This window comes from Solanum dulcamara, chromosome 7, assembly GCF_947179165.1.
Source record: "Solanum dulcamara chromosome 7, daSolDulc1.2, whole genome shotgun sequence".
Lineage (NCBI taxonomy): Eukaryota > Viridiplantae > Streptophyta > Magnoliopsida > Solanales > Solanaceae > Solanum > Solanum dulcamara.
The window spans coordinates 6,861,312-6,933,400 of NC_077243.1; the positions used below are offsets into that span (position 1 = coordinate 6,861,312).

At 33.4% G+C, this 72,089-nt stretch overlaps 7 protein-coding genes across 10 annotated transcripts; 6 read left to right on the plus strand and 1 right to left on the minus strand.

Moving 5' to 3' along the window:
• Positions 1–628: 628 nt before the first annotated feature.
• LOC129896454 (probable LRR receptor-like serine/threonine-protein kinase At1g74360) lies at positions 629–4,683 on the plus strand. 2 transcript variants are annotated; one of them, XM_055972367.1, is made up of 3 exons: positions 629–1,116; positions 1,274–3,064; positions 3,149–4,683. In XM_055972367.1, the coding sequence occupies exons 1-3, from the start codon at positions 1,047–1,049 to the stop codon at positions 4,483–4,485; spliced, it is 3,198 nt and encodes a 1,065-aa protein (XP_055828342.1). In that variant the 5' UTR covers positions 629–1,046; the 3' UTR covers positions 4,486–4,683. The 2 variants fall into 2 exon arrangements, with proteins under 2 accessions (XP_055828342.1, XP_055828341.1); XM_055972366.1 differs by having other exon boundaries at positions 1,274–4,683.
• A 10,741-nt stretch (positions 4,684–15,424) lies between these two features.
• Positions 15,425–18,177, plus strand: LOC129895771 (uncharacterized). Its single transcript, XM_055971534.1, has 5 exons — positions 15,425–15,799; positions 16,647–16,758; positions 16,912–16,937; positions 17,027–17,159; positions 17,306–18,177. Exons 1-5 carry the CDS (start codon positions 15,698–15,700, stop codon positions 17,863–17,865), a joined length of 933 nt encoding a protein of 310 aa, XP_055827509.1. The 5' UTR covers positions 15,425–15,697; the 3' UTR covers positions 17,866–18,177.
• A 21,446-nt stretch (positions 18,178–39,623) lies between these two features.
• LOC129894334 (uncharacterized) lies at positions 39,624–44,514 on the plus strand. Its single transcript, XM_055969978.1, has 4 exons — positions 39,624–39,777; positions 41,244–41,484; positions 41,917–42,595; positions 42,814–44,514. Coding segments are annotated over exons 1-4 (2,385 nt in total). The 5' UTR covers positions 39,624–39,775; the 3' UTR covers positions 44,277–44,514.
• A 929-nt stretch (positions 44,515–45,443) lies between these two features.
• LOC129894130 (DNA excision repair protein ERCC-1) lies at positions 45,444–49,470 on the plus strand. 2 transcript variants are annotated; one of them, XM_055969663.1, is made up of 9 exons: positions 45,444–45,822; positions 45,931–46,024; positions 47,048–47,151; positions 47,401–47,500; positions 47,593–47,669; positions 47,920–48,019; positions 48,105–48,176; positions 48,246–48,314; positions 48,929–49,470. In XM_055969663.1, exons 1-9 carry the CDS (start codon positions 45,587–45,589, stop codon positions 49,250–49,252), a joined length of 1,176 nt encoding a protein of 391 aa, XP_055825638.1. In that variant the 5' UTR covers positions 45,444–45,586; the 3' UTR covers positions 49,253–49,470. The 2 variants fall into 2 exon arrangements, with proteins under 2 accessions (XP_055825638.1, XP_055825639.1); XM_055969664.1 differs by having other exon boundaries at positions 47,449–47,500.
• Positions 49,471–49,572: 102 nt separating this feature from the next.
• Positions 49,573–52,474, plus strand: LOC129894127 (pentatricopeptide repeat-containing protein At1g08070, chloroplastic-like). Its single transcript, XM_055969660.1, has one exon. The coding sequence runs from the start codon at positions 49,652–49,654 to the stop codon at positions 51,419–51,421; it is 1,770 nt and encodes a 589-aa protein (XP_055825635.1). The 5' UTR covers positions 49,573–49,651; the 3' UTR covers positions 51,422–52,474.
• Positions 52,475–52,531: 57 nt separating this feature from the next.
• LOC129894129 (flavin-containing monooxygenase FMO GS-OX-like 9) lies at positions 52,532–63,607 on the minus strand. 2 transcript variants are annotated; one of them, XM_055969661.1, is made up of 9 exons: positions 63,527–63,607; positions 63,239–63,423; positions 56,649–57,222; positions 56,152–56,222; positions 54,342–54,500; positions 54,155–54,237; positions 53,677–53,812; positions 53,170–53,343; positions 52,532–53,056 (listed from the first exon to the last, which is right to left on the minus strand). In XM_055969661.1, the coding sequence occupies exons 3-9, from the start codon at positions 57,199–57,201 to the stop codon at positions 52,865–52,867; spliced, it is 1,368 nt and encodes a 455-aa protein (XP_055825636.1). In that variant the 5' UTR covers positions 57,202–57,222; positions 63,239–63,423; positions 63,527–63,607; the 3' UTR covers positions 52,532–52,864. The 2 variants fall into 2 exon arrangements, with proteins under 2 accessions (XP_055825636.1, XP_055825637.1); XM_055969662.1 differs by having other exon boundaries at positions 63,239–63,436; positions 63,527–63,603.
• On the plus strand, positions 63,214–65,826 carry LOC129894126 (uncharacterized). The gene has a single exon (XM_055969659.1). The coding sequence runs from the start codon at positions 63,214–63,216 to the stop codon at positions 65,824–65,826; it is 2,613 nt and encodes an 870-aa protein (XP_055825634.1).
• The last annotated feature ends 6,263 nt before the right edge of the window (positions 65,827–72,089 follow it).

Here is a 72,089-nt window from a genome sequence, read left to right on the forward strand (position 1 = left end):
AACCCACCAAGCCGCCTCTTGCGGAAGTTTGATTCAAATAAGATGTTAGTTGAAGGCGAAATTGTGATGAAATTGTGTGAAGGGGTGGATTCGTTTAAGTGTTAGAAAAATATCATGATATTATATTGATACTGAATTAAAATTAAAATAGAAAACAAACATGCCTAGAAAAAATTGAAAGAAGAAGAGGAGAAATTTTTCTATATTGATGAGAAAAATATCAACACAACGTTTCGATCGTAAAAGTTTTTTTAATTCGAGAGAGAAAGATTTACTTTAATTTCAAGAAATGAACTTGGTTAATTCGAGGGAATGAACCTTGAATAACATTACTTTTTCAGGAAATAAACCTGATTAATTCAGACAATGGATTCAATTCTAGAACGGATCTCATTAATTCAAAAAACGAACCTTGGCTAACATTAATTTCTCAGAAACAAACCTGATTAATTTGGAAAAATAAATCTTTCATTAACAAAAATACCAACACTAAGTTATCAAAAATAGTATGAACTCTATCACCTTATTTTCCTCCTTCAAATTAATGGTCAATTTGGGCGGCTTTTTTTTATATGCCTCTTATTTCCAAAAGCTCTGGTCCTTCAAATTCAAAAGCCTCCTTCTCATCTTTCCACCAAAAAAAAACAATTAAAAAAACAAATACTATAACTACAAAACACCCACAACAAAACAGACCCTTTTTCAATTTTTTAATAATCACAAAACAAAAACTACTAGTACCACAAAACCTATAGTAGTATTAAATTATTCTTGCGTACGTGCATTTTGTATTAAAAAATTTGGTTTGGTCCATCTGCAGGCCCTCCCCCTCTGAAATTCAACTCCATTTTCCCATGTTTATTCCTTGCACAGAGATATTGTTTCTGAACTACCTAAACCCCTTTTCTTAAAAATACGGGAAAAAAAAAATTGCACAAATTTCTATACCTCTGACATAACAAGAACTCATCTGTCAACTTAGTCACACAACAAAGAAGAGGAGAACTAATACTGGAAGAAGAAGAAGAAGAAATCAACATTGAGTTATGTCAGAAGAGGAATCTGATATTCTTCTTCCTGTTGCATTATTCCACTTCTTGCTTCTAATCACTACAGGTTTGTATTTTCAAGATTCTTTTTTTTTTCTTCAAATTTTCAAGATTCTTGTTTGTTTGTTTTTTCAAATTTTCAAGGTTGTTCTTTTATGAACTTTTTTAGTTGACTTGCAATACTAAAGTTTGGATTTTTATGTGTTTGTGAATGAATTTTGTAGTTTGTGGAGACACTCTGGAGAGTGACAAGCAAGTGTTACTGAGTTTCAAGACGTTTCTTGAAAATCAAAATCCGATTAATAAAGGATACAGACATACAGAATGGGATTCCCTGGATTCGTCTCCATGTAACTGGCGTGGAATTTCTTGTGATGGAGGCGTTGGTCGTGTCACTCGAATCGATCTCTCTCGTGATAATTTGGCTGGGAAGATGTTTAACAACTTCTCAGCTATGACAGAGTTGACATATATTGATTTGTCTATGAACACAATTGGAGGGTCTATTCCTGCAGACTTAGGCCAATGTAAAAATCTGAGATTCTTGAATTTGTCACATAATATTATTGATGGGGAGCTTAATTTGACTGGTTTGAACAATTTGAAAGTGCTTGATTTGACCATGAATAGGATTCAGGGTGAGATCAGTTTAACTTTCCCTGGAATTTGTGACAGTTTGGTGGTTGCAAATATTTCGAATAATAATTTCACTGGTGAGATTGGAACTACTTTTGATCACTGCTGGAATCTCAGGTACCTTGATTTGAGCTACAATAACTTGACTGGGGAATTGTCATTTGGTTTTGATAAGCTTAAGGAGTTTTCGGTATCTAAAAACAAGTTTAATGGCTCTCTGCCTTCGTCGTTTTTCACTCCAAACTGCACCTTGCAGACTTTGGATTTATCAGAAAACGAATTTGTTGGAGAAGTGCCTAAGGAGATATCGAATTGTAAGAACTTGGAGGACTTGAATTTGTCTGGAAACAACTTTTCAGGGACAATTCCTAAGGAAATTGGATCAGTTATGAGTCTTCAAGCACTTTACTTGGGAAGCAACAATTTTTCAAGGGATATTCCAGAGACTCTATTAAGTTTAAGCAACTTAGTGTTTCTTGATCTTAGTAGAAACAACTTCAGAGGAGAAATACAAGAAATTTTCAGGGAATTTACACAGGTAAAATTTCTTCTGTTGCATGGTAACTCTTATACTGGAGGCATAGTTACCTCAGGAATTCCCAACTTAGTGAACCTTTCTCGATTGGATTTGAGCAATAACCAATTCTCCGGTCCATTGCCTGTTGAACTTTCCAAGATGAAAGGCTTGAAGTTTCTGATTCTTGCATACAACCACTTTAATGGAAATATACCATCAGTATACGGGGATATTCCGACACTTCAGGCCCTTGATCTTTCATCTAATAAGTTAACTGGTGTGATACCACCAAGTTTAGGGAAGTTAACCTCACTTTTGTGGTTGATGCTTGCTAACAATTCACTGACAGGTGGAATCCCACCTGAGTTGGGAAATTGCAGTAGTTTATTATGGTTGAATCTTGCAAGCAATCAACTTTCAGGGCCAATTCCACCTCAGTTAGCAAGAATTGGCTCAAATCCTATGCCTACTTTCTTGTCGAATAGGGCTAAGGATAAGGTCACTGCTGGCTCGGGGGAGTGCTTCGCTATGAAGAGGTGGATACCAGCTGATTATCCTCCATTTAGCTTTGTATATCCTCTCCTTACCAGGAAGAATTGTAGAAGCCTGTGGGATAAATTGCTCAAAGGGTATGGTTTATTTCCAGTGTGTGAACGGGGTAGTAATGTTCGTTCGAATCAGATATCAGGCTATCTTCAACTTAGTATGAACAAATTTTCTGGTGGGATCCCTCCTGAAATTGGCAGCATGCAGAATTTCAGTATGCTTCATTTGGGTGTAAATGAATTCGCTGGCAAGCTCCCTTCAGAGATTGGACAAATGCAACTAGTAGTCCTTAATGTTTCACAGAACAGAATATCTGGTGAGATTCCAAGCCAGATTGGCTACATTAAGTGCTTACAGAATCTTGATCTGTCTAGTAACAATTTCTCTGGTTTATTCCCAGCTAGCTTTAGTAACTTGACTGATCTGAGCAAGTTCAATGTCTCTTACAACGCGTACATCTATGGTACTGTACCAGAAAGTGGGCAATTAGCCACATTTGAGAAGTCATCATATCTTGGCGATCCATTGCTGCACCTTCCATCTTTCATTGATAACTCTACGAATAATGCTATAAACAAGGGTGGAAGTTTCAAAAGGAATACCAAGGTTGGTACACTTTTGGTATTCTTGGCTTTGGTACTGGCTTTCCTAGTTTGTGGACTTATGACGCTCGTTGTCTGCCTCATTTTAAAATCTCCGATAGATGCACCAGGATACCTACTGGAGGATTCAAAGGGACGACATGATCTGGCATCGAGTTCAGGTGGATCGTCACCGTGGTTGTCTAGTGATGTTAAGGTTATCCGTTTGGACAGAACAAGCTTCACACATTCTGACATATTGAAGGCCACATGCAGATTCTCAAATGACAGAATTATAGGAAAGGGAGGATTTGGGACAGTGTATCGTGGAGTCTTGCCTGATGGAAGGCAAGTGGCAGTGAAAAAGCTACAGAGGGAGGGAACTGAAGGGGAAAGAGAGTTTAGAGCTGAAATGGAAGTATTAAGTGGAAATGACTTTGGTTGGCATCCGAATCTTGTAACACTTTACGGTTGGTGCCTTCATGGATCAGAGAAATTGTTAGTCTATGAATACATGGGAGGTGGAAGCTTAGATGAGATCATCACAGATACAATCAAATTCACATGGAAGAGACGGATTAACGTGGCAATTGATGTTGCACACGCTTTAGTCTTCTTACACCACGAGTGCTACCCTTGTATTGTCCACAGAGACGTCAAGGCTAGCAATGTGCTGCTAGACAAAGACGGAAGGGCAAGAGTCACAGACTTTGGCCTAGCTAGGGTCATGGATGCTGGAGATAGTCATATTAGCACAATGGTTGCTGGTACGGTCGGGTACGTTGCACCAGAATATGGGCAGACGTGGCAGGCCACAACAAAAGGCGATGTCTACAGTTATGGTGTGCTGGCAATGGAGCTAGCCACAGGGAGACGCGCTGTAGATGGAGGCGAGGAATGTTTAGTTGAATGGGCTAGACGTGTGATGGGAGACGGAAGGCAAGGATTCACTAGAGCCATAATACCAGTTTCTCTTTTGGTATCTGGCCTAGCAGAGGGAGCAGAGGAGTTGTGTGAATTGCTTAGAATAGGAATAAGGTGCACTGCTGAAAGTCCTCATGCTAGGCCTAATATGAAGGAAGTATTGGATATGTTGATCACCATTTTGCGCAACCAAAGATCAGGATCCAGTCGTAGCACTTCTCCTTCATTTTGATGAATTTTTGTTTCAAATTACACAGCAAAGTGTCAATAGTTTTTTACACATTTGTACGTAACATACACATCACATTCTTCTTGTAAACAGTTTTTTTTTAGATTCTTTGTTCTGGTACTCTTGTTTGTTAGGATCATAATAATTGAAATGTGAATTAACTTTTCAAAGGTTTCCTATGGAAAGTTTGTCTTTGCTTTAGAGTTTATGTTTTGTGCATCGCAAAGAATTCTTATGTTTATCATATTATATACAACAAGAAGTAACTCTACGCATCAAGCCTGATGTGGTAATTTGGAAACTAGTATACTTGAACCTTGTTTAATAGTTTATATTGCACTTAATTATAGAGGGCAAGATAATTTACATTGTCAAACTCTTAGATTTAATACTTGTGTTTTGATGACAACAATTTGAAAATATTTTCTTTCAATAAGTTGCCCATGAAATGTTAAGATTGTGAATAGATAAGTGATGTTAGATGAAAAGAAATATTAATCCAAGTAGTTAAAAACCAATGGAGCCCTATGCGACACGAATCCGTCAGCCTCTAATGTGGATACCGAATATCAGAAAATAAAAAAAAAAGTGAAGGAGACAAGTATATATTGACCCACCAACCCACCCACAAGGCAAGTGTAAAACCAAGTTATGTTATGGAATAGTACATGATTATGTTGATCATCATCATAATTAATTATTGTTATAAAATAAACTAACTTAGCAAATTAAGAAGGAGAGAGTATGAAAAATAGAGAGAGAAGAGATTGAATATTGTTCCGTATCTATTTGGTATTGCAGAGAATAGCTTTTATAGCCAAAAGAATGAGTACAATTTGCCTATAAATTGTCAAGTGGGTCCTATTTAAATGAACATTCAATGTCTATAAACTGCCAAGTGGGTCCTACTTAAATGGACATCCACTTGCTCTTTAATACCCCCTTGGATGTCCATGTGAAATTTGTCTCATTAAAAACTTTACAAGAAATAATAAACATAGTTATCGTAAAAATCCATAAATATTGTGCCTCGTTGAAACCTTACTAGAAAAAACCCAGTGGGAAAAAGCCTAGTGAATGAAAGAGAGTACACACATCTGGTAATACGCCTTGAGTGCTGCCTCATTAAAAAACTTTACCAGGAAAATCCAGTGGGACAAAACCTTGGTTAAGGAAAAAAGAGTGCATCGCATATTTAACTCCCCTTAATGAAAACTTCATTTGATATCTCGAAGACGTAGCATTCCAATTTTGTATCTCATTTTCTCAAAGGTTGAAGTCGACAATACCTTGGTAAACATATCTGCTAAATTTTCACTTGAACGAACTTGTTGGACATCTATTTCACCCTTTTTTTGAAGATCATGAGTAAAAAAGAATTTTGGTGAAATATGTTTTGTTCTGTCTCCTTTGATGTATCCTTCCTTCAGTTGAGCTATACATGCAACATTGTCTTCATACAATATTATTGGAACATCTCTTTTCAAAGAAAGGCCACATGTTTCTTGATTGTGTTGAGTTATTGATCTTAACCAAACGCATTTTTGACTTGCTTCATGGATGGCTATTATCTCTGCATGATTTGAGGAAGTGGCAACCATAGTTTACTTTGTTGAACGCCATAATATAGTTGTACCATCAAATGTAAATAAATAGCATGTATGCGATCGACCTTTATGGGGATCAGACAAATATCCCGCATCTGTGTAACCAATGAATTGTGAGGTGGATTCATTTGAGTAAAACAATCCCATATCAATGGTCCCTCGAAGGTATCAGAATATATGCTTAATTCCATTCTAGTGTCTTCGTGTTGGAGTAGAACTAAATCTTGATAACAAGCTTACAGAGAAAGTTATATCTGGTCTAAAATTGTTGGCAAGATACATTAATGCACTAATTGCACTAACATATGGTATTTCAGCACCAATAAGCTCTTAATCACTTTCATGAGGTCGAAACAGATCTGTATTAATATCAAGAAATCTCACAACCATTGAGGTACTCAATGGATATGCGTTATCCATATAAAACCTCTTTAAAATATTTTCAGTATATGTTGACTGATATACAAATATCTCATTTGTAAAATGTTTAATTTGTAGACCAAGAAAAAATTTTGTCTTTTTGAGGTCTTTCATTTCAAACTCCTTTTTCAGACATTTTAATGCCTTTAAAGTTCTTTCGGAGTTTCAATAATATTCAAATCATCAACATATACTGCTATTATGATAAATTTAGATCTAGACCTTTTCATAAAGACACAAGGGCAAATTGTATCATTTTTATATCCTTCTTGTAGCAAATATTCGCTAAGACGATTGTATCACATTCGACCTGATTGTTTTAACCCATATAAGAATTTCTGAAGCTTTATTGAGCAATTTTTTTTGAGAATCCTTGTATGCTTCAGGCACTTTGAACCTTCGGAAATTTTTATAAAAATATCGTGGTCCAATGAACCATATAAATAGGCAGTGACCACGTCCATTAAGTGCATTTCAAGCTTTTCATGAACTGCCAAATTCATTAGATACTTGAAGGTAAGTGCTTCCATCACTAGGGAATATGTTTCTATATAGTCAATGTTAGGTCTTTGCAAAAAATCTTGGGCTACAAATCATGCTTTATATCTTACGACTTCACCTTTTTCATTTCATTTACGCACAAAAATCCATTTGTACCCTACTGGCTTGATGCCTTCAAGTGTTCAGATTATTGATCTAAAAACTTCACGTTTTTCAAGTGAAGTTAACTCTGCTTGAATTGCATCATTTCATTTTGTCCAATCATTTCTCTATCAGCGTTCATCGATAAATTTTGGTTCAAGATACTTATCTTGTTGCATTATTTCAATGGCAACATTATAAGCAAAAATATTATCGAGCACAATATCATTTCGGTTCCATCATTTTCTTGTCGAGACATAACTTATTGAAATTTCTTCATTCTCATTATTTTTAGGTACTTAGACCTCCTCGGTGGTATCACCATTTGTTGTCTCTCTGGGTTCTTCTTGAGCACTTGCCTCCAAATTATGATCATCTTGATCATTTATTCCTTTTCTTTTTCGAGAATTTTTATTTTTGGAATCAATTGGTCTTCCACGTTTTAAGTGTGGCCTAGACTCATTTGCCTGAACAAGTTGTCCTACCGGGACATCAACTCAAACTTGAGCATTAGCAGCTGGGATATACGATTTAATAACCCGTGAAAGTTTAGTAAATGCATCTGGCAATAGATTTGCAATATTCTGCAAATAAATCATCTTTTGAACTTCTTACTCACATTGATTTGTTTGAGGATCTAAATGAGATAGTGATAATGAAATTCAATTGCTTATTTTCTCCCCTTAATATTTGGTATACTGATTCATCAAAATGACAATCGACGAATCTTGCCGTAAATAAATCTCCAGTCATAGGTTTCAAATATTTTATAATAGAAGGAGATTCATACCCAATATACATTCCCAACCTTCTTTGGGGATCCATCTTTGTGCGATGCGATGGAGCAATTGGGACATATACCGCACACCCAAATATTCTAAGATAAGATATATTTGGCTCCTTTCCAAAAGCCAACTGTAATGGGAAAAATTCATAAAAAATTGTTGTCTTTATGCGCACAAGTGTTGCTGCATGCAAAATAGCATGCCCCCATACCAAAAGAGGAAGTTTTGTCCTCATTAGCAATGGTCTAGCTATCAATTCTAGACGTTTAATCAATGATTCTGCTAGACTATTTTGAGTATGAACATGAGCAATCGGATGCTCAACTTTTATTCCAACCGACATACAATAATCATTAAAGGATTGAGAAGTAAATTCACCAGCATTATCAAGACAAATTGTCTTTATTGCATAATCTGGAAATTATGCTCTTAACCTTATAATTTGAGCTAACAATCTCGCAAAAGTCATGTTGCAAGTTGATAATAAGCACACATATGACCATCTTTTAGATGCATCTATTAAGACCATATAATATTTAAATGGTCTACATGAAGGGTGAATTGACCCACATATATCACTCTGTATACGTTCTAGAAACGCAGGAGATTCAATCCCAACCTTAATTGTTGATGGTTTAATAATCAGTTTTCCTTGAGAACAAGCAACACAAGACAATTCCTTAGATTGAAGAATTTTTTGATTCTTCAAAGTGTATCCATGTGAATTCTCAATAATTCTACGCATCATATTGTAATCGGGATGGCCCAACCGATCATGCCAAATGATAAAATCATTAGAATCAGTTAACCTTTTGTTTACTATGGCATGTGATTCAACAGTACCAATATTTGTATGGTACAATCCAGAAGAAAGTGCATGTAATTTTTTGTGCACAATTTTCTTCTCCATATTTATTGTAGTAATATAAGGGTATTCAATCTTTGCTTCATTCACAGTCTCAATATGATAGCCATTTTGACGAATAACCTTGAAACTTAACAAGTTTCTTTGAAATTTACTACAATACAATGCATTATCAATTAGCAATATCATTCCTCCTGGTAGTAATAAGGCCGCTCTTTCAGAGCCTTCAATCAATTTTGTACTACCGGATGTTATATTGACATATGTCTTTTTAATATTCAAATGACAGAAATATTTCTTTTCTTTTAATATCGTATGAGTTGTGGCACTATCCAAAAGGCACATGTCTCCATTATTCATCTTGGATCCATTTGAAGACTGAGAAATTTATTTATCTTCATAAAATAAAAATACATAATAAGAGATAAAATAAGTAACAATATTGCTAAAAACATAAGTTGTTTTTCTTCTTTTCTTTTTAATAGATAAACGTAAAAATATGATAATCAAAAGTACATAAAAACAAAAACATATTATAAATCATATAATGAAATTAAACATCAATTATAATCCTTAAAGAAGTCTTCAACCTTTAAATGAGCAATATCATTGAGGTTATTAAAATCGTTATTCTTCAAAGCCAGATTTGCTTCAATATTATCATTATGCGAAGGTCTTGCCTCAACATTATTTTCAAATGCGAAGTGTGACTCTATCCGAACATTAGAAGAAGAGGTACCACCTCTATTTGCCTTTATTTTGAAGGAATTTTGATAAAGCCTTACAAAATGCTCAGGCGTCCGACATTTATTTTTTCAGTGGCCTTTCATACTACAACGATGACAGTTACTTCTTGATGGGCCACTTTGAGAACTCATATTGTTCTCCTTTTTATGTTGACCACTACCACCACGATTAATATATCGTCTTCTACAATTGTCACGTTCACGCACATTATTGTGGCCTTAATTTTTATTTTATCTTCTTTTAGACTAGGCCTGTGCTTCTACCACATTTGCTTCTGGTAACGGAGCAGTTCCAGTGGGACGGACTTCATGATTTTTCATTAAAAGAGCATTATGTTGTCCAGCCACCAGAAGGCATGAGATCAATTCAGAGTATTTTTGAAAATATTTTTCACGGTATTGCTGCTGTAATATCACATTAGAGGTATGGAAAGTAGTTATTTTCTTTTCCAACATGTCCTCATCATTTATAGTTTCCCCGCATAATTTTAATTGAGAAGTTATTCTAAATACATCAGAATTATACTCAATTACAGTTTTAAAATCTTGAAACCGTAAGTGCATCCACTCATAATGAGTCCTTGGCAATACCGTTGCCCTGAGGTGGTCATACCTCCCTTTTAAATCTATCCACAATTTAAGTGTATCTTTCACTGTCAAATATTCAACCTTCAGGCTTTCATCTAGATGACGACGAAGGAAAATCATAGTCTTTGCTTTATCCTGACTTGATGCTTTATTTTCTTCTGTTATAGCATCACCAAGACCCTTAGCGGTAAGGTGGATTTCAGCATCAAGTACCCGTGACAAATAATTTTTGTCAGAAATATCAAGTGCCACAAACTTCAATTTTGACAAGTTTGACATGATAAAAATTAATTTAAAAATAACAAATACAACTTAAAATTAAATTTCTTCAGTAGATATACCTAATATAGAAGTTAATTTTCTGGAAAAAATTAGAGCTTCGTGTTGATAATGTGTTATAAAATAAACTAACTTAGCAAATTAAGAAGGAGATATGAGAAATAGAAAAAGAAGAGATTGAATATTGTTCTGTATCTATTTTGTATTGCAGAGAATGACTTTTATAGCCAAAAGAATGAGTACAACTTGACTACAAGTTGTGAGTCCTACTTAAATCGAAATCCAATGTCTACAAATTGTCAAGTGGGTCCTATTAAATGTACATCCACTTGTTCTTTAACAATTATCTAGTACACGGAATTTGTTGCTAATTAATTAAGTCATCAAGTCTTTTGATTACCATTCTTTCTCATAGTGGGTGGCGTAAAAAAAAAAACATGAGCACTTGGAATTACATGTATATATCATGTGGTTATTGTCCCCATAATTCAAGATCATCTACTGTAGGTAAATTAATAAAAAAAATTAATGACTATTTACAAACATAGGACAGATATTTGACATGGTGGGTTTTGCAGAAAATGGAGTCAAATCATGAACATTTGAAGTTTAATTAAGGTGAATATATAGCACTAATGGACGTACTATTTCTAATGCATTGAATATTTTTACTAATTATAAACCACTGTGTTTAAGAATCGGGAAAATGATAGAAGGCGTAATAATTGGATTTAGAAGGCTTGTTCAAAAGAAAAAAAAGACGTGGGTGGCATTATGACTGGGGTGTCAGTTAGAAAGGTTCAACCAATATTCGTTCAATCAAGCAGCATTCTTTTTTTCTTAACTTAAGGAGAGGGAAGAGGGCTTTCTAAGAAGGGTTTGGGACGCTTCCAACACCTGGAAAACAATTTTCATGCTCATGATCCCAAGGAATTTGATTGATTCCTTTTTCTACATCTCCTCGGAGAACTTACTCTTGAAAGCTAAGCATGTTGCTATTAGAGGGCAAAGGAATTAGCTTATGATGAAGAATAACAACAAAAAAGTTGAAATATATTCTTTTGATATAACCCGCCGAATGATTCCCCAGCAGAAGGTTGATACTTGTGCTGATATTGATCCCCCCAAAAAAAAAATTCAAACGATTGTGTGAGAACCTTTTCTTCTTCTCAATCATTCGATATTATGTGAATTAATATATTACTGAATCTAATGAGTGAAACTTAAATTAAAGTAAAAAGAAAAAGTTTTCTAGTTTTATAAGTGTTCGCTTTAAAATAGAAAATGGATTCGATACAATTCAACAGAATCTAAGAAATGATCAAAATAGAAATGATTTTCGAATTTGATTCTATAAAAATTCCAGTTTCATTTTTGAATGAAGTTAGACGATACAGCTCTTATTAGTTTAATAGTTTACCCAAGAGTTACTCAATGAATCGGTTGATTGGAATTGCTTTAGTGAAGTAAGTATACATATTTTTAGACATAAAATTCATATAGAAATTAAAGTAGCAGGTTCAAATACAACTATATATAGTACTAATATGCTTAATTTGTTATAACTCATGGACGACTTACTCATATTAACAATCCAAGGACCAATCTTCTTAAAATTTCCATGAACATGGTCTACTTAAAGAGGCGTTATGTTCTTTCTCCAAAACGTCATGTTGAATTCTGTTTGTGTCGTTTCTTTCGGGGTTAGATACAACTTTCATATACCATCAAGGCCCAAATGATGGCGGACGTCTTGATCAAGCCCAAATGTAGACTTCCACCCTGGCCTACAATGTACCTTTGTTAAAATTTACTTTTAGTTATTGTATTAATTTTGTTGTTTAGTTTAAGATGAATTTGAATTTTAAATTTTTAGCTAGTTTGTATTAACTGTTGAGATATTTTAGATTGTTTTAAATTTTGTTTTATGTTGGCTATTTAAAGTCTTTCAATACTTACTTGAATCTACTTTGTAAACTCAATTAGCAAAATTAACGTTTGTCCATGATTTTTTTTTATACTTTTTTTTAAGAGTTAAACTCTGAAAAGCAACAATAAAATTTAGAAATTCAACTTAAAAGTTGAATTTCAAAATTTGCATAAATTTTAAAAAACAACAAAAAACTTTTTTCACTCCATATTATTACAAAAAATAAAAAATTACTTCAATTTGTATGCATGGTCAAACACAATTTTGGATGTGGTTGGGAGGAAGAAAAATATGTTTTAAAAAAATAAATAATCTTTTTTTACTTATTTGCTGGTATTTTGTTAGTCTAGATCGAGAGGCGTATTCCGAATCAGGGTCGGTTGAAAGAGAATTCTGAATTATATTTTTTTAATTTTACATAGAAAAATCATTTAAAAAAAAATAAATTTATGTAAAAAATGTTATGAAAGAACAAAATATAGTGGATGTTCCACTTTTATTAGAGGGGCCCACTAAATGGCATATTGCCTTGTCTCTCTTCCTTATCCTCTTTTTCCCTTGGCTATGAATAACCTTACAGATTAGAGAATTAAGACATATTGAAGAAACAAAAATAAACATAACTCTTCTACTTCTTTCTTCTGTCAGAGATCTCTTTTTCTTTCTATAACTATCTCTCCTTCTTATTAATTTACTAAGTTAATTTATTTTATAACACGTTATCAGCACGAAGCTTCATCACTTTGAGCTATTTTAAAAAGGTAACAAAAGGATAAGAATTTTATTTTCTTAAAATATCTAATATCTCTAAACTTGAATTTATTGCTCTTGATATATCTGAAAAAGGCTACTCATTATGGATACTAGATGCCGAAATACACCTAGAATCCATGTCTCTGGCAGACACCATCAAAGATGATAATATGACATCTAATCAAGATCGTGCCAAAGCCATGATATTTCTCCTTCACCATCTTGACGAGAGTTAAAATTATGGTACCTCACATTAAAAGACCCCCTTAAACTGTGGAAGAATCTAAAAAAAATATGATCACCTGAAATTGGTCATCCTTCCACAGATACGTCATGATTGGCTCAATTTCAGAATAATGAATTTTAAAAATATAACTGAATATAATTCTACCTTGTTTACAATTATAGCACAGTTAAATTTATGCAGAGAAGAAATCATTTAGCAAGCAAACTTAAAAAAATATACTCCACATTTTTACCTGTGCATATGCTCCTGCAGCAGCAATATCGCGAAAAGGGTTTGAAAAAATATTTTGAATTACTTTCTCACCTTCTTATTGTTGAACGCTATAATGAATTGTTAATTAAAATCATGATAGTCGGTCCGTTGGTTTTTTGCCACTCTCTGAAGTGAATCAGACAAACTATAACTAATGAGAAAAAGGTCATGGTCGTGGTCGTGGTCGAAGAAGAAATTATAATCATTATTCTTTTCTGGCACCGAGAAATGATCAACAATACAAAATGAAGAGTGAAAAGCAAGAAGTTATACCAAAGAAAAATTCAGAAAGTATATCTCATAGATGTGCAGGTATGAAGCATTGGTCATGGACCTTCCGGTCATCAAAATGTCTAGTTCAGCTATATCAGGTATTCTTGAAGAGAGCAGAAAATAATCCAGAGACAAACTTTATCTCTGAAGATAATATTGAGTCTATGCATCTGGATGTAGCTGATTTCTTCAATTTTCCAGAAAGAAATATGAATATTGATAAGCCTGATAATAGTTAAATAATTTTCTTTTCATTTATCTGTACTAAATAATATGTTAATATTTTTTAATTCATGTAAATAAATAAAATTTGTATAATGAACCATTTTTAATTATAATGTTTACTTTATTTCTTTGTGAAGAAAAAAATATTGATATGCCTCAAATTTTGTTTGGATCAATGATCAATTACAAGGATAACGACTCATGACATTTTTAAAGACGAGAAATATTTTTCCTACTTGCTTAGAATAAAAGCAAATGTTACTAAAATTTATGGTAATTCGAAAAAGATTGAAGGTTCCGAAAGAGCTACTATATTTCTACCTAAGGGGACAAAGATTGTTATAGAAGATGCATTTTTCTCAAGAGCTACTATATTTCTGCTCAAGAAAACTGCTATATCATGGCGATCTACAAAGCAGTCTATTGTTGCTACTTCTTCGAATCATATTGAAATAATAGCAATTCATGAAGCAAGTAAAAAATATGTGTGGTTGAGATCGATGATACAGTTCATCAAAGAAAGATGCGGCCTGGAAAATGATGTCAAAGTACCCACAGTTATATTCAAAGACAATACCACGTGCATAGTTTAATTGAAAGGTGGCTTCATAAAAGGAGACAGAACGAAACATATTTCACCAAAATTATTCTTCACACATGATCTCCAGAAAAATGGTGATATTGATGTACAATAAGTTCGTTCGAGTGATAATCTTGCTGATTTATTCACAAATGCATTACCAACATCAACTTTTGAGAAGCTAAGATATAAGATTAGAATGCATCGTCTCCAAAATATCAAATGGAGTTTTCATCAGGAAGAGTAAAATACGCATTGTACTATTTTTTCCTTAACCAAGATTTTGTCCCACTAGGTTATCCTTGTAAGGTTTTTAATGAGGCAGCACTCAAGGCGTATTACCAGATGTGTGTACTATTTTTCCTTCATTAGATTTTTTTCCCACTGAATTTTTTCTAGTAAAGTTTTTAATGAGGCATATTACACTTGGATATTCAAGAGGGAGTATTATGAAAAAACAAAATATAGTGAATGTTCCACTTTCATTAGAGAAACCTACTAAATGACACATTGCCTTGTCTCTCTTCCTTATCATCTGATTTCCTTGGTTATAAATAACCTTGCAGATTAGAGAATTAAGACACACCGAAGAAACAAAAAAAAAACATAACTCTTCTATTTGTTTCTTCTGCTTCTTATTAATTTGCTAAGTTAATTTGTTTTATAAAAAAAAAAAAACTTTTCAAAATATATAAACCAATTAAATATGAAAAATTATTTTCATGGTACAACACACCTTTGTGGAAAAGAATGAGGCTGAGAGAACGTGGCAGTCGCCCAAATGGTCGTACTGATTTGTACCAAGTGCACAATTAGCGCCTGATCATTTAGTTGATAATAATCATCTCCATCTTTGTTACTTCTTCCTGATTTACAAGTATTCTACTCAATTCTTCATTCTTCCATGGCTCTAGAAAGAAAAAGGTGAATCGGAACATTGATCTTCCAGTTTGTTTATTGTGCTACTCAATCGTTTATACTTTAATCAACTACTCTTTTAACAATTCCGGTCCAAATTAATTAATGGCGGAAGATAAGGGAGTGGAATATGCAATTCAGCGTGAGTTGCAATTTAAACAGAAGATTGCAAATTTATTTCCAGATAATGAGGTTTTTCCCTTAGAGGTACCTAACTCTGTTTATATCCATCTTCTCCTATATATATATAATACACATTAAGTACCTGGTTCATATACCTGATATGACATGATGCGACTTCTGAGGAAATGACTTAATGACAGGAGGGTGTGGAGATTGTGGATTAGAATAGAGAGTTAGTAGGTAGTGAAGGTTGTGCTTTTTGATGGATTTAGGCTTGGTAATGTCTGTCGCAATATTAGCCTTATTTTTATACTAGTTTTTTGCTTTTGATATATGTTATTTATTGTATTTTCATTATAACATTATTTTGTTGTTGTTACTGTTCCTTTCCTTTCCTGAAGGACTGCTTTGCATTGTTTTGCTTATTAGTTGTCATGTTTTCCCTTTTCATTACTTTGATGTTGAGGGTACTTTGAAAACAACCTCTCTACTTCCACGAGGTTGGTGTATGTTGTATACACTCTATCCTCTGAAACTCCACTTGTGAAATTTCAGTAGGTATGTTGTTGGTGGTGTAAATGGGGGTAGGGGAATGGGAGATGTGGGAGGGGATTACAAACTAAGGCGTAGAATCGAGCCTTTACTGTAAGTTCATATAGTCAACTGAGCTACTAAGTTTTCCCAACCCAATTTGTCACTTCATTCAATTGCTGTGTTTCTTGTTGATTTGATAACCTTTCACATGTCAGTTAGCCATGCCAGCCTTTTATTTCTGCGCAATTCAATTGAACTATGACTGCTACTCCTCTACACTTGCTATAATATGCTTGTCTTGAATGAGAACGAATTAAGATTTGGGATGTACTCTGCGTATCTGATAATCTATGTCATAGATTTGGCTCTTCTAATAGAACATCGTCGTAAGTTTTAGATAAAACGATGGAAAGCTTTGATTTCCAAGAGAAACAGATCAACTGATGGAATAACAGATTGCAGCCAAACAACAACAACATTTGAATCTGATGAAGAAATTAATGCTAGAGGTAATTCATCTTGAATTTTCCTTTCTTTTTTTTCTCGTATAAGTAAAACTAAGTTCTACAAATATCAAAGCAATTTCCGCGGAATGTAGCATTTATTACTGTACAGTTCTATTGCTGCTCTTTTAAGAATTTTTACTCCTGTCACTCTGTCAGGTACCATCTCAAGGAGCAATTCAAATGTAAGTGCTGATTTTGCGAGTTAACTTTGTATATCTGATGTGCTGTGTGTCAAATATTCAAAATCTAATAGAAACTATCCAAGTTTTAGGTAAAAAGACGGAAAGCTTTGATTTCCAAGAACAAGAAATCTGCTGGTAGAATAATTGATTGCAATGCAACAACTTGTATACACACCGAAGTTTCTCAGGAGACGTTAAAACATTTGGAATCTGATGGACAAAGTAATACTAATATCTACAAATATCAAAGCAACTACTGCTGAATGTTATTTTTCTTGGGCAGGCTGCAGATTTCCATTTCTGCTGTTACAATTTTTTTTCATCCTATAGTGTAAATGCTGAAATTCTGTCTTCTGCCCCTAATGCAGCGCTACTACCGAATCATTTTCCAAGTATGACATTGCCACCACGCCCATCATTAAGCCCTACGTATACTTACTCACGTAGAAAGAAACATGCAGAGTCCAGCAACTCTGGCTTTGTGTCACCTCAACAGCAGCATAGACCAAACATAATGCACTACTGTAAAGACTCTGAAGTTTACTGCTCTGGAGCTCTATGTTATGAGTTGCACTTGAGAGGCAACAAGCACAAGGTAAAACTGCAATACCGGGGAGATTCAAGTGTCAACAGAAAAAACAAGCAAGTTATAAGATGTGACTTGTGCGAAATTTACTGCCAGGACGAAACTTCATTAGAGATGCACCTTAAAGGTAAGAAACACAAGGCTAAAAAACAACATGAGATGGAACATGGAGGGAAGATTAAAGATGAGAAGGGGCAGCTATTCTGGTGCGAATTATGTCAAGTTCCATGCATGAATGAAGAAACTTTCACATTACACCGCAAAGGAAAAAAGCACCGGAGACAACTGTATGTTCTTGAGGAGAAGAAGAAAGCTGAAGCCCAAGGACTCTTCCATGCCTAGTTTCGAATCCACACAACAGAACGGGGACCGGTTGAGGTTCTTAGATGATTGAACGCATATTACACAGTAGCATTAATCACTTATATGTCCAAACTAAGCAAAATATTGATTGCAATATTGCTCCAAGTACTAGTTTTATAGGTGTCAATCACATTTCAGGTGCATTTTACTAAGTTATTATAGGTCTCAATGTGGTTAGAATTTTAAAAATTTTGTTTGTGCTCCTTACTTTTGTCTGATTATATGTAAGTAATAATATAAGAATTTTAGTTACTCTGTGTGCATTCTAGACATGCTTTGCAGCCAGCCCAACTTAGTTAACAATGTATGATATATCTAGGCATTTTGATAATCAAGACTATCCTAAGAGCTGCTATATTATGCATCAATTATATCCTACAAAGCATAAATGCAAAATGGTTTTCATGAAAAGTACTAAGCTGATGAAATTCGCAATTATATGTGATCTCAAGAGAGGTAAAGACATTGATGTAGACAGTCTACATCACCATCCATAGGGGTGCGGTCCTTTTCCAGTCCTTACGTGGACGTGAGATGAGATGTTTTATGCACCAGATTGCTCTTTTTTTAGAGCCGCCTAATCCTGTAATTACAACCAAAGGTTAAAATTAAAGGCAAACTTGATCTTTGATGTTGATCTTGTGCCAACAAAAAGGAAACACCTAGAAATCAGGTTCAAGACCCTTCAACATGTTGGAGGTAAGCTGGTGCAAGAGGAACATTGCCTAAAGAGAGACACAGACGAAAGAGATTATGACCGTAAGGGGTCGTTTGGTAGTTGGATAAGAAACAAGTTATTCATGTATTAATTTTCATATAACTTATATGGTGTTTGGTAAGTAGATAGGAAATAAGTTATTCATGTGTAAAATTAATACAATGTTTGGTTGACAATTTAGAAACATGCATAATTAATACATGTATAAATTATGAGGGAATCTATATATTATTTTATACAAAATAGAAGGTAGAACAACTAATATATGTATAACTAATTCCTACATAAAATAAAACATATATTCATTCATAATGGATCCTAACATTTCTAATAACTGCATAATTTTAAACAACAACCAAACGGACCCTGAATGCATAATTGCATATATAGGTGGACCAAATCATAATCCACGAATTTAAAGCCTTTTTGACTTAGAGCCCGTTTGGATTGACTTAAAAATTATTTTTTAAGTTAAGAAGAAAAAAATAATTTTTGTCTTCTTTTTTGTAAATTTTAACTTATTTTAAATATTTTTTTAATTTGTCAAACACTTCCAAAAAATTAAAAAAAAAATAAAAATTAATTTGACCAAATTTTTAAGTCAATCCAAAAACAAGTTCTCTCTGGTTAAAGTACTTGCCTAATACTTTTCCTTTTTGAAACAAGTATACATTTGGTTGACCCTATTAAATAATCTAAACACTAATTTTACCGTTTGAGAAATTGTCTGCTTACTTGCTAACATAGAGACAAGTAGGTAATTGGTTTAAATTATCGAGTTTTATATCGAATAACCTCTCTTTCTTTAAAATAAATAGTGCCTAATGAGAAATATTTCAACATAATTTGGATAAAAAAAATGATACTCCTCCGTTTAGTTGTCATGATAAGGTTTGATACAATTCTTAAGAAAAAATTAATTAGAAGTGTTGTTTGACTAATATATTCCCTATTAATTATTTAATTTTTATCTATATATGTGTTTCTTAATTCTAGAATAATTAATGTTAAGGGTAAAATTGGAAAAAAAAAATAATTCTCTCTTGATCGTTTAAATTGACAACTATTTTGAAACAAGTATTTTTAGTATACATGACAACTAAAAAAAAACGAAGGGAGTAATATGATTTTGTCAAAAGTAGAAAAGACAAGGGGTTGTTTGCTTTGTCCTTACTTTTCTGTCGGAAGTCTTAAAAAAAAAAGATAGATGCTGTCGTCCGGTCTGTAACTTATCTAAGCCCAACCCATACATACCTTTTCTCTTTTTGGGCCAATGGTGGACTCCAAAAGTTTATAAAAGCTCTTCTTTTGCCCAAACTATCCCACAAAGTTTCTTTCCAACTCTCATTGCCACCTTATCTTTTTTATATATAATAATTTTCGGGGGGGGGGGGGGGGAGGGTTAAACTCTCCGCCTTAGTTGCGGAAGGCGGAGAGTTCATCATGAGCTAATTTGTAGAGTTGTCTAAAGTTGAGTTAAATCGATAATGGATTATTTGGTTTTAACAATTTTGATAACACTTTAGATATTTTTTTAATTGGGTTATTAATTTTGTAACGACTTGATATTTTTTTAATGGGTCAATCGATAATTCGATAAAATAACTATTAACTTACAACTATACCTTTTTTGATATATAAAGTCCTTCACTTCGAGTGTGGTTTCATACTTTTAATTTTCATTGTCTCAATTTCTCAGTTATATTCTATAAGGTATTAGTGTTTTCTTTCAAGGAAGATGTAATCTACCTACTCATGTTCATGATTCATTTGGTCTGTCACATTGTTTCTAAGTGATTTTCATTGAAGAATTTTTTTCGTGTGACTTTTTAATGGTTTACATCAATAACCGATATTTAATGGTTCTATAATGATTTAACATGTCTACAAATTGATAACCAATTTAACTTATTATTACTTTCTCCGTTCCACTTAGTGTAATGCCATTTCTTTCTTAATTCACATAACGAAGAAAAACATTTTCAAATTTTAAAAGAAGTTTAGTTTATGTTTCTTATTTTATTATTAACAAAAAGTTTCATGTTAGTATTTTTTATTTATTTTATGAGACTATACCATATATTATTAATAGAAAATTTGTATAATTACATAAATATTATGATATATTGAAAATTATATTTTAAAAAAGAATCTTCATTTTTGTTATGAATAATTATTATAAACGGAGTAGGAATATGAGAATTTTAGTTTGGATACTAGTGGTGGGGGTCAGACGCATAGACAAGTGGTCATATCAAAAAGGGCAACCTCGGTAATTTTTCCAACAGGTGGCATCTTAGATACGGGAAATTAGTTTTATTCCCAATTATAAATGATAAAAATATATAAACATGTCATTGGATTTAATTTATTTATCTCTTTTAACTTTAAATATATATAAATAGAAATTTAAATTTATATAAAATTAAATAAGTAGATACATGTATCATAAATGACATCTTGCGTGCGATAAACTTGAATTGATTTATATTATGCCAACGTAATTTAAATATTTACTTATGTAGATCAAAAGTTTAAAGACATAAGTATCAGCTGAAATAAAATTAAATAATAAATTTTGTATATTATGCCTGCCTTCAATTTTTTTTTACATTAATATTTAAAAAGTAATATAAAAAGTTTTTGTACCCAACTAATAAAAAATTTAAATCCAAAGAAAATATACTAAAACTAACATTCCATTGTAAAATTAGATAATATTTTTTCTCTGCTTCTCAATTTCCTTATTGGGTCGTCAAAATCATTGGCTCTCTTAATTTAATATAGAAATAGTAAACTTTTAATTATATTTTATAAGTGGTATTCAAATCAAATAATATGTCTGAATCAGGACTACACATTGATAACTTAATATTTGTTGTATTTTTCTATCACCAATAATATAAAAGGGAGAAGACGTGAATATTTATTATAAAGAATGATAAAACACAAGGTGATACTGAACTAGATCTTATTATAAAAGAACTATAAGTGGTCGCTTGATTACCAATATTAGGATATTAATTTTGGCATAAAATTTATTTTTTTCGTGTTTTATTGTTGATATTAGCAAAAATCTATAAATTACCAAAATATTTTATCCCGAGATAATATTAATCCTAGGATTAGGACTGTTTATGATTCGATTTGGATCGGTTATTGATTAAAATAAAAACCAAATCAATTTAGTCTATTTTTAAATTTCTAAAACCAAATCAAACAAAATCATAACAAACCAAACCAAAAAAATAACCGTCTATTTGGTTATTGTCAGTTTGATTCAGTTTTTTCGGTTTGAAAATAGTAAGTTTGTTGAGGGGCCTACGCATCTCGAGAGACATAGACACCTAGTATATGAATAATCCACACGAAAGTTGTTGTGGCTTCAATTAAGCAATACTAGAGTTATCATTACACAAACAAAGTGATTTAGTTGAGCAATACTAAAATCATTATATACCAAAGATCAAAAGATCAAATCTTTATAACAAAAAAATAACTCAAGTCAACAATTGAGGAACTACTAGGGAGGGGTACAAGAAAATTATATACCAAAATTTAAGTGTTGGACTTGATAAAATGGTAAAGTTAAAAATTTAAATTAAGTAAAATTCAATAAAATATTTATATTCTATTTATGAATAATATATAAATAATTATAAAATTTATATATATATAAGTTCTCACTTGTTATTTCAGTGATTTTTTTTTAAAATCAAAACCAAATTAAAGAGTGTCAATTTTTAAAATTCGAAACCAAACCTAATCAAATATTATTTTTTTAATCGATTTAATTTGGATTGCGATTCAATTTAATTTTTTAACCATAACCATCAATAATCCTACCAGCATAATGGATATCCTTTTTTCGAAACAAAGGATTACGTGGAGAATGTTGCAATTTCTTTGCCTTAAGTTACAATTCTAATTTAGATTAAGTTAGTGATCAATGGATTGCTAATCTTTGGGCAGATGTGTTGATTATTCCTGATAATGACAAGCTGGGATTAAATTACACTTAATAGTCTCATTCAATAAAATGCTAACAACTATTAAAACTATATATAATAATAACGTGGATGCTGATTTATCATCTCTTGCATTTGACAGTTGATACAACTACCAACATTTCCTATATTTTAAGTTTCTTTATGCTACTCTTTTTGGTTTGATAATATTAATAGTTTGCTTCATTAGGCTAACTTATGATTCTTTAAAGAACTGTCATAGCATTATTAACTCAATTTAATGCTGGTTAGGCTAACTTTTCAAGCCCATTTATTGGGTTGGCATATGATTAAATTAAACTAGCAACAAGTCTTAATAGATTGTAGCTATTGGGAAAATATAAGTTCAATTAAGATTTGTTTTTTTCTGAGTGTCAAAGGCAAAGTATGGTATACATGACTATTTTTAACGTAAAGTTTCAAGGACGATTTGACTTAAATTTATACGAATCAAAATGAGTTATAAATTAATAAATAAGCAAGTTATTATCATTTTTAAAGGATATTTGAGTTGAACTGAACTAAAAAGCAAGTCATAATGTTTCCAATTCTCTAATTCTTAATTAGTATTAAGTTTTGATTTTTTTAATAGTTTTTTTAATAATAGTTTGATCGATACAAACGAGTATAAGGGCTTATTGCGTTTGTAGATAATTTAAGGGCTTGTTGTTTTGTTAGATTTGGATGCTTTCTACATAGATCCTTAATAAAAGGATACTCGTTGATCTGATAACTTTTTTTACATTTTGTTTGAATGGTTGTTATTTATTGTTTCAAATTTTTTTGTGCATATGGTATTATGAAATCTATTAATGCAATTATTTTGAGTTTGTGCCGTATACAATATCGGAAGAAAATCGCTCTTTATTATAATTTTATTTTCATTTTTAAAATTTAATTTCGAAACTTTTAACTTAAAATAAAAAATATATTTATCTCATCATATTTATTGGTAATGATACCTTAATAAAAAATTAAATATATTGGAAACCTAATCAGATACACACTATTTCACATCGATGGATATGTATAGAATAGTGATAATAGAAGGAATTTGCCACAAACACGTAAAAAAAGAGAAAGAAAATTATTTTGGAATAAAAAGATCGATGTGAAATAATATAAGTGGCCTAAAATAGGAAAGGAATAAAAATTATACTACCTTTTAGTTTTAATTTTGTATAAAATAGAATTTCACACAAAATAATAAAATTAATTAGTTTAAACCGCAATATGTTATGAAATTATATAAAATAAGAAGAAGAATAAAGTAGGGAGAAGAGAGAAGAATTCTTATTTCTCTTGAAGGATATTTAAGAGTTAATTACAATGAAGGAAAATCCAATTGACTTGGTCCTAAGTAGGATTCCTAACTTTTCTCCCAAGGAATCTATATAATAGACATTCACTATATATAATACAAATATGTTTATAACACTCCCCGTTGGATGTCTATTTGATAGATTATGTGCCTTGTTAAAACTTTACTAGATAAAATCCAGTGGAAAAAATTCTAGTGAAGGAAAAAGAGTACACATATCTAATAATACGCATTTAAGATGTTTCATTAAAAACCTTACAAGGAAAATCCAATGAGAAAAAATCATGTGAGGAAAAAAGAGTATATCGCGTATTAACTTCTCCTAATGTGAACATCAATCCAAAGACTTGAATCTTCACATTCCAAGCTTGTGCACCATCTTCTCAAAAATTGTAGTTGGTATAGATTTGGTGAATAAATCAGTCATATTATTACTTGAACAAATTTGTTGCACGTTGATATCACCGTTCTTAGGAGCTCATGTGCGTAGAAAAACTTTGGCGAAATGTGTTTCGTTCTATCTCCTTTTATGAATTATCCTTTTAGGATCAAAGAATTCTGCAAATTCCTCACTTCAACTTCTTTAAGCAAATAATCAATTGACTTTTGAAAACTCTTTAAGAGTTTCAATTCAAGACATCAACTTGTATAATAATATGAAAGATTCTTGATTGATTTAATCCATATGAGGATTATAAACAAGTTTTTCAAAAACTTGGATATGCTTCATGCATTTTGAATCCTTCAAATATTTTCATATCAATTTTGTCAAGTGACAACATTCATCTTCTAGTGTCTAGATTGCAAGTCAAATAAGCTTTACGCTTATCAAGATGCATCATTCCACCTTTCACTTGATAAACATTTTTACGTCAGCATGTTTTAATAGATCGTAAAATTTATATCATCATAATCTTTTACAATACTGCGCTATATTGTCTCAAAGATATCGTCAACGATGTATCATTTGTGTCGGTTCACAATGAGACATAACTTATTGAGATCTCATACTTCATTATTTTTCGGTACCTACCCCTCTCATGAGGTTTCATGAAGTATTATGTTGTAGGCTCTTCAAGAGCACATTACCTCATCATTATGATTATTTTTATCATTTGCTCCCCCTACTTTATTAAGGATTATTTTTTTTAGAACCGATTGGTCTATCACGCTTCATGCACGTCATAGACTCTGTCCTTCAGGACATTCAATAGGTACATTTTCAACTCTTGGTTGCTTCTTAGCTCCCTCTTATGTTAGACAAACTAACATATATCTCAATCTATTTTGGAGAATCCATCCTAGTGCATCATGGTATATTCATCAATCATATACCTCACATCAAAATTATTAGAAGGAAATTACATGGTCCTTGACCATAAATCCATTGAGAGGAAAATTGATCATAATTTATTAGTCTGATTCATACTTTTATATGCAATTTATCATATTTCAAACCATGAAGCTTTGTTCTCATAAGCAATGATTGACTATTTATCCGAGGCATTTAATGTCACATCAGCTTGGATATTTATCAATCCTATCAAGATGAATTGTCTTGATTACATATTCTAAAATTTATGCTCTTAGCTCAATTATTTTGCACAAACAATTTTGCGAATGTCCAACTGCAGGTTTGGCAACAAATCCACATGTGATTATCTTATAGATGCATCTATTTATCATATCACATAACAGGTGAACGGGTCCATATTCACCTTTTATACTTTTCAGAATTTAGGAATTTAGTTCCAACATTAATTGATCCAATCAACTTATCATGAGAACAAACAACAATTCTTGAAGAATCTTTTATTTCTTCAATATATGTCTATTACTCAGTATGCACATCTTTGGAATGACAAAATCGTTCATACCAACTATGCACATGTGCTATTTTCTTGAGTAAATTTCATATTTACTAATTGAGAAGAAAGTTTCTGAAATTTCCTTCTCAATTACTCTACCTCTTCTGAAGGTGAGTCATGATCTCATCATGATAAAATGCAAGTCCATATTAATAAGCTTCATTTTTGCACTATCACATTCACTTTCAATATTGGATTTATTTAATCCCAATCGATAGGCAGTGATCATTAAATGATTGAGATGAAAACTCTGTAGCATTATCAAGACAAATAGACTTAATTTGATTATCAGAAAACTGTGTCCGTAATCATATTATTTATGTCAATAATTTTGCAAACGCCAAGTTTTGAGATGACAATAGGCACACATGAGACCATTTTGAAGCAACATCTATTGGGACCATAAAGTATCTAAACACCATTATGTGGATGAATAGGTCCACAAATATCTCCATGTATACATTCCAAGAACATAAGCGACTCAATCTCAACTTTCGTTGATGATGGTCTAATCACAATTAACTTGCCTTGATATTTAAAAGAATCTTTAGATTTTTTAATGGATGTCCATTTGAATTTTCAATAATTTTTCTCATCATTATCAAAAGTCCTCATTCTTCATAAATGAAACACAATCATCTAAGTATATCAAATTATGATAACTTCGTACCTCACTCCACATTCATTAACAATATTCAATCACTTGCCTTCTTTCAGACATATTATGTATTGCTACCATACTCACTTTAGAGAATGAACTTGTATATGTAGCATTTATCAAAAGTTCTCATTATTCATGAATGAGACACAATCATCTTAGCCTATCAAATTATGATAGTTTAGTACCTCATTCTACATTCATGTGATTATTCAATTATTTGTCTTCATTTAGACATACTATGCACTGCTATCACATTCACAAGAAGGAATGGAGCACCACTTGTCACGGGGCTATTTTCAACGCCGCGTGGGACAACCAAAAACTGCTTTGACAAGGCAAGTTTAAGGCTAAGTCCTGAGAACAATCTTACAAACCGAAGGCAAGATTGACAATGACAAACAAAAGTCCACAAACAGTCAACAAACAAAGAACAAGAGCAAGAGATAAGTTTGGGAGGCAAATGCCAATTTTCTGGTTGTGATATATATTTTCTGAATGAATATACAAAGAAGTCCAAGGGACTTATATACTACAAAAAGAGGGGACAGGAGGCCCACGAAATTATACTAAAGAAATGGCACTACAAAAAGTATGTATAAAGAAAAGGCACTAGGCTGCTGGCTGCTGTCTCAATGGAATAGGTTTTGTGACTTTTCACAAAAAGCACATTATTTTGCTTTAGTCACCATTATATTATCATTATGGTGCATTAGGCTATAAATTGATGGGACTTGAACTCAACATCTTTCATCGAGGTACACCAAGACTCAAACCTGATGTCTTACCCTCTTGATGCGATTGGACATGAATCCATCGTCTTATCTTCTTGGTGCCATTGGACATGGATCCATCATTTTAGTCTCTTGGTGTGATTGAACATGAATCCATCGTCTTATCCTTTGGATGCGATTGAAACTTGAATCCATCATATTACTTCTAACCAATAGCATAATAGATTAATAAAGTGCATCAAAATTTACCCTAAAATATTAAAATAAATTACCACTTGATGTAAAAACAAATTTAACCATAATGAGGCTTATAAAATATAAATAAATTATACTCCCATATGGCAACACACATAAGACATACTTACCTCATATAAATCTACTATATTATCAACGTGTAAGAAAAATGCTGACATCAGTTTCGAATTTGAAATCGGTATGTAGCTTACATATTACATACTTTTCTGTAAGTTTGTTTCAGACCACGAGAATTCAATTTAAAATACAAGTATCATATAAGCTTTACATATTCATGGCAACTATCTACAAGCAGCAGTGGCGGATGCACATGGTGTCCAGGGGTTCATCCGAATTCTTTTTGGTGAAAAATTATACTATTTATGCATGGTTAAAATATTTTTTTATGTATAAATAGTAGATGTCGAACCCCTTCGATTAATTTGTATGTCTACTTTTTCAGATTTTAAACCCTTTATTAAAAATTCTGATTCCACCACTGTCTACGAGATAGAGTAGAGAGATAAACATATACCAGTGGTATAATACCACCGTTGATAAGTTACTACATTATAAGAGGGAGTTTCTACTTGGTGAACCAGGCAGGAGGTCAACATGCCTGCCTGGCAATTTAGAGGGTAGTCGACCAATACTATTGGTTAACAAGGAATTTGGCTGTCGTACATGTATTATAATATATTGAGTATCATGACTAAATTGCCCCTTGCTAAATCATGTCTCACATACCTTTTTTAATTACCTCCTATACTTTTCTCTTTGGCAACCGCGGGCTGTTTAGTCTTTTAAGAATTACTTCCTACGTTTAATAATAGTTGTCTATTATTAATTTAACACAAAAAGTTAGAAACATTAAATGTTAAGAGTAATTTTATCAAATCACCCTTATTAAATAAAGTCATTTAAATATTGAAATGAATAATATTTAATAGCAAAGGTAAAATAGACACATAATGATAATAAACTGTACAAGTATTGTTGGACATAATAGTATAGTGGACAAGTTAAGATGGACGGAGGGAGTATCTTTTTTGAAAAAATTGAATTCCTTTTTGGTTATTACATGATATAAATCGTAAATCACAATAATTAATAATTAAAAGATATATTAAAAATTTGATTGACTTTTAAAATTTTATTTATGCCACATACATTGAGACAAAGGGAGTAGTAACATACATTATTTTAAATTACATAAAAGTACTATAAATTAAAATAATTAACAACTTAAAATATTAAAAAATCAAATAAAATTTGAATGACTCTCCAAATTTTATTTATGTCACATAAATTAAATTAAGAAAAAATAACATGTATTAGATCCGTGCTAGCACAGACTCATATGTCTAGATAGTTAGGTGATGCAGACAGGAGGTCAACATGCCTGCTGGCTGCTTGTCTACCTAGGGATAGTTTTGGTATTTTATTTTTATAGTTTTTGCTTTAGTGTTGTTGTGCTTTAACGCTTTATGCTTATACTATTTGTACATTTTAGACAAAAATATCCTGCCAATATGCAGTTTTTCTTTAAATAAAAAGGATATTGAGACAAATGGAGTAATATATATTATTATTTGAAAATTATGTAAATAATATCATAAATTACAATAATTAACAATTAAAAATATTTAAAAGACATATAAAAAGTTCAATTGACCCTGAATCAGTGCCACATAAATAGGAATAGATGAGTAACATATATTATTTAAAATGTCGTAAAAGTAATATTGATCACAATAATTAAAAAATTAAAAATTAAAAGACATAAAAAAATTAGGTTGATTATCAAAATTTTATTCAGTGCCTCATAAATTAGGATAAGGAAAGTAATACGTAAAAAAAGTACTATAAATCAGAATGATTAACAACTTAAAATATCTAAAAATTATGTTAAAATTTAATTGACTCTTTAAATTTTATCAATATTATATAAATTAAGACAAAAAATAGATATTGGGCCAATGTTAGCACGAACCTGTGTCTAGTAATTATAGAAAACATCCTTTTTATCCTTTTAAAATAATAAAGTGCACAATAGTATATTTAATTAGCATATTTAATTAAGGCACAATTGCTTACCGTGATATCCAGTAAGATATCTCCATGATTTGCAAGTTTAAATACATAAAGTGATTGAAAGTAGAGTCTTGTGTGCTGATAACGTGTTATAAATTATATAAAATAAGTTTAAAAAAAATAGGAAAAAGAGAAAAACTTTTTATTTCTTTAAGAGTTAACTGACTTGATCCCTAAATAGGATTTCTAACTTTTCTCCCAAAAAATTTATCTAATAGACATTCACTATAATACAAATATGTTTATAACACAATACACATTCTTTTATTCATTCAACTAAACTAGTATATATTGAGATTGAAACTTTTGCTAATAATTTTTTACTTGAATTTCTATACTATATTGATTTTAAAAAATTGTGAAAAATTAAGTACATTTTTTGTTATTCATAATTGTTGTAAAATACACTAAATGGAGCAAACAAAACGGAGAGGATAAGAGAATTAAAAGGAGAGCAGAGGAGGAATTAAAAGAAGAGCAGAGGAGGAAAACAATTTCGTCCGTATTAGTGTGTTTAATTCTATGTACAAGGGTAAGAATTTATAGGAGAATAAGAAATGATTGTGGGCAAGTTGCCCACTTTTAGTGGGCCCCATATGAAGAATATAAAATGAAAGTAGGCAAGTGGACATTCCACTTATATGTGGACACTCCACTTAACACTCCCCCTTGGATGTCCACGTGTAATGTGTTTACATAAAAACACTTTACAAGAAATAATATACTAAGTTATTCTGATGTTGTGTCTACATATTTGATAATACGCCTTGATTGCTGCCTCATTAAAAACCTTACCAGGAAAACCCAATGGGACAAAACCTTGGTGAAGGGAAAAAGAGTGCAGCGCGTATTTACTCCCCCTGATAAAAGCTTCATTTGATATTTTGGAGACGGCGCATTCCAACATTATGCCTTAGCTTCTCAAAAGTTGATGTTGGTAATGCCTTTGTGAATAAATCTGCAAGATTATCACTTGAACGAACTTGTTGTACATCAATTTCACCATTCTTCTGAAGATCATGTGTGAAGAATAATTTTGGTGAAATGTGTTTCGTTCTGTCTCCTTTTATGAAGTCACCTTTCAATTGAGCTATACACGCGGCATTGTCTTCGAATATAATTGTGGGTATTTTAACATTATTTTCTAGACCACATCTTTCTTTGATGAACTGTATCATCGATCTCAACCACACACATTCTCTACTTGCTTCATGAATTGCTATTATTTCAGCATGATTTGAAGAAGTAGCAACAATGAACTGTTTTGTAGATCACCATGATATAGCAGTCCCTCCGTGTGTAAACAGATAACCTGTCTGAGATCGAGCTTTATGTGGGTCTGATAAATAACCTGCATCTGCATAACCAATAAGGTCTGCGCAACCTTTGTTAGTATAAAACAAACCCATATCAATAGTACCCTTCAGGTATCGCAAAATATGTTTGATACCGTTCCAATGCCTTCGCGTTGGGGATGAACTATACCTTGCTAGCAAATTGACAGAAAATGTTATATCAGGCCTAGTTGCGTTAGCAAGGTACATAAGTGCGCCAATAGCACTGAGATATGGTACTTCAGGACCAAGAATTTCTTCATCCTCTTCTGGAGGTCGAAACTGATCCTTTTTCACTTCAAGTGATCGAACAACCATTGGAGTACTTAATGGATGTGCTTTGTTCATGTAAAATCTTTTTAAGATTTTCTCAGTGTAGGCAGATTGATGGACAAAAACTCCGTCTGCTAAATGTTCAATTTGCAGACCTAGACAAAGTTTTGTCTTTCCAAGGTCTTTCATTTCAAATTCTTTCTTTAGATATTCAATTGCCTTTTGGACCTCTTCAGGGGTTCCAATGAGATTTATGTCATCAACATAAACAGCGAGTATAACAAACTCTGATTCCGTTTTCTTAATAAAAACACATGGACAAATAACATCATTAATATAACCTTCATTTATTAAGTACTCACTTAGGCGATTATACCACATGCGCCCTGATTGTTTCAGACCATATAATGATCTTTGGAGTTTTATTGAGTATACTTCCCGAGACTTTTTACATGCTTCAGGCAATTTTAATCCTTCTGGGATTTTTATGTAAATTTCATTATCAAGTGAACCATAAAGGTAAGCTGTAACCACATCCATTAGGTATATTTCAAGATTTTTATGTACAGCTAAACTGATGAGATATCGAAATGTTATTCCATCCATAACCGGTGAATATGTTTCTTCATAGTTGACTCCGGGTCTTTGAGAGAATCCTTGTGCAACGAGGCGTGCCTTATATCTTACAATTTCATTTCTCTCATTTCGTTTTCTAATAAAAACCCATTTATAACCAACTGGTTTTACACCTTCAGGGGTTTGGACTACAGGTCCAAAAACCTCACGTTTAGCAAGTGAGTCTAATTCTGATTGAATTGCCTTTTGCCATTCTGGCCAATCACATCTACGTCGACAATCTTCGACGGATTTAGGTTCAAGACTTTCACTACCTTGCATGAGATTAATTGCAACATTATATGCAAAAACATTATCCACCGTAATTTTTGATCGATCTAAATTTATCTCATCACCGATAGAACTTATTAAAAGTTCTTCATTCACTCGAGTCTCGGGTTCACTGATTTCTTCAGGAATATCAGGATTACTCAAACCTTGACCTTCTTCAGGAAGTTCGTGTGTAGTATCATCTTTATTATTTCTTACGCTTCTTTTTCTAGGATTTTTATCCTTTGAACCCAACGGTCTACCACGCTTCTGGCGTGTTTGGGATTCAGAAGCTATGATACTTGTAGATGGTCCTTTTGGGACATCAATTCGGATAGGTACATTCACTGCAGGGATATGTGACTTAGTTATCCGTTTCAAATCAGTAAATGCATCTGGCATTTGATTTGCTATTGTCTGTAAGTGGATGATCTTTTGGACCTCCTGCTCACATGTGCAGGTGCGTGGATCAAAATGTGATAGTGATGAAACTTTCCACGCAATTTCTTTTTCTTTTTCTTTTTCAGGTTCCTTTTTCTCTCCCCCTAATGGCGGGAAAATTGTTTCATCAAATCGACAATCTGCAAATCGAGCAGTGAATAAATCTCCAGTCAACGGTTCAAGGTATCAAATTATGGAGGGTGAGTCAAACCCAACATATATGTCCAACCTTCGTTGAGGGCCCATTTTTGTACGTTGTGGTAGTGCTACAGGCACGTATACCGCACAACCAAAAATTCTTAAATGGGCTATATTTGGTTCATGACCAAATACTAATTATGACGGAGAGTATTTATTATAATGTGTCGGTCTGAGACGTACAAGTGCTGCTGCATGTAAGATAGCATGACCCCAAACAGTAATAGGCAATTTTGTTTTCATTAGTAGAGGTCTTGCTATTAATTGTAGGCGCTTTATAAATGACTCTGCAAGGCCATTTTGAGTATGAACATGAGCAACAGGATGTTCAATTTTTATCCCAATTGATAAGCAATAATCATTAAATGCTTGGGATGTAAATTCTCCAGCATTATCAAGGCGAATGGCCTTAATTGGATAATCTGGGAATTGCGCCCTTAATCTTATTATTTGTGCTAACAACTTCGCAAACGCTAGGTTGCGAGATGATAATAAGCACACATGAGACCATCTAGATGATGCATCTATTAGGACCATAAAATATCTAAACAATCCACTAGGTGGATGAATAGGTCCACATATATCTCCATGTATACGCTCTAAAAAGCCAGGAGATTCGATGCCAACCTTCAGGGTCGATGGTCTGGCAATTAATTTGCCTTGATAACAAGCAGCACATGAAAATTCATCATTTGTAAGAATCTTCTGGTTCTTTAACGGATGTCCAGTTGAATTTTCAAGAATTCGTCTCATCATTATTGATCCAGGATGACCTATTCGATCATGCCATAGTACAAATATATTTGGATCAGTAAACTTCTGGTTTACGATCATATTTGCTTCAATTGCACTAATTTTTGCATAATATAGGCCAGATGACAGAGTTGGTAATTTTTCCAAAATATATTTCTGGCCTGAGACACTCTTGGTTATACCAAGATATTCAATATTCATTTCATTTAATGTCTCAACATGATATCCATTTCTGCGGATATCTTTAAAACTTAATAAGTTTCTTGGAGATTTAGAAGAAAATAATGCATCTTCTATAACAATTTTTGTCCCTTTAGGCTGAATTATAGTAGCTCTTCCGGAGCCTTCAATCATTTTGGAATTGCCAGATATCGTAGTAACATTAGCTTTTCTTCTAAGCAAGTTGGAAAAATATTTCTCGTCTTTAAAAATAGCATGAGTTGTTCCACTATCAATTACACAAATATCTTCTTGATTGATCATTGATCCAAACAAGATTTGAGGCATTTCCATATTTTCTTCACAAAGAAAGAAAGTAAATATTATAATTAATACATAATTTATTATACAAAATTTTATTTTATTACATGGATCTAGAAAAATACAAACATAATATTTAATACATACAACAACAAAGAGAATTGTTTAAATATTATCCGGCTTATCAACATTCATATTTACTTCTGGAAAATTAAAGAAATCAGCTACATCCAGATGCATGGGCTCAATATTGTCCTCAGAGATAAAATTTGTTTCTGGATTATTTTCCGCCCTCTTTAACGATGCCTGATATAGCTGAACCAAGCGTTTTGATGACCGGCAAATCCGCGACCAGTGCCCCATACCTCCACATCTATGACATATTGTTTCTGAATTATTCTTCGGTAAAGCTTCTGGCTTTTTACCCTGCCTTTTATATTGCTGGTTATTTCTCGGTGCCAGCCGAGCATCATGATTAAAATTTCTTTTCTGACTACGACCACGACCACGACCACGACTGGGGCCATGGCCTCTTTCTCGTTGGTTAGAATTTGCCTGATTCACTTCAGGGAGTGGCAAAGAACCAACTGGCCGACTATCATGATTTTTCATTAATAGTTCATTATGTCTTTCAGCAATAAGAAGGTGAGAAAGTAATTCAGAATATTTTTTAAAGCCTTTTTCGCGATATTGCTGCTGCAGGAGCATATTCGCGGGTGGAAATGTGGAGTATGTTTTTTCAAGTTTATCTTGTTCCGTGATTTCATCTCCGCATAAAGTTAACTGAGCTATAATTCTAAATAAAGCAGAATTATATTCAGTTATATTTTTAAAGTCCATCAGTCTCAGATTTAACCAGTCATAACGTGCTTGTGGAAGCATGACCAACTTCAGGTGGTCATACCTTTCTTTTAAATTTTTCCACAATTTCAAGGGATCTTTTAATGTAAGATATTGTAATTTAAGACCCTCGTCAAGATGGTGGCGGAGGAAAATCATAGCTTTTGCACGGTCTTGACTAGATGCCGTGTTATCATCTTTGATGGTGTCTGCCAGACCCATCGATTCAAGATGAATTTCGGCATCTAGTGCCCATGAGGAGTAATCTTTTCCAGAGATATCCAAAGCAACAAATTCAATTTTTGAAATATTTGCCATTTTATAGAAATAAAATTAAATAAAATTCTTACCACTTTTGTTACCTTGAAAATTAGCCGGAGCCTCGTGCTGATAACGTGTTGTAAAATACACTAAATGGAGCAAACAAAACGGAGAGGATAAGAGAATTAAAAGGAGAGCAGAGGAGGAATTAAAAGAAGAGCAGAGGAGGAAAACAATTTCGTCCGTATTAGTATGTTTAATTCTATGTACAAGGGTAAGAATTTATAGGAGAATAAAAAATGATTGTGGGCAAGTTGCCCACTTTTAGTGGGCCCCACATGAAGAATATAAAATGAAAGTAGGCATAATAAAATTTTTGAGTCCAAGCCATAAAAATACATTCTATTGGTAGGGACCATTATAAAATGGAGATAAATATGTAAATTAAGACATCTGATGATGGTGATATTTATGGAAATGAAATTTTAGGATATAAATACAAATAATTCTTTAATCATTTTTTTATAAGGAATTGTCACCGATTCACAAGTATAATAAAACTAACTTTTTTCATACTCAAAATCGTTCATTATAGCCCTAATATTCTAAATTCTCTTTGTCGACGTCGCCAAATTTATATATCAGAGTTCATATTAACCTCGTTCTCTATTAATCTATCAATCATTTTATCAGTCACTTCTTGCAAGACATTTCTTTATATTTTCACTTTTTGATAACATCTTTCTAGACCCAAAGACATATTCAATGTGGCGTTTCTGATTTTTTTTGAGATCTCCGCCGACCATTATGCAATGGAGATATACATGCAAATCAAGGTATTTGATGATGGTGAGATTTATGGAATGAAATTTTAAGGTATAAATATAAATAATTCATTAATCATTCTTTGTATAAAATTGTCACCGATTCACAAATATAATAAAAACAGCTTTCTCCATATTCAAAATCGTTCAGTTTTATAGCTCTAGCATTTTAAATTCTCTTTGTTGGCACCGTCAACTCTATATATCAGAGTTTAGATTAGTCTCGTTCTCTGTTAATTTATTAATCTTTTTATTAATCACTTCTTGCAATACATTTCTTTATACTTCGTTGTTTGATAACATCTTCCTAACCTAAAAGGCATATTTGATGTGGAGTTTGTGATTTTTTCTTGAAATCTTCGCCGATCGTTATGCAATGTAGATAAATATGCAAATCAAGGCATGTGATAATGGTGAGTTTTACAGGAATGAAATTCTAAGGCATAAATATAAATAATTCATTAATTATTATTTTTTGTAGTAAATCGTTAGTAACACAAATAAAATGAAAATTGTTTTCTCCCTACTCAAGATCGTTCAGTTTTATAGCTTAAGTATTCTAAATTCTCTTTGTCGGTGCCGCCAAATCTATATATCAGACCCAAAATAATCTCGTTATCTGTTAATTTATCAATCATTTTATTAGTCACTTTTTGCAATACATTTCTTTATACTAGTTCTTCGGCACGTGAGTTACACATGTATGCCATGTTATGTAGTGTATCTTTTTATAATATAATGTTTTTGTTTCTAAAATAAAACGTGGGTTTTTAACTTGTACTCCAATTATTAAGTCTTGATCTTACTGAACTCGAACTCTTTAGTCACCAGTCTCTATCTTCAACTCTACAGCTTAGCATTAACTCCACCGCTAGTACTATGTCATCCACAAATAACATGCATGATGACACCTCACCTTCGATTCTTGGCAATTGGCATCATCTATCACCAAGACAAATAAAAATCGGTTAAGAGTTGTTTCTTTATGCAACCTATAATCAACTGAAAATTACATAGAGACTCCTTTTATATTCTGTACTCAGATGTTAACTCTATCGTACATATCATTAATTGCCTTAGTGTACGCAACAGATGCTCCCTAGCCTTCAAATTTTCTTAATCAAAAGTTTATTTATCTTGATTTGCAACCTACGTTTATGTCAAGGCGATGAATCTCATGTCGTTAATCAACAAATTAAAAGTTATTTCTACAACATCAAAAATGAAGAGTTTTTTTGCTAATATAAAAATCAAAACATCATATTATAATGTTATTTTTGTTGTAGCCATGACTGATGAGTGAAAAACATTCATTAAGATGAACGAATTGGTTTGATATATTTATAAATATATATATAAAAAAATTAGCAGTATATGTTCATATTAATATGAATATCAATCTTAAAACAATACTTAACGTATATTTTCAAAGAAGAATAGAAGAGGACAAATCAAAATCTTACTTTTCCTTTATAGAATGCTTTCATTTTAAAGGTGAAACTCTATATCTGATGTCATAAACTATTGCAGCCATGAGCATTACAAGAGTCATTTGTGATGATTTTGCAGGATAGCCAATATATTTTTACGTGTCAATCCTCATTTATGGTCCAATAGTATTTGTAATGCTAGTAACTCCACCTGGGAGCACCATCATTCCTTTTATAGACCATGCATGACCATATCAGACATTCTACATTGGATCAATAGTTTAGGAATGGCAAGTGTTCAAACCTCTACTTATTCGACCATATCGCTTTGTTGACATGATCTTTTGCACAACATCTTCATAAATATAAGCAGCAACACATGTGTATTCCCAGCGACTCTATGACGATCATACACAAATGACAGGGAATCGGCAGGACACTTTGGTGTTTGCCGTTGGTTTGCTCTTGAACTACCTTAAAGGATGACCATAAAGTATTTTTTGTTTTATGAATTGAAGCGGTGACTTCTCGTCAGATGTTAATATTTTTCAGACGTGTGAATTGAAGCGATAGCTTCTCTTTGAGAGTAATTTTTTTAATGATTAAATGTGATATTTAGATTAGTGAAAAGTGCATTTTAGTTATTTAACATTTTAATTTTGGAGTTTCCACTTTTAAGATAGTATAGATATAGATTTTCGTTTTTTGATAACATATTCCTGGACCCAAAAACATATTTAATGTGCATTTTTTAATTTTGTTGAGACCTTCGCCGATCGCTGTGCAATGAAGATAAATATGCAAATCAAGACATCTGATGATGATGAGATTTATGGGAATGAAATTTTAAAGTATAAATATAAATAATTCATTAATCTTTTTTTTTTGTAGAAAATCATTAATGACACAAATATAATAAAAATATTTTCTCCATAATCAAAATCGTTCAATTTTATTGTCATAGTATTCTAAATTCTCTTTGTCGGCACCGTCAAATCTATATATCATAGTTCAGATTAGTCAATCGTTTTGTTAGTCATTTTTTGCAATACATTTCTTTATATTTTCTCTTTTTGATAACATCTTCCTGGATCCAAAAACATATTAAATGTGGGATTTTTGATTTTTTTTGAGATCTTCGCCGACCGTTGTGCAATGAAAATATATAAGCAAATCAAGGCATCTGATGATGGTGAGGTTTACTGGAATGAATTTTTAAGGTATAAATATAATTAATCTATTAATCCTTCTTTGTAGAATATCATCACTGATTCACATTAATAATAAAGCAGTTTTCTCCGTACTCAAAATCGTTCAGGTTTTAGCCCTAGTATTTTAAATTCTCTTTGTCGGCTCCTCTATTTATCAGAGTTCAGTCATTCTCTGCTTATTTATCAATCAGTTCTTATAATATATTTCTTTATATTTTTGCTTTTTGATAACATTTTCTTGGACCCAAAGACATATTTGATGTTGGGTTGGTGACTTTTTTTCTTTGAGATCTTCGTCGACTATTATGCAATGGAGATAAATACGCAAATCAAGGCTTCTGATGATGGTAAAATTTAAGAAAATGAAATTTTAAGGTATCAATATAAACAATCCATTAATCATTCTTTATAGGGAATCATCACCGATTGACAAACATGATAAAAATATTTTCTCCGCACTCAAAATCATTCAATTTTATAGCCCTAGTATTCTAAATTCTCTTTGTGGGTGCTGCCAAATCTATATATTAGAGTTCAAATTAAATCTTGTTCTCTGTTAATCTATCAATCGTTTTATCAGTCACTTCTTGCAATTTTTTTTTTTTGATAACATCTTCTTGGACCCAAAGACATATTTGATGTGGAGTTTGTGACTTTTTTTGGTCATTATGAAATAGAGATAAATATGTAAATCAAGGCATTTGATGAGGGTGAGATTTACGAGAAATAAATTTTTAAGGTATAAATATAAATAATTCTTTAATTGTTTTTTGTAGAAAATCATCACCGATGCAAAAATATAATAAAAACCATTTTTCTCCATATTCATAAACGTTCAATTTTATAGCCAATTCTTTTTGTCGATGCCGCCAATTCTATATTTGAGAATTTAAATTAATCCCGTAATTTATAATCTATCAATCATTTTCAATCACTTCTTACCATACATTTCTTTATATTTTCGCACTTTGATCAAAATTAATGCACGTATAAAAATTTAACTTTATGATCAAAAAATAAATTAAATTTCTCAAAACAAATAGGCAATACGAAGTGTAAAAAAAAAAACAAAAAAAACTAAGCATCATGAATGAAACTCGGAAGAAGTTTTACTTCACCCCAAAAAGAATTAGCATAAAAATAGTTTGAAATAGTATTTTTTGTGTAGGTCCATTTGACAAAAGGACAAGAATAGTGGAAAGAATCTACAAGGAAAAAAAATCCATAAATCGTAGGCTTCATCCTCAAGAAAAATCCAAGAAAAAAGATGTAAAAGAAGATAGTGTTGAGTGTTGACAAATAGCCATATATGCTTCTCTCTTCCAATGTAAGTTACTTCCATTTTCTTCTCTCTTTTACCTGCCAGACCCACTACCAGGAGCCGCATCTTCTTTCGTTAAAGGGACTTTACTGGTCCCAGCAGATCAGGAAAACGCCATTTTTTTCGTGTTTTTTTTTTTTTTTGATTGACAATGGACTTTCTGTAACATTTCTTTCTTGGCTTTTTCAACAAGCTGTCTATGATATTTCAGCTCATCTACACTTCTATCTTATGGATTATGATGGGTTTTTGTTGGATTTCTTTTAGCTTCTGAGTTGGAGCTAGTCTTTGGTTTACTGATCTCTTTCTGGGTTTTTTGTTTTCTGTGAGCTGAATCCATTTCGAGGAATTCGTATCTGGTAATTTCTACAAATTCATTCAGTTGTGTCATCATTTTGGATGATAATCTTAGTGGATTTGGTGTTGTTCTTCTAGTTGTTTTTTTTTTTTTTTGTTTGTTTACTTTTTATGGTTTTCTTCATCTGGGTACTTTGGATGTGAGTTCATAGATGCATCTTTGTTTGTGCATATTTTCGGATTTGAATGTTGGGATTCTCTTTTCTTCTTTCATCTCTCTTCTTCTTCTTCTTCTTCTTCTTCGCCCTTCTGAGTTTATGCATCTGTGCGGTTGAACGGTTGCAAGTCCTGTGACTGATGATTTGAATCGGTTGGATCTGTGATTGTTGACCCTTTCTTCCTCTTTTGAGTTTTGGCAATTTCTGTTTTTCCCCTTGTAATGTGATCTCTGTTTCCAAGTTTTCGAAGTCGAAAGACATACGGGTTTCTTTCTTTCTTTCTTTTTGTCCTCCTTTTTGTATGTTCATAAGTGCTTCTTGTTTTAATCGTGTGTTTTTATGGATGTTGGATTTATACAGCTAAGTGACTAAACTGATACTAGTATTTAAGTTCATGTCAATTTTCAGCTTTCTTCATTCAAATTGCATGGAAGATTTTTCAAGTCTGGAACCACCGGAGCATTTCAGAACTAATTTATGATACCAACGGAGCATAATTGTAGTTATATTTGAATCTGTAGTTGTGTTGCTGCCTCTTTATCAGAATCTCTATTTCATGCGTGATTCCAAAATTTTATAGTGTTCACAATTCATTTATCATTCCAATCTTGAACTTGACCGTGTGAAATAGATTAACACGATACAGGGAATTGAGTTTAGTTTGATAGAAGAGTGCATGACATATTCATAGAGAATGCATCAGTGTGCTTCTTTTCAATATAAATCTCCCTCTCGATACATCGAAGTACAATGAGTACTGTTTGACTTTTAAGAGGAAATAACAGTAAATTGAGCATTATGGAATAGTTCTCTCTCTTTTTGTGACCTACTTTTCAGTGTCTTTCTGTATATTCCATTCTATGTTATAACATGATGGTGTATTATTAGTGTTGTGGTATCAACTATCTCGTTTCATATGCATAACATTCTAAATTCTGCATTTCGTTTGTGTCCTAGGGTTGGGAGAAAAATGCACTGTACAAGCTATCTCCCAGGATACCATCCAAAAGATCTTAATGGCGGGAGCCTTAGTGGTAATTCGTGGTCTATACCACACAATGATATCGCCTGGAATGGTGCCAGAGGATTCTATGTTTCCTTGCCTCCATTTATGGCAGACCAGAACCTTGAATTAGTTCATCAAAAGGAAATATTGAAGCAGACAATACTCAATCATGAAACAATATTTAGATATCAGGTATGAACATGAGCCCTTGATGTTACCCTTCGAAAAAGATCATGTCATCATCCAATCAATTTAAGATGTCTTTTGACTGAACACTTGTATTTGTTTTGCATGTAAATTAATTATGTTTGTGTGTCCTCTTATGTTTTTTGAAGTGTACATTCTCATTTCCTTCCTTATTACTCCAGTGATCTAGAATTAAACTGTGGTACTAGAATCAATATTCTTCTGGATATTCTCCTTTTCTCTATCTGATATTCTTCTTCTTTGTTGTTTAAGGTGGGGCGGGACAGATATTTCTAATGATTGCATTGATGCTGTGGGTCTTTTTAAAATTATTTGTTGGTCTTGGGAGATAGTAGTCTTTGGGATGCTTTAATCAGTTGGTGATTCTCTGAATGGATCAGAACCATATACAAGTCTAAAACATGTTTTCTTTCTCAGGTCAATGAACTACATCGCGTATGTAGAAGACAAAGGGAGTTAATGGAGGAGATTAGGAGGAGTAAACTAGTGGAGGATCATTTACACTTGCAAGCATTAGAGTCGAAGTCCTTTGTGTCACAATTAAGGTCTGAAATTTCCCAGAAATCCCATTGCCCTCTGGTTTTAGACCTCACAAGCATTGAGCCATCTACGATACATGGAGAAACTTTTCAAGGTTCTTCAAATTCTCTTACTGGTCAGAGAGTGTCACCAGGTGCTGACTTATTGGCTGAACAAAATGTTACAAAAGAAAGGGCAATATCTTCTTCAAAGAGCAGTGCATCCAGGAAGAGAATGTTGGATCTTGAACTTCCAGCAGAAGAATACATGGATATTGAAGACGGAGAACAATTTGCAAGGGAAAGTCCTGTTCAAGGTCCCAATATTCTTATTTCAGAGCTTCAACCTCGGCATAGTTCAAAAGTCAACTTTGTTAATCCTGGAGATTCTTCAATTTCTAACTCAAGTCCTAGGGGTAGCTATGTTTTGTTTGACCTGAATGAACCACTGCAGCTTGATGAAGCAGGGGATCAAAATTCTGCACTTGAGTCTGTTAATGTTCATGAGGAAATCAGCAACATGGATCAGGATCTATCTGGAACAGTACAGGCTGAATGCTCAACTATGAAGAAAGAAGGTATTCTGAATATTCTCTGAAGACGATATCCTAAATACAATATATAAGCTGATACGATGCTCTTAACATTTGTTTGCACAAAATGGTTGCTTTTGTATTTCTTCCATCAGATCCTTTATATGTTCTTTGTTGTAAGTCTTCATGCTGATCCAATTAAATCTATCACTAAAATGTTGGTAGATTGAAATTTTCACTCATTTCATTTTTATTACCTGCAGTTACAGGGGGAGATATAAGCAACGTGAATTCTTCTGATGAAGTTTCTTCTATTGAGATATCACTTCTTCAATGTAATCAAACAGCAAGTTCATCTCCAAGATTTGTAGATACAAGTCATAATGGAACCAAAACTGACAAATCATTGCTACTTTCTTCTCGGGAAAAAATTAAGGAGATACCCTTCGCCGTTCAAGCTCTTCCATGCTTTACTACTAACTCATCACTCAGTAAGAGTCCTAACTCGTCTGCTGGGAACTCTAGTCTCACTGGAAAGAAGAGTGACCAGTACAACAGTAGTGCTTCTAGTCCAACTTCTGGCACATCAGGCTCTTGCTTGATGAAATATGGTGATAATGAATCTACATCTGGAAAAACTGATGCTGTTAAGTTATCTAAGAGTCCAGATAGAATAAGTTCAATGAATGGTATGGACTTGAATTGCATACCTTCTGCTGACTTGTCTGACAATCAGTTTACTGCCCCTACCTCCAATATTTCACATTTGAACCTCCCTGAAGGCGGAGAAAGAGCGATTTATGAAATCGATCGTGTCCTGAGTCCTGATTCTGCAGTTGAACCTGGAAAATCAACCAGGGATAGTTGCTTTGTAGGTCCTGGAAGTGATAACAAGTTTCTGACAACTAATTCTTGCATTAGCATGTCTTGCATCAAGGAAGAAACTTTTTCACCTGGTCACAGTGAAGCAACAATGACTCCCGTGGACAGAGATTCGGAAGCTCCTGTAAGCCCAGAAAACAAGGAATGTTCTCCACATGGAGGAGATTCTCTGGACAAAACAATTGGTAAGTCTGTCCAGTGGTATAAAACAGACCACATGAGTGATCACACTGGAAAAACTGACAGGGCTGCAGCAGAGACCCTGCTTTTTATTTCATCATCTGTTGTACGGGATTCAAAGACTGCCAAGGGTGGACCATCTGAAGCCTCTCATGACACTCTGGGCTGGCTTGCTGATATTGCAACTTCTTTGGCAAGTAATCCGGAGAAAGAGTTTGGAGAATTCATGTACCTCCATTGTCATCGCAATTGCAATGAGGTCGTTGAGCTCACACGCAAAGGGGGAAAAGAGAAGGAAGCAGTATGCAATACTTCTCATAGTCAGAAAAGGAGGAGCCGACCTAGGAGAGCATACTATCAGAGGGTCCTTCAAACAGAAGTACATCCTGCTGGTGCTTCTGTTTCTCTGCATCAGTGGAATGGAGGTCTAGAGTCACCTGCATCTGCTGCATCAGAATCAGGTCCATGGAGGAAAACTCCACGCAGGGCTAGTTCGAGAAGTAGGAGATGGTCCCCTATTGTGAGGAGAACAACATGCTCACTGTTACAACCACATCCTAGTAATGACAAGCAGGGCATTACAGAGAGATTCTTGAAAGGCTGGGGGTTAACAAAAGAGCGGCAAAACAGTCGAAGACCTCGTTCTATCTCCTCTTTTAGCTGATGAGTTATTTTGAGAGCCAGTATTTTGTGGACACTCGTGGAAATATTATATGGTGCACAAAGTTGATTCATAGGAGTAGTTTATTTTTGAGGCATTTCTACTCTTGGAATTTATGTACAGGTAGTAGCCCGAATTCGTATAGCATACTTATTTTTTTTGGTGCAATGGGGAACTACTCATGTTGTAGTTGTAATGGTAATGACAAAGATAACAACAATTTGTTGTTAGTTTGATAGACCTCTTCCATCTTTCATGAATTTACAGTATATGTTCTCATGAAATCTTAGTGAAAACATTATTAGATGCATATATATAATGTGATAAAAATTTTGGTGTTTTGTTTGGTTGTCAAGTTTGTGGATAACGTATTGCATCATTTTTTCCATAGTAATGAGATAAGTTATCCCACCAGGGATAAGTTATCCCATAGGTGGATAACTTATCCCAGGATAGCTAATTTCATCATAACTAATTCTGAAATAACTTGTTCCAATCAAACGATCATACAGAATCATTTGTTTATCTTTTTTATGAATATCCATGTTAAGATTGCTCGTAAAAGGAAAGAAAAACTCACTTAATTCATGTTAAAATGCCAATTTTTTACTATGGATATATTACAAACAATTAATAATCCAGATTTGGATATACTTTTATTTAATTACTAACTTTTGGTTGTTGACTTTAATCTAGAAAATATATTTTTATGCATAAAAGATTTGTTAATAAACACGAAGAAATCTTTGCAATATCATTTTCTTCCATCTAAAAGATGGTTATTTTCTGTTAAAACTGTTCATTTTTAATTTTTTTTGAAAAACTACCTAATTACTCAAACATTCATATCATATTTATTAATTATTCCTATAGTTTGAAATAATTACATATTATCTCACTAATTAATAATTCATACCAAATTTTAAATTAAATACAACTAAATACATGCTTTTTGTTACTAAATATGTTGAAATAGGAAGGGAGGTGAGTGAAATTTGTTTATATAATTCAGATATATGTGAATCACACTATATACATATATTTGACATTAAATACACGAACGAGATAGAAAGGAGGCGAGGAAGATTTGTCATGTGTCCCACATACATATAAATCCTCTTAAACAATGTATTTAAAATAAATTACATCCTATATATTCGAAATTCAAAATGTGGTTAGATTCGTTAGCGTCAAATGGGATAGGCTGTTCGGGTTGGGTCGGGCTGGTTTTGGGATAGAATTTGCTGCGAGAAAATCAGAAAAGATGGCGGCGAAACAGAACCGAAAGCAGCAGGAGAAAAAACAGTAACGAAATGGGAGACGCAGAGCGGGAAGGAGAGAAGAAGAACTTTGTGATACATATTCCTTCCTATGAAGAAGTTATGGAGAGTTCTTCTCAGTCCAAAACGACGTCGTCCTCATCTTCTCTCTTCAACCCTACCCCTTCTTTCTCCCAAGCATTCAAATTCGTCAAGAACTCCGAATTCTACTCCCCTCCCCCTCCCCCGCCTTCTCAGCCTTCTTCCTCCTCTCAATCCGCCACTCCCAGGTCTATTTGAATTTTCACAATGTTTGTGCCTTTGACTTTGTAGCATTTGAAATACTGATTGGCTTATGAGTTTCTTTTTGATTTGTCTTTTTTCATGGTTGATTATAGACAGGTCAATAGTTCAGATGTTCCCGCTTCATCATCATATTCTACGCCCTCATCTTCAGCTAATCGAAATGCTATACTTGTTAGCAATAGGCAGGTGAGATTTTTGCCTTACTTTTATTTAATCAACATTGCATCTGGAGAATTTCGCAGACTAGCTCAAAATTTTGGATTAGCCTTGTCCATCTATTATAATAAGAATTAGATGCAAGCTTTATGCTGTAATTAGCCTCCACCTTCACGGGAACATGTAATTTGCTTTGTGAAATTTGGTTCATTTTGTTTTGCTAAGCATGGTCTCCACCTATTATATTCTTTGTTTTAATTGAAGTTAATCTATCCACAATTAAAGAGAATCTATTAGCATCAATATTGTGTCCTAGTCATATGACTCTATAAACTGGTTGTATGCCTTTTTGCACTTGAACCAAAAGACTAGTTTCATGCATGGGAGATATCAAAGTGGCCTTCTTAGTTATCTGGCCAACGTATACGGCAATGGACTACAAGAACAACAACATACCTAGTATATTCCTACAAGTGGGGTTTGGGGAATGTTGGGGTGTACCCAAACCTTACCCTACCTTTGTGGGTTAGAGAGGTTGTTTCCGAAAGTCCCTCAGCTCAAAAAAATCACTTTTCAGAAAATGATTTGAAATAAATACAAGAGTAAAAAGTTATGATGAAAAGATTGAAGAAAGAGAAGTACTGTCAATATAGATTATGAAGATAACAAAAGTAAAGGAAACAACAATAGTAATAAAATGATTAAAATCTAAGCATAAGATTGTGCTAGGATAATAGTAATAGTACGTAAGGGAATGCATAGATGCTCCAGCCTAGAACTTGTTCTACCACTGTAAAGAGAGAAACCACATCTACTGCCTACTAATCGTATACAATGGACTATGGATAGCAAATATATTTAACTGACACGTACAAGCTAGAAACTGAACAAACAAGAGATTCTTTGAACTTTAGCTTTCCAATATTGAGTGAATCCAAGTTGCCAAAAATAGTGGTGCGACTCTGAAATGAAGATTATGCATGTATGTATTCTGTCGCAGGAAGCTATTTGTAAGTTTTGTCTATTTATTTTGTTCTTTCTATTCTGATGCAGAAGGGAAATCCGTTGCTTAAACATATCCGGAATGTGAGGTGGATTTTTGCAGATATTGTTTGTGACTACTTATTGGGCCAGAACACTTGTGCTCTTTATTTGAGGTTTGAAGGGCTACCAATTTCAGTTCATCTTGCGCGCAATCTATTGGAAGAATCATATAGATTCCGACAATAGGTGCCTGTATTTGATTTCTTATAATGATTGCTTTCTTTTCTTACAAAGATTGTTTACTAAGCTTGACTTGGTAGATGGTTTTGTAAAATGTACATTTGTACGGTTTTCCAATATTGCATGTGATTATTGCTTGACATTCTGCCTTTCTTTATTTTTCCTTCCCTTTTCTGGGGTAGCCTCCGGTATCATTTGCTTCATCCAGACTACTTGTATTTTCGGATTAGGGAATTGCAGAAGAACTATAGACTCCGCATAATTTTGTGCCATGTTGATGTTGTAAGCCCTTTAATACTTTTGACATCTTCATATTTGCATTGTGATGCTTGTACAATAACTTGACTCATGCTCATGGTTGTATCCTGTTCCAGGAAGATGTTATGAAGCCTTTACTTGAAGTTACCCGAACTTCTCTCCTTCATGATTGCACTCTGTTATGTGGATGGAGGTATCTCTTATGTTCCAGTAGATTTATTTCACAAAGTGGTATGCTTGCTTAGAAACATCTTGGAATTCCTCCGAGGTTTCTGCTTTCTTATATGTCATGGCTCATGACTGCACATCATCATGTCCTTCCCTGTGCGTCTGTGCCACATAAGGATCAGTTGAGAAAAGGCAACTCTTGTTGTTGCTGTTTCTGTTTAACATTTGTATAAGTCAGTTTTTGGCAATCACCATAAATTGCTTAAATTTTTTAGTTTGGAAGAATGTGGACGGTACTTGGAGACGGTAAAGGTTTATGAAAATAAGCCCGCCGACCTCATTCAGGGCCAAATGGATGGAGACTACCTATCACGGGTACGTGTGTAAGTTGATTACAGTTTATGGTTTTTTTCCCTCTAAGCTCTCTGACACTGAAATGTGGTTTATTCTTTCTTTTAAGCTGAATCATGCCCTGACGGCAATACGACATGTTAACAAAACAGATGTTGTGACTCTTGGCTCGACATTTGGGGTATGAGTGAAATTGCAGTGGAATGTTTTTTTTTCAAGTCAGTTCCTAAGACAGTGGCATTCTTTGCAGTCTCTTTCGCATGTGATGGATGCATCTATGGAAGATCTTGCTCGTTGCCCTGGAATAGGAGAGCGCAAGGTATCTTTCTGTGATCCATGTTCTCCAATTTGTTTGCTGTCTTTCTTTTTGTTCTTTTTTGCGTGCTGGTTGTATTTCTTTTATGGTTTTGTTGGATTAGTTTTTCGTTTGGGGTAATGAGAAGGTTATTTGTTTTGTTGCTGGTTGTCATCTCAAATAATAATGAGGAAGCTCATGTTATTCTAGCCACATGCATCAATATAGTGTAAAGGCTACTAGTATTCGTGATGGCAATTAAGGCAATTTTGTCTCGTCTCACTGCCCCTCTGGTTACGTTTTATCATAGATGTGCTTTGTGAATGGAAGCAGGCTTATAGAGGATTGGTGAAGCAAAAAGTCAATAACTGCAACTATGCCTCAATCCCAAGTTAGTCGGGCTGGCTATAAAAATCCCCAGTATCCATTTTGCTCCATTTAAACCTATTCTTTCCTTATTATAATTTAGGTTCCCTACCACTAGAAGTTCTTAATATTTTCCATTGACATACCAATCTCATACAAGAGAAAGAAAAAGACATTGAGCTAGTTATTAAGATCCTTAAGAGGGCTTCAGTGCTATTGCCAATTACTTCTTTGTTTAGTTTGATTTACTCATCGGATTTGTGATGGATCAGGTAAAACGCTTGTATGATGCTTTTCATGAACCTTTCAAGCGAGAAGTGCCAAAACGCCAATGCATTCCAGAAACTGCAGTCGCTAATGAACCTCATCCTGGCTCCAGCAATACAAAAGAAGATGAGAAGGAAACTGTGGATACAAGCAATTGTCAGAAGAAAGAACCCGAAGTGACTGTCAAGTCAGCACTTTCTGCTGCTTTTGCTAAGTACTCGCACAAAATCGCGAGAAAGACGAATAAATCACAAGAAGAGGAAGAAGGGAAATGCAGTGCTAAGGAAGAATCTAAAACCGGTGACACGAATGGCAGCAACGACTTCTGAATCTCGGTATCTTGAACCAAAAAAGAATAGGTTTCTTAGTCACTTCTTTTCATGCTAATGTTCCTAATTTTATATTTCTCCATTTGTTTGATTTCTTTTAGTAATTCCTTATAAATTGATGGGAAACTCATAGAAGATAATTAGTGAACAAAGATTCAGAAGATGTTTGGACATGATTTAGTTGAGATTAAAAAAAAAGTAGCATTTGAAAGTTGAAATTGTGTTTGAACATAAAAATATAATTGGAGTTTTGCCAGTGAAAATTTTAGAAAAAAATTGAAAAAAAACAACCACCTATTTTTCAATAAAACAAATTCTATATTTCTCAGCTTAATAAATACTCCCTCTACTCCCCTTACATGTAGCAGAAAGGCTTGCAAAGTTACAATTTGCTTAACCATGAAAGCATCACTGAAGACCTTTACACAGTTTTCATCCACCTATGGTTTCCGCGTATATACAATTTCAGCTTTGGCCGATTTCCCAACTCGTGAAATGCCTGCCCAGAACCACATGAATCCAAAGATAGCCGATAAACCCATCGATAAAATCTCGCTTATGAAATTGATTGATTCTTCAATCTCTTCAAATGGGTTTGCTCCTACTGCTCTTCTATTCCACGAATTCTCTCGTTTCATTGATTGTAATTTATGTAATACACTTATCAGACGCTATACAGATTCAAAAAATCACTCGCGTGCAGTTTTCGTTTATACCCAAATGCGTAAACTGAATATCCCTCCTGATTCCTCAACATTCCCGAGCGTTCTCAAGTCAGTTGCTCAGTTATGCTACGGAAAAGTTGGAAAATCCATCCACTGTAATGCAATTCAACTGGGTTTCACTTTTGATATTTATACAAACACTGCTCTTGTCTACATGTACGGCATATGCCAACAACCAGATGATGCTCATCAACTGTTTGATGAAATTCCCAAACGAAATGTAGTTACGTGGAATGCATTGATCACGAGTTATACGCATAATAGGATGTTCAGAGAAGCAATTGATGTGTTCAGGGAAATGCCAGCTTCTGGGGCTAAACCAGGTGAGGTCACTATGGTTGGAGTTTTATCAGCTTGTTCTCATTTAGGAGCTCTGAGTCAAGGGCAGTGGATCCATGATTATATTGTGAAGAATCGGTTGAGAGTGAATGTATATGTTGGTACTGCATTAATTGATATGTATGCTAAATGTGGAGATATTGATGAGGCAAAAAAGGTCTTTGAAACTATGGGGGTAAAAAATATTTATACATGGAATGTATTGATTTCGGCATATGCCATGAATGGACAAGGGGAGGCTGCATTGCAGACTTTCGATAGGATGATTGTAGAAGACTTAAAGCCTGATCATGTTACTTTCCTGGGTATTTTATGCGCTTGCTGCCACCAAGGTTTTGTTGAGGAAGGTAGAAGGCTGTTCTCAAGCATGATAGATCAGTTTGGATTGCAGCCAAAGATTGTGCATTATGGGTGTATGATTGATCTACTTGGACGTGGAGGGTTCTTGGATGAAGCTATGGAAATGATTCATTCTATGAAACTAAAGCCAGATGCAGTAATATGGAGGACACTACTTGGTGCTTGTAGATTTCATAGAAGAGAAGAACTTGGTGAATTTGCTTTCCGTAAGCTTCTGGAACTGGAACCAGCGAACGGGGAAAACTACGTGTTAATATCAAATGTTCACACTCAAAAAAAGAAATGGACTGAAGTTGGAGAAGTTAGGGAACTGATGGACAGCGGCGGAATCAAAAAGATTCCTGGATGCAGTTCAATTGAAATTGAAAATGCAGTTTATGAGTTTAAGGCATCCGATCCACTTAAAACAGGGCATGAGGAAATCCATAAGATGTTGCAAGACATGAAAAGTCAGTTGAAATTAGCTGGTTATGTGCCTGAAACAGAGATAGCTCTGTATGATATTAATGAAGAGGAAAAGGAGCATAATCTGATATGCCATAGTGAAAAGCTTGCTCTTGCATTTGGGCTGCTGCATTCATCTGAACCTACATTAAGGATAATGAAGAATTTAAGGATTTGTCAGGACTGCCATCAATTCTTTAAGCTTGCTTCAGCAATTTATAAAAGGAATATTGTTGTTAGAGATATAAAGCGCTTCCATCATTTCACTGGAGGTCTTTGCTCATGCAAAGATTATTGGTGATACCTAGTATATATAGGTGATGTTATGTCGTCTGACACATTAGGGGCACTTACAGCACAGAGACCGGCAAATTTTGTCTCAGTTCTCAGCCATCAGACTTGGGTAGTTATTTCTTCTTTGGATGGATGGATAACTGGAGATATTTTAGTTTTTCCCTGGTATATACCAGACATGGCCTAGCACGACATGGATAAAATCCAGATACAGTTTATGGTGTTTGATACTGCTGTGCAGATAGAGCATTGGCTTGCTGACCTGTTCAGAACCTTTTGAGGCAATTGTGAACTTCTATTCTGTTTGGGTAGTCATGCTGCCAATATCTTTGCAGTTTCTGGAGTTGGTTTGCTACTAGAAACCTAACTTGTGAAAGTTTTAGTCCTTGATATTTGAGACATATTGGACTAGGTTTAACAGAGCTTTTTTTCATTTTAGTGTATGGCTCTGCCAAAGCCCCTAAAGATTTCAGGAACTGCTGAATGTGTGCTTTGAAGGCTCTCAAGTGTCAGAGCTCAGTTGTGTTTTTTCAGCTGTGCAAAACTGATGTGCTGACTGTTTGCCTTATCCATGATCTTAGGTAGTAATGGCATATCTCAGTTAGATGACTGATTTTCAAGTTTGTAGTAGAGTCTCTTGAGCAGATTAGCTGTTTTGTCAGGTGAGACACATTTTGACATGTCTCATGTGTGGATTGTGCACTCTCAGAACAACGCTATGAGAACTTCACCTTTTAGACAACAATGATGTTGACGTAAAGTATCTAAATCTATGCTGGAAAATGCGTACACCAAAGGTACACCGTGTTATACCCTAATTTCTATTTTTCACGTAGTTATATCTTCTTTTCATAGGATCTTCAGCTGCAATTCTGGTATGACTATTGAGGCAGAATATGTTATTGCCATAACAAATGCATTCTTTCTTGGGCCAGCTTTAGCAGCTAGGTTTTGTTAGCCCATAAATCTGTCTGTGCCTTTTATCATGAAATAAGTCCTTCACTTGAGGGGCTTTTAAGTGAAGGAAACTCCAATAGTTCCATGAAACCGTTATATCGAGCCTCATTTTCATTTAATTGGGTGGCAACGTATTGAGGAATGAAATTACAAATGGTGCTAATCAGAACATGAATGCGGGTCTTATAAATGGATTTCAAATCACATATCATACAATAGTTTCTAGAGAATTCAGATAAAATTCTTTAATAAAAAGGAGAACAAAATTTCTTTCATGAATACCATCATCTTTTCTTACAAAGTCGAGCATTCAACCAGATACCTTTTTGAATTTCCATAGGTAGGGATGAAGTCGAAAGTAATATGTAAAACTTTTCTTTCCACTCCGGTAGAAGCTAGTAAATATAAATAGTGGAACAAATCTGCTCAGAAAATAAATGAATTAAAATTGGTCCTACTCCATCTGTAAACATCTGTATTTATGCTTTCAGATTCAAAAAGCCTCGGGACCAAGGTGAGCGAAGTGTGGGCTTTGATAAGCTGCTTGTAGCATCTCACTGTCATCATATGAATCTCGATATGTATCCAAGTTTGTATCTGCATTTCTTAGTGCTGATAGGCAGAGTTCTTTCCTCCATTCTTCTAAATGTGGGAATCCTATGTAGTCTGCATACTTGTCACAGTACTGCCAAAGAAATTCAGTCAAACACAACATTTAGTAGGTTTTCCTAGTTCCGTGGCTTAAATGCTCAAGTCAACTTGTGACAATTGGTTTTTGAGCAACTTCAATAACTTTACCTCAAAATTAGCAAGATCATGGGTATTATGCTTTGGAATGCCAGCAACTTCTCTTGAACGATAAAATTCCTTGATGATTTGCATCATCTCATCCCATGAGGGGAGTGTTCTTTTCCCAGACAGCAGCTGGGCAATCCATTTTGCTTGTGACTCAAAGAAAGGAAACCCTATGAGCTACATTATAAATAAGAAAAAAGAAAGATCTAGTAACTGATACTCCATCTCTTTTTAAAAAAAGATAATAATCCATTTATGGACAGTAATCCAAAATAGTGATAGAAGCTGTTTTTCAAGAATATAATTAGGACTAAAGCTATTTCTTAAATTTGAAATTAAGGCACAATTAATTATTGGTTGATTAATTGTTGTACAAATGTGTAGGGGTTAACAGTTGGGAAGTGGTTGTGGTGTGGTGGTAACCAGGAAATATCCCTTCATTTTTAATTAGAGGTCCCGAGTTTGGGCCCGGAGAATGGAACGAAACCGGATTTGTCAGGAAGTGGTTACCTTTCTGGGTACACCAATGAAGGAGAGAGAGGGAGCAAGAGAAGGGGGGAAGGTATGCTCATAAAGTGGGCCCACTCTGTCATCATCAACTACTACCATTCCTTTGGTGTCAAGAAATGGAAAGGAGTAGGAGTACCTGTACAATGCAAAAAAAAAAAAATTGGATTTGTCATTATCCAGTTGCTGTAACAAGATTGTTTTCACTTTAAGACAAAACCACATCAAAGCACTTCCTAGTTCTGTCTCACTACTTATGGTGAATTCAAAGTACTTTTTACTACACAATAATTCTTTTATCTTTTTGAAATAAGATTATATATATTGAAGCTACATAAGACAGAATGAGATTAGAATGTCTAGTAGATGGATGAAGTCCTCAAGCTAGTTATAACATCACTTGGGTTTTATCTTCGGCCTCTACTTTTAAACTCTCTTTTACTACTAGCAAAGACAAGTGCATGGAAATAGAGCATTTTACCCTGTACAGTATATGATAGTGTCTGCAACGATTGAAGTGCCATTTACGAACAATACCCTCCCATCTTCATGTAATGAATCTATCTGCATTTTCATTCTAAATTAGTTATATTATCGAATATATGAAAAATGTCTTGGGGTTTTCTTGTTTCAGTTAACTGCATCATCAAATTTTTAATTTAACAAACCTGAGGACGAAGATGTAAATTATGGTGCTTGGATATAACTTTTGACAATCCTTCAGAAACATCAAGAGATTTGGCACTGAGATGGATCTCCTTTGCCACATCTACAAGCTCCATTCCTATATCCTGACCACTTAGTGAGTTTCCAACCACCACAACTACCTGCTAAGTTAAAAATAGTTAGCAAGTTGTAAGGACAAGAGTTGAAGTTTGTTTCAAAACAAAGTTAACTCTTCTTTAAGAGAAAACTTAGATGATATAGTCATGTAGTCCACTGTTGGCAGTACTGGAATTTTGTTTTATGTTATTGGAATATAGGACATGCACTGGAGTTTGAATTATGACAACATGAGATGTTATAGCTTGACAAAGTTTCGAGGGATGTTCTCTGGAGGTGTCTGGATGCTAAAGGTGTTCTGATGGTGTATATTAGGGCGATAAAGGATATGTATGCCGGAGCCAAGACTCAGGTTAGGACGGTGGAAAGTGACTTAGAGCACTTTCCTGTTAAGATAGGACTACATCATGGATCTGTGCTGAGTCCTTTTCTTTTTGCCCTGGTGATGGATGAGCTGACACGGTCTATCCAGGAGGAGGTTCCATGGTGTATGCTATTCGCACATGACATAGTTTTGATGATGAGACTCGAGACAAAGTTAATGATAGGTTGGAGGTTGGAGACAAACTCTGGAGTCCAAAGGATTCAAATTGAGCAGGACCAAGACAGAGTACATGGAGTGCAAATTCATTGGTGCGATGGATGAACAAGGCATGGAAGTAAGGCTTGCCACTCAACCTATCCCCAAGAGAGAAAGCTTTAGATATCTTGGGTCCGTCATCCAGAGTAGTGGGGACATCGACGATGATGTCACGCATCGCATTGGGGCAGCATGGACGAAGTGGAGGCTTGCCTCTGGAGTCTTGTGTGATAAGAAGGTACCACCAAAACTTAAAGGTAAGTTCTACAGAATGGTGGTTAGACCATTGTTGTTATATGGTGCGGAGTGCTGGCCAGTCAAGAACTCTCATGTTCAGAAGATGCATGTCGCAGAGATGAATATGTTGAAATGAATGTGTGGACATACTAGGAGTGATAAGATTAGGGATGAGGTTATTTGGGAGAAGGTGAGAGTGGCCTCTGTGGCAGACAAGATGAGAGAAGTGAGACTGCGAAGGTTTGGGCATGTGCAGAGGAGGTGTGTGGACGCCTCAGTTAAGAGGTGCGAACGATTGGATTTTGGGGTTATACGGAGGGGTAGGGATAGACCGAAAAAGTATTGGAGAAAGTGATTAGACAGGATATGCGCAACTTCATATCACCGAGGACATGACCTTAGATAGAAAGGAGTGGAGGTCGCGTTATGGTAGAAGGTTAGCAGGGATAGAATGTTGTCTTGCCCTGTGACGGTTCAGGGTAGGTCTTAGGTCTAGGCGTGCCAGTATAGTTGTGTTGTTATTGCCCTTTGATTATCACTTTATTTTGCTATTGGTATTGTTCTTGTCTCGTAGAATTTGCATGATATGATTTGTATATATACTGTTGCTCTCTCTTTTTTTGGGACTGATACTTTTGAGCCGAGATACTTTCGAAAACAGGCTCTCCATCTCTATGAGGTAGTGATAAGGTCTACGTACACTCTAGCCTCTCCAGACCCCACTTGTGGGACTTCATTGGGTATGTTGTTGTTGTTGAGATGTTATAGCTTATAGATTAATTATGTTTCTGGATCTTGCAACACAATTATTATTTAAAATAGAAAAAGTAAAAACAGATATCATTCATTTCTATGATTGTAGAGATTTTTTATATTACCTCATTCCGAAAGGGTTCTGGCACCCTGTAAATGTGGCTATGCATCTGCTTTCTTCTCCATGCATCCATTCCTTATCAAACAAAACAGATGAAAATCTTTTAGTGTCACTTTTATACTATCGGATAGAAAGAACAGAAGTAATTACAAACTCTACATTATGTGTTTATGCAAGTATATAATTCATTCTGTAATCAACTTTGATAAAAAAGTCTGATTTTCTTATTCAACTGTACCATGAAATGACCTGACTATGAAGGAATTGCTTTGATTGATAATGTTAGTTATAACTCTGGCATCTTTTTGCTACAGTACCAATACAATTTGATCAACTTAGTAGATTAGTATTTTACTTTTCAGCTTGCCATATTAAGCTTGTTATGGTGATCAGTTACCTGTTGTTTTAGATCAACTTTATCTGATGATAATGTGCAGTATCAGTCTATCAATGTACAAAACTTAAACTCGAGTGAGAAAAGATATGGAGATTTTGACAAACCTTTAATGTTGGGTAACCTTGGTTGAGAGTAATGGCCAGTTGCAACAACCACAGCATCAAAGACTTCCTCCACCCCTTTCTCAGCTTCCTTCTCTTTGCTCTTCACAATCCATCTCAAGTCCTTGCCAAATTCAGGATAATTCAGCATCCCCACATACTCAACCTTAGTATTGAATCTTATCATCTCCCTTAGTCCAAAGTATTCACAAAAATCTTGTAAATACAAGAGAAGCTCCTTGTGTCCAGGAAATCTCCTTGGATCTCTCCCTTTCTTCACCACAAAAGGAAAATCAGTAAACCCCATGATCTCTCTTGGTGATGTCAGCCTTAATGATGCATAAATACTGCTATGTACCATTTGGACATTAGTCCTTCCTAAAGCATCTTCATGTTCAACTTTAGGTTGATATAGCCATTGCCCTCCCACATCATGGTTTTGTTCAAAAACCACCACATTGTGCCCTTCCTTCCTCAGCTCCCTAGCTGCCACCAACCCTGACGGTCCAGCACCAATTATGCACACATTCTTGGACAAATTTCTCTCAGAAACCATGGTTGATACTGGGAAAAACTCCTGGAAGCAATGCAGTTTAATTCTTGTGTTTTATGTTGTTGGAAGTTAAAAATGATGTGTGTGGGGGTGGGGTGTATGCTGGGAATGAGAAAAAATGAGACTGATTAACTCTTATATATACTACTATATCTTATAAGGGAGATATGTTGGGAAGGAGACACGTGACTAAATAATACTTGTTAATTTGGTTGGTTTATGTCTCCATGAATTCCCATTTTGGAAAGAAAACTCTTGTCGTTTAACCTTGAATTTTTTTAGGTGGTAAATACCTACCCTATCCGGTGTTTGCACCAAACCGAACAAATTAACCTAATCACATCTTAAAACTTAAGAATATATAGCACTTAACTATGGTTTGAGTGATAACTATGTATACGAGAGATACATGTCTTGCATGCATTGCTTTGATGTAAAGTTATAAACACAGTGCGGGTACATATTTATTTCTTTAAAGTAGCCTTTAATTTTGAGTCATTAGTTCTACAATTCTTATTCATTAATCATTAAAATAGAGAGCATTTTTCCTTCCTTCTACTTTAATAAAAAGAAAGAATTTGTTTCCACATAATGTATGTCAGGGGAACATGGCTTCAAGCAGAAGACTCACCCTTTGGATAACTTTCATCCAAAGGTGGACAAAGCTACCAAAACAATTGGCCACTTGTATACCAAAACAATTTCTACTATACTATCAGCATATACTATCAGCTGCGGAGCTAGAATTTCAAAATTTGAAGAAGTAGACACATGAACTTGCCGAAGGAGGTTTAGTATCTACTATATATACATAAAAAAATTATTTTAACTATTTATAAATAATATAATTTTTCGCCCCGAACAATAGATGGCTCCGCTCGTGTATACTATATATTGTTATTAATATGACGTGCATGCGGTGCGACCCACTAATTTTATTTATGTAATAATAAATAATGATACCCTAAAGACTTGTTTAGTAGTAGGTGATTTGATTTGGTGGGACAGTTTAAACATTCCTTAGAGTCTTTCTAAATTACACTATAATTAAGTTGTTGTTAACTGACACATTCACATATAATATTATATAAATCAACAAAACTGTATTTGAGACGTTTGCGATAACGTTAATTTATGGTGAGTTTTGATTTAAAAATATAGTAGATCATAATAATATGTTGTAATTTCCTAGAACCCCTCGAGCCATGGGATATATAGCTCTACTGTGCCACTTCCGCTTTGATCATTAAGGGTAAGTGACTAGAATTATTCAGGTATTAATAATGTATGATTGCTTATACAAAATTTAATTATTTATGTAATAGTTACTTTATTTTTTGTTTGTATAAAATAATACATGAATGACTTATACTGATAGTCAAACACTATACTTGATGTGTTGAATTTTATGCATATCAATTAAAATGCTACCAAAACATGTACTAGTTCTATTGATTTTAACATATGAACAATTCGATTCTTAACCAACAATCCTTGAAATGTTTGTGCGAAGTTTGTAGTAACATGAAATGTCAGTTTTTAATAAGTGGTGGAGTCGAAAACTTCATCAAGAAAATTCAAAATAGAAAAAGTTAAATACATGAATAAACTAAGAGAATTCAATATTTATTATATATATATATATATATATATATATATATATATATATATATATATATATATATATATATATATATATATATATATATATGATTTAAAAAGTTTACTTATCTATATAGTATATTTTCTCGATAAAAAAATTCAAATGAAACTCTTACACCTAACTTCACCCGAGAGTTTAATAACAAAAGAAGAAAGCGAAAAATAGATTGTTTCTCTTGTCATCATATCAACTTATTACTTTCATGTTAAAACCTCAAAATTATCACAATAAAATTATTTAAGTTTATAAATTCCCTATATTTAGACCAATGAGAGAAAGAGAGAGATGCTTGACTTGGAGACTTGGAAAAATAGATTGAAGTATACATTTAAAAGGACAAGTTGAAAGTATATAATACTCTTACCTGGTTAGTAGATTGAATAATCTATGCTTAATTACCTACATGTATGCCAGACTATATTTTTAAGGCACTCATTATCAGCTGTATTTGACTTGCTCACTAATTTTTTGACTTCAATCTACAACAATTCTTACCCCCCAACACACCACCCACACATCATGGAAATATTTTAAAATTAAATTTGATAATTGACATGCATGTTATGGGGTGGTTAATTTTAGAGATTATATAATAGTTAAGCAAATAAACATGATAGTTAGATGCTAAACATAATTAGGTTATCATTGTTATTATATATAGCATTTGATTTCTCCTTTCTTGAAGCCAAGGGAACATCAATAATCATGACGTCGTGTTACCAATTCACCATGCATATCAACCTTTTTTTGTTTTTGTCCTCTTTAAACTTAAGAATAATGAAAAAAGAGGTACATTTTCATAGCACTCATGACTCTTCTAACTTTTTTTCCTCTCATATTTGATGTAGGTTAGTATTTGTTTTGGGATTCAATTAATTCAGATTTATGTCGCGTGTGATCAAATAAAGTGAAAGTGCACTTAATTATCAGGATTTTTTCTTATTATGATTCAAATTGAGATCTCTGATTAAGAATGAAATGATTATATTCATCCCACTCCAATTTAAGTGATAATCTTGCACTAGAGTATGATTTTCATAATTTGTAGCTAGTGATATTTCTTCTTGGGGTGCAATTCAAGTATAATAGGACAAGCATGACTCGTGTTTTACACTTAAATAAGTAGTACTTCTACTAGTAAATTATGAGTCACTTGCTTGAAAATTGTGGAGACAAACATCATTGGTCAAGATGATGTGGAAAAAGGCATTTATAGACTCCTTTTTTAATATACTTTCAACACCAACTTTATTTCATAATTAAGGACCATGTCATTGTTGAAACTTAAAAAGCAAGGTTTCGAAAAAGAAAAAAGATGAAACGTCAAAAAAGGTTTATGTCAAGTTTCTCATGCAAATATGCAATTATTAAAGTCTCGAGCCTTGGAGTTTAGTTTCTTTTATATTGTACATTGTACAATGCTTGGCCTACAAGTTAGAAATTTTGCTTCATGGATCCAAATAATAAAAGTTGTCTGACAAATTTTCTAAATCTTTTCTTTTTTTGTGAAGTGGGATGTTAAAGTTGATTTTCTTTTTATTATTAAGTTTTCCTTTTTATGTGTTGGGTGATGTTGTTTAAGTCTTTATTTGCTCTTTTGACTAGTTATTCATGCATTTAGCTAGAGTTTGGCCTCAAATTTCAAATATTCTTTGGCAAGTTATTTTTGGGTAAAGTTTTGATGAAGTTTTACCACGTGTTTGGAGACAGATTTCTCAAAGAATATTTGACTGTTTCAAAAAATATTATTTTGTACCCATAAGTACTAAAAATTATTGAAAATATCCATAAGTTTGTATTATCATTTTATAATGAATATGTTTTGTTAAAAAAAACCTTATAACATAATTGATAAAAATCAACAACAACAAAATAACAATATGGGCAAGAGCAATACATTAATCGTATTAAAAATAAATTGTTGAAAAGAATAGTTTGGTTATTTATTAATTGATAGAGAAGTTATTTAATGGTGTTGGTTGTCCACACAAATGGAGTAAGTTGGTTGATAAATATTAGTTGGAATTAAAAAATTATGAGTGTTTTAATAAAATATAAAAATTTGGGTAATTTTTAAAATTTTAAAATTTTCCAAGTTCTAGTTTTCCCTAGAACTTGGGAACTTGGGATGTTTGCCAAGTAATAGCAAATTATATGGCCAAACATTAGTTTCCAAGTTTTTTTCAAGTTTTTCTCAAAAACTACTTGGGGCCAAACGGCACCTTAGTCTTTAGACCGAGCAACTGATTATTTCTTTTAAACTCCTCCCTGGCAGCATTTCATTTTGCTCTCTTCGTGACTCGAATCCTCTCTTGTCGACTGAGCAAACTTACTCGATATCCTTTGTGAGTTGATGTATAATCCTTAGGCTAAAATCTTTTCTTTGAAGGTTCGAAGATGGAAATGAAGAGCCAAAGCCCAAAAGTTCAGATGATTTTCAAATATATCCACTTTTAAGGACTATCTTTTAAAATATAGCCAGCATTTGCAAAGCTACAATTTAAAGAGTGGAACTGAGATATATTTGCAAAATGAGCCAAATTATTTTTAACAAAATAGCTGATTCAAACACTTCGAAATATACATTTATCTGCAATTAATGTCATCTCCCAAGCAACTGCACACAAGTTTCATATAATTAGTAAACTCACTTCAGAATTATGCTGCTCGAATTCTCCAAAATTAAAATAATGCATCTAACACAGACGCGCCAATATTTTTAGAGAATCAATCAACAGAACCAGGAGGTCTCTTAGGGGTCAACAGTTTAGCACCGGGGTGCTAATATAGAAGAATTTGTTTAGTGACTTTTTCTTTTTATGAACGAGAAATAAGTTTGGAGTCAACTCTTAGGACCAACCACAACCTATATTCCTGATAATCAAGATTTTTTTTTCTCTATTTTTTGTTAATGTCAAAGCTTATCTATATCCCATGCATTAATCACGCTTATTCTTACAAAAATATTTGTCTATGAATTTTAAAATTCCCCTCTTCTATCTTATTGTTTTATCTCTTTATTTTTATTTTTTCATTTTGTTTTCTTTCTTTGCAATTTTAGAAATTCTGCTCCCTCAAAAAATTACCAACAAATTGTTAGAGTCCCTCTCTCTTTGCTTTTCCATTCCCAACTTATCAAGAAAAAGGTATAATATCAACTTTGATTTTCCACCAGAATTTTCATTTTTTGTTTATGTTAAATGGTTCTTGATTGTGTTCTTCAAAGATTGATCTCTAATTGAAGATGAAAAGAATCCATGTTAATGAAATATTCAATTCATTTTGTCTGAATTTAGGTTTTGGTTTTGCTTCTTGACGTAATGTTTGAATTAATGATACAATCTAATTAATTTTACACGCCCAGGATGAACTCAATATTACCTTTTAAATTTAAATTTATCTTTCAATAGCAATTTTCACTTTTCTTTATCCCTGAATTTGTTGCAGAATAATGTAGATGATAATTGGGATATATGGTCTAGGAAGTAAACATATTTATTAATTTTGATCAAAGGATATTATGGGATGTTTTATTTATCGAAACGAAATGACATTTCTTTTTCTCATAAATTGGTGCATCATACGTTTCTCTGTCACAACGTATTTTTGTTACTGAATTGTTGTCAAATATATATCTGCCAGATCTATACGTCTTTATAATCATATACAATTTGTTACTTATATCTTGATAAGAGTTATCTAATTTGGATGCATTAATTTAGGTAATAAGAATAACAGTGTATTTTGAGGAATATTCAAATGGAGGCAGAAGTGCAAGCTGCAGAATAAGTACTTTCTTTTCATCCTTTTACAATGTTCTTCGCTTAAAAATTGTTGTCCTGTCAATGCATAATAGCATATTTTCTTTAGCTTTCCAACTGTTGATCATATCCTTCGAATCATCTTGGTTACGGTAGGTTTTTATATGTTGACCTATGTTTTGTCAGACTCTCCCAAAAAATGTTATTGAACCTGTGTCAGATATGCATGTCGAACATTTTTAAGAATCCGACCAACATAGATATTAACTATGGGGAATGATATGGTTATGTTTAATCATACAAATAAGAGGACGGAAAAACATGAGTGCCACCAAATCTTTACTGGTAAACAGGATATAAAGTTGCTTTTTTATTGGTATCAGTTTTCTCACAGGTCCTTGTTTTTTTCCCCACTAGAATGCTGCACTTGTGAGATTTGTCTATGCTTCTTATAACCTTTTCTCGGCAAGTGCTTGAATTTAACAGTTGTGAAAACATGAAACGAAACAAGCTATGTGAGATTCTTTACTAAACCTCTCTGTATCTCATGATATATCTGCAGTGGTACTAGTTTCATTGCTCTAGCTCAAAATGACTGACATGGTTGTTGGCATACCTGCACATTTGGAGAGAATTGAGCGTGAAGCTCGCTTTTTGAGAAGGAACTCAACTGGCAGCTTAGGCATTCAAATTGCTAAATCCAAGGTCTTGTCACGTTATCTGAGTGATCCAAAAGGTTCTTGCCATGACGCTTGCAAAGGTGCTGAACGTGATGATCAAACAACAAAAGCAAGGACTTCCCTGCTGAGTAGAACTGTAGCAGCATCAGAAAAAATACCAGAACTGGCTACAACTGTACAGGTGCAGATAAGGAAGAGACCACTACTACGCTCAAGTAAGCTACCTGTGAATTTCAAGAGGCGTGAAACTGCTAAAATCCAGAGACAGGAGATCCCAGCATACACCAAAAGATTAGCTGTTTCTGTAAAACAACGAAATGGTTTGAAGATGAAGTCTTTGCAGGAAAATGCTAATTCTATGTCCAGAAGCCATAAGCTGAGGATAAAAGGATACAGTGACATTATCATACCAAGGGGATCATCAATTGCACAGGATTCTCTGTTGGGTGGAGCAACCGGCACACCAAACAAAGGAAGCGGGATGGACAAGAACACTGGATCTTCTAAGTTGGGCAACAAGAAGGCTGTCGGAAAACCTGCAAACTTGGAGAAAATTGAGCATGAACTCAGTTATTTGAGAAGGAACTCAACTGACAATTTAGGTATTGAAATGGGTGACTCCAAGGTTTTGTCACGTCATGTGAGTGTTCCAATAGGTTCTTCTGACGCTAACAAAGATGGGGTGGAAGGCAACTGTAAAACAAAGGTGAGGACTCACATGTCCACAACATCTGTTACATCATCAGGAGAAAATTCAAAACTGGCTACAACTGTGAAGTGCCAGATACGGAAGAAACCACTACACTCAACTAAACTACCTGCAAATGTCAGAAGGCTGAAAACTTCCCATAGAAAGGAAATGCAAGCATGCACCAAAAAATTAGCTGTTTCTGCAAGTCATCGAAGTGATTTGAAGCTGAAGCCTCTTGAAGAAAATGATTATTCTGTGTCAAGAAGCAACAAACTAAGCAGAAGAAGATACAGTGAGAGTCTTATTACAGGGGGTTTGCCAACACTTCAGGGGTCTGTATTGGATGATGCAACCACCAAAACAAACACAGGAAGCAGGAAGGATAAGGACACTGCATCTTATGAGTTGAGCAAGAAAAAGGATGTTCGCATGACAGCGAACCTGGACAAAATTGAGTCTGGAGTTGGCTATTTGAGAAGAAACTCAACTGGCAGCTTAGGTATTGAAATGGGTGAATCCAAGGTCTTGTCATGTTCTCTGAGTGTTCCAACAGGTTCTCCCCAAGAAGTTCACAAATACACAGTGGAAAGTGATCTTAAAAAGAAGGCGAGGACCCTCCAGCCCACAAGACTTGTAACAGCATCAAGGGAAGTCCCAGAAATGGCTACAACTGTCAAGTTGCATATAGGGAAGAAACCATTAAGATCAAGTGCGCTACCAAATTTCAAGAGCCTGACAACTTTTCGAACCCAGGGAAAGAAAATCCCAGCATCCACCAAAATAGCTGTCAAAAAAGGATCCTCCGGGTTGAGCAAGAAAAAGGATGCCACAACTATTTCCCTCTCTACAAGAATTTCTGTGAAGAGGGTATCAGGCAAAAAGTTAAATAACAATTCCCCAGGAATGGTATCTCAACGCAATAAGCAGATTAGTCTTCCTAATAAAACAGGCGGTGTGGATTGTAAAGATGATCCAAACAAGGTAGCTCATATTAATAATTTGACCGGCCTTGCACGAACGAAGAAAGTGCAACCAAGTCATGAAAACTTTCCAAACAAGGCATCTCAACTTAGAAAATGGACTAGTCTTAAGCATGACAAGATGGAGCTAGGAAGTCAGAGGAGTGTTCCAAAGGGAACCTTGTACATCAGAGAATCAAAGACTAAAAGCCAGAGCATAAAGATCTCTCGGGAAAAATGGAAGGCCAGAGTCTCGTCCTTAGATAGGCATGGCCCAATAAGAGGAAAGAAACCTTCACTCCTCACTCTGTCAACTTCTCTACATTCTGATGGCAGTAGCTCCGGAAAGCTTGGCAACAGTAAATCATCCCTATCATCAACTTCTGCATGCGAGTCTGTTAATGGTGATGCAACAGTCAGCAGTTCCAAGAAAAGTGGAACCACAAGTCCAAACCAAGATATAAAAGCTGGAAGGGCTGCAATTTGCAGTCCTAAAAATCTCAAGTTCAGGACAGGAAAAATAATTGATTTTCAATCTGAGAAACTCAGTCCAAGGAGACTAAAATTCAGGCCGCCCAAAATACTAGAGAACAACGGAAATGGAAGTGCTCGTGTTAGAGGAAGAAGCTCTCGGAGATTTATTGCTTATGGAAAGTCAAATGCTGCTAAAGATGAAACTATGAAAGTTAATCTTCGACACCACTATAGACGAGACAAAAAAGAGGTTCCAATCTTGTTCAACAATGTGATCGAAGAGACTGCAACCAAGCTTGAGGAGACCAGGAGAAGCAAGGTCCAGGCTTTGGTAGGTGCTTTTGAAACTGTAATCTCCCTTCAGGATCCAACATCCTCACCGCCAATTATTTGCAGATGATAACTATGTGCTTTGACACAAGGGATCTGTATATATATTAATAGATAAATTGAGTTACGTAACTGAAGCAGTAGGTGCAGGATTTCAAGCACTCCTCTTTCTGAATATATATACTTTCTAACTGATTCTATTTACTCCGTAAATGTCATTGAACAGGTGTAGTAGTGTAGTTGTAAGTTATTTTTGTAACATGACATTATATTTTACACTTCTACACATTATTCATACTTGTGTATTCTTTGTCTAAGACAATTGATCATAATTAAAACATCAAAGTTTGTCCTCTGTTGCAGTTTAAAAGATAACAGAACAACAGAATTTTATAGATACCAATGGATACTTACATTGCGGTAGATAGAATCAATAACGTTTTCTTACTCTTTAAACATTCTCCTAGAGTTGAACAACCTAGGAACATGAACTAGATTTTTCACTCCATGATTGCTTGATGTCTCTTATGTAGTATCTACAAACAAGGGAATAGGCACTGAGTTGTATCCAAAATGAGCATAACTGTGTAACATATAGGAGGCGCTTCACATAACCAAAAAAAAAGAGAACTAAAATAAGATAACAGAGAAACATGTCTTCCACCAGAGACTTATAAGAAGAAATTGCTGAACATAACTATTCTGATTGATTTGGGTGCAAAAATATCATGTTTCACCAAAGAAAAAGGGTTTACTTTTAGCTGCTACTTCTTCCTAATGCATACATATACCATGTGTTCATTTCATGCATCTGAGCACAACAATTACTTGATATATAAAAACAAAAAAGTCTTTAACATTATTTCTCTCCATCAGATAAAGAAACGCTCCTAAATCTACAAAGCTAATAAGCATTAGAAGAAGTATCACTCAGAATTGCTCCAAAACGGAATGCAAAATTAAGTGTCAGCTTCCTTTCCATATGCATTCCTATATCTATAAATAGGGCTACGTATCGATCGGGTCGGTTCGGTTTTGAAGTTTATCGGTTATCGGTTGATAGACATGCCAAACTGTAATAGAACTATTAAGATATTGGCTTATCGATTATTGGTTAAAAAAGGGCAGCCCGGTGCACTAAAGCTCCCGCTATGCGCGGGGTCCGGGGAAGGGCCTGACCACAAGGGTCTATTGTACGCAGCCTTGCCTTGCATTTCTGCCAGAGGCTGTTTCCAAGGCTTGAACCCGTGACCTCCTGGTCACATGGCAGCAACTTTACCAGTTACTCCAAGGCTCCCCTTCTCGATTATTGGTTATTGATCATTATTGGTTCGGTTATCGGTTTAACCGTTAAAATTTGATTTTAAAAAATTATTGAAAATCGCTTAGAAACAAGGTGACAAACCAAAAGAACCATGCACATGAGTTGATAAATTGTGTCTTGCTCAAAAGCAAATGTAAAACATTGTATAATAACCAAGAATTTGAGACAACAAGAAATAAAAGTATGAAAACTAAAAAGGATTTTATATATCGAATAGTAATAAATATAAATTATTAAGTTACTATCGGGTTATCGGTTAACCTGTTAAGAAAAAAATTTAAACCATTAAAAATCGATAACCCGGTAATATAAAAAATTAAAACCATTAACAAAACCGCTAAATTAATAACCCATTACCGATAAATTAATAACTTTTTTTTCCGTTGGATTTATTGGTTTCGGTTCGGTTTTGAACAACCTGGAATAAGAAATAGTACTAATTAATTTCCAGTATTGCAAGGTCCTCACAAATACCCTACCATTTGCAAATCTCAAAATTATACTATAATTGAAAAATTAAAATGAAGAATACAGGTTAGAACACGGTCAGGCCTCAAATTTTCATACAGGAGATCACATCGTTGTTGAGATCAAATTCTTCAAATTTCAGCAACACTCAACTTACTTTTACTATCAAAGTTAATTAATCAACAAAAAATAAAAATCACTCGCAAAATTATCAAATTTCAGATCTAACTCTACCACGACTTCCTCAGTTATGTGACTTCAACAGAGAGGATGGTTTTACCGGGGGAGACAAAGAGTCTTACCAGCTTCTTCTTTTTTTGTTTTTTTTCTTAGCTGTCCGGTACCTCGTTGATGTTTCAGAGCATAGGATCCCATTAGAAGAGAAGGGTTTCCATTGATTTTTTCATACTCAAAACTTGAAGGACCTGATTCATTACGCCACATTTTTTTTGTGTGTGAGTCTTAAAAGTTCCAGTAATTAATTGAATGAGTTACTAATATCCGCTGAATACATAATCTTAAATATTTAGAGAAAATGATCAAAATGGTCCTTAATGGCGTTGGAATATTTAAGTCCTTTCATATATCATGTAATTAAAATAACTATTTAACATATAAAAAATATAATTATTTTATTCTTTCATATATGCACGTATGTATCGCGTTAATTAATAATAAAATATATATAAAAAAATAAATTATTGTGTGTATGATATTATTAAGTACAAAAAGATAAATACAATATTCATTTAAATAGTAAAAAGAACATTACCACAAGATGCAATAATTGAAAAATAAAATTGGATGCCTTCAAAATTTGCAAAGAAAAATAATTCAGTTAAGTCAGATATATAATATATGTAGTTATGCATATTTTATGGCATGAACTAATAATATATTATATAGTTGCATCTCACCTAATATCTTCTCATAGACGTTGTTTTTAGGATATGTTTTTTTTTGTTGTTGTAACTTTAATTGACCTATAATAACAAAAATTGTTATTGACTACATTGAATGTTCATCTTAAAAAGTTCAATATATCATTAGCCATGTAAGAAAACATACCATAAAAATGTAGTCTAACATTAAAAAAAATTGTGACAATGCAATTGGATTTTGAATTGTTCAAGTTTGCCAGAATTATGATGAGCGCATTATTCTTCAAAACTAATGTGTATAAGAAATAAATTAACTTTTATGTTGGTAAATTGAATGAACATTCATATATAAAATATCAATTGACAACTACACTTGAAACATTAATATCCATTTTCTGTAGTATAATACGTTAAGAATGAACCAATAAAAGTGCATAATCTATAAACAATTGATAATGTTAAAAAACTAAAGAAACTGACCTCAAGTAAGAGGGGGGAGAGACAATATAACCGGGAAAAAAAACACAAGATTTAATGCTTGAATAACCTACCACAAATTTAAAAAGAAACAATAAACTACTATTTTACTTACCCTCATCTCCAAGTAAAGTAAACATAATCTTAATTGAAGAAAACGATAATAATTAATTTAACATAAAACAAATACTAAGTAAAAACAATGTGTATTGGAAGCAGTACTTGAACGTGAAAAAGAAGAAGACGACATATGAGGTATTTTAATTATGATACTTAATTTTAATTTTAATTGGACTCATAAATAATCACTAACCATAAATAGAATACTGAAGGGCCGGCCGGTGAGATGAGCCGGGGCGGGGCGGGGCGAGTTTATTGCCAGGTAAATTGAGAAAGAAAAGAAAAAAAATTCACTTAAGATAAATAAAATGACATGTCATATTTTTGTTGGTCATATCTTAATAGAGTGAATTTTGAAGAAGTTTTGACAAAGTTAGATAACCTTTTTGTTAAAAAAACAAATAAACATGACTTAATTGGATAATTACCCATGGGGAGAAATCATGCTATGAAGCTTTTTAGAAAAAATCTAAAATTTTGAAAGAGATGAGTCGTCCATTTATTCCTGGCCATGGAATGTTAAAACATTATAGAGTCACTCTCCATAAGGATAGAATTTTCCTTTCAAAATACAATTCAATCATTTGTTGTATTAATAAATAATTAGGTCCAGCCTGTTGATAAAGATGCAAATGGCCTGGTCCAAATTTAGCATTAATGGCCTCAAACTTCAACTTCATGAGCATGCATTATTAAATAAAGAGATAAAGTGTCCAAAACACATTTAAACTCTCACTTTTTTTTTAATTTCATACCTAAATTATTAGGAGTGTGAATTTCATACCTAAACTGTCACTTATTAATTTGAAAAACACACATCAATGGTGTGTGTAATACACTCGCTATTTTATTTAAAAAAACATTGTCACATGGCATTGCATATGAATAAAATATTGGGAAAACTACACAAAATAAATCAAGCAAGTAAACTATTTACTTAAATTGGACCTACCCCAATTTATTTATCCTGATTGGACCAAAGACCCAGAGTAATTACAGCACTGTCTCGTCCCTTCTTCATGTGACGGACCCATTTCCATCTTCACGTAACCTTCATGATACTATTATAGTATATATATATACTATGATGGTATCAAGAAATAATTGAGAAGTGTTTTTACTGCAGTTTTTTTTTCCTTCATGATACTATCAGAGTATATATACACTCATATATATACTTTGATGGTATCAAGAAGTAATTGGACAGTTTATCCAGTGATTAGTTATTTTTTACTCCTTGATAATGGCACAATATATGTATATACTCTGAAGGTATCAAGGATAGTAAAACATTTTCACTATAGTGTTATTCAGACTTTGATATCTTCATGATACTGTCAGAATATATATATATACTATGATAGTATCAAGAAATAATTGAGCACTGTAGTGTTATTCAGACCTTGATACCTTCATGATACTATCAGAATACATATATATATATATGATAGTATCAAGAAATAATTGAGCACTGTAGTGTTATTCAGACCTTGATACCTTCATGATACTGTCAATATATATATATATATATGTATATATTCTAATGATATCAAGAAGTAATTGAGCAGCGTTTTTTCCTTGATGACACACGCGAACTATTCCTAAAATATTTCACCTTGACAAAATAAAATAAACTTTTAATATTAATTAAAAGTTAAAAATCAAAGTATTACTATCCAAAAAAAAACTTATTTTTTTAAAAAAATAATTATTTTTTTTAAAATAAAAATTTAAAATATTTTCTCACCCAACTCTATCACCTCCCCCACCCCATCCACCATGTCCCCCACCCCCATCTCCCGACAATCTCCCGCCCTTATATATTTTTATTTTTTTATATAAAATATTTTTAAAATGTTTTGACTTCACCTTCTCTCCCGCTCCTTCCTAAAAAAATTGATATTATTTTAAATTTTTTTAAAAATAAAATTCTACCCAATCCATCAAACCCTCCGCTCCAATTTATTTTGATTTTTTTTTTTTACATTTTTCTCATTTTGTGTTGGATATGTACATATATTTTTAGGAAAATATTTTTGTACTTGCATACTGAATATAACAAAAAAAAAATTAAAAAGTCTTGCATCAAGTAATATATATATATAAACACAAAATGAGAAAAAAATTAAAAGCAAAGAATTAGATGGGTGGGATAGAATTATTTCTTTAACAAACTAAAACAATATCTAAATTATTATATGGGGGGGGGGATAGACAGAGATGAAGTAAGAATTTCTTTTAAATTTTTTACAAAGAAAATTAAAAAATAAAACTAAAAATTTGGGGCGGTTGGTGGTCGGGGGGGGGAGGTATGGTGAGAGGAAGTGGTGGAGTGGGTAAGGATAATATTTTATATTTTATTTTATAATTTTTTGGGGATAGTAATACTTTAATATTTAACTTTAACTAATTTGATTTTTCTCAAGGTGAAATGTTTTGTCCATGTAGAGTGTGATGTGATAATTTTTAAAAAAAAATAAAAAAGAGGGTGTAGTACACACACCATGATCCATGATGAAAGTGGAATAAAAGGGAGAGATGTGTTTCTCAAACTAAATAAATGATAATTTAGGTATGCAACTCATGCTCCTAATAATTTAAATATGAAACTAAAAAAAAAGATAATTCAGATGTGTTTTTTGACACTTACTTCTTAAATAAATAATAAATGGACAAAAAGATTTAGCTGACAAATTAATGAATTCACTTAACCATCCTTCATTTCTTGAATTTAATGTAGATTTGTGATTTCTAGATTAGTCGTATCAAGTCATGATCATGACAAGGTTGCTTCCTTGTAGAACCCACAAAAAATCTTTGTAATTAATTAGGATCAATAGCACTGGTCCTCTTTTTAGTTAGTTACTTATTTTTGTTGGTTTTTTTTTTTCATTTTCTTCAAGGGATCGGAGAGGGGAACAACATAACTTATATGATGTTGAATCATTTTTATATAAAATTTAGGGTTGCGGTCGATCTATAACATGATTTCTCCATTCTTAATAAGATATCTTGAATTTGAGCTTTAAAATAAAAATAAAAAATTTAATTTGAATTTAAATT

Bases quoted from the DNA above. Each gene is read 5' to 3' on its own strand.
- LOC129896454 (XM_055972366.1), top strand. From the start codon at position 1,047: ATGTCAGAAGAGGAATCTGATATTCTTCTTCCTGTTGCATTATTCCAC. The intron at 1,117-1,273 runs GTTTGTATTTTC...TGAATTTTGTAG, and splicing joins CTTGCTTCTAATCACTACAG to TTTGTGGAGACACTCTGGAG.
- LOC129894126 (XM_055969659.1), top strand. From the start codon at position 63,214: ATGACTGACATGGTTGTTGGCATACCTGCACATTTGGAGAGAATTGAG.
- LOC129894129 (XM_055969661.1), bottom strand. From the start codon at position 57,201: ATGGTTTCTGAGAGAAATTTGTCCAAGAATGTGTGCATAATTGGTGCT. The intron at 56,223-56,648 runs GTTTGTCAAAAT...TTGTTTGATAAG, and splicing joins AAGGTTACCCAACATTAAAG to GAATGGATGCATGGAGAAGA. The intron at 53,813-54,154 runs GTAAAATGCTCT...TGCATTGTACAG, and splicing joins ACTATCATATACTGTACAGG to GTACTCCTACTCCTTTCCAT.
- LOC129894334 (XM_055969978.1), top strand. The intron at 41,485-41,916 runs GTATGAACATGA...TTTCTTTCTCAG, and splicing joins AAACAATATTTAGATATCAG to GTCAATGAACTACATCGCGT. The intron at 42,596-42,813 runs GTATTCTGAATA...TATTACCTGCAG, and splicing joins CTCAACTATGAAGAAAGAAG to TTACAGGGGGAGATATAAGC.
- LOC129895771 (XM_055971534.1), top strand. From the start codon at position 15,698: ATGGCGGAAGATAAGGGAGTGGAATATGCAATTCAGCGTGAGTTGCAA. The intron at 15,800-16,646 runs GTACCTAACTCT...CGTAAGTTTTAG, and splicing joins ATGAGGTTTTTCCCTTAGAG to ATAAAACGATGGAAAGCTTT. The intron at 17,160-17,305 runs GTAATACTAATA...CCCCTAATGCAG, and splicing joins TTTGGAATCTGATGGACAAA to CGCTACTACCGAATCATTTT.
- LOC129894130 (XM_055969663.1), top strand. From the start codon at position 45,587: ATGGGAGACGCAGAGCGGGAAGGAGAGAAGAAGAACTTTGTGATACAT. The intron at 46,025-47,047 runs GTGAGATTTTTG...ATTCTGATGCAG, and splicing joins TACTTGTTAGCAATAGGCAG to AAGGGAAATCCGTTGCTTAA. The intron at 48,020-48,104 runs GTACGTGTGTAA...CTTTCTTTTAAG, and splicing joins ATGGAGACTACCTATCACGG to CTGAATCATGCCCTGACGGC.
- LOC129894127 (XM_055969660.1), top strand. From the start codon at position 49,652: ATGAAAGCATCACTGAAGACCTTTACACAGTTTTCATCCACCTATGGT.